Genomic DNA, 72,089 nt, shown 5'->3' with positions numbered 1-72,089 from the left:
AAATATTAAATAAAAATGATAAAAATTTTAAAAAAGAAAATGCCCAGAAATGAGAGATGGAGTGTCCTATTCATGGAAAAACAATATTAGGAGGAAGGAAACTCTGTCTACCCACACAAATCTGCAAGTGTTTTGTAATTTATAGTCTTGGAGAGTCACCTGGGACATGGAAAGGCTAACAATAATAATAATAATAATAATAGCTACAATTTCTATAAGGTTTTCAAAGCACTCTATCTATCATTTGTCTTTCTATCATCTATCTATCTACTATCTCATTTGATTTTCACAGCAATCCTAGGAGATGAGTGCTATTATAGTGTCCCCATTTTACAGATAATTTAACTGAGGCACACAGAGGTTAAATGACTTGCCCAGAGTCACTCAGCTAATAAGCATCTGAAGCAAGACTTGGACCCAGTTCTTCCCAATTTCTAGTTTAGTGCTCCATCCAGGGTACCATATGGCCTTAACAAAAGCACTGTAAGATAGGAAGGGCAAGGCAAGTATTAGTATTTCTATTTAAGAAAGTAAGGCTTAGGGAGATAAAGTGACTTGTACAAAGTCATACACCTCCTAAGTGGTGGAGTCACGATTCAAATCCAAAAGTTCTTATTCCATGTCTCAAGTTTTTTTCCATACTGCCTCCTGGATTTCTTTTCATCCTCAGCCTCAGAACTTTTAAATCAAACTAAAAATATTAACATTTAATGAGGTGACATTGATGAATGAATTTTTCCCGTAAAATCAGTTTTAATAACATAGTGTCAGTTCTAGTAGTGATGAGTTTAAGTGGATGGCCCTTGGCCACACAGCTAATATTAGAGTCAGAGTGTAGGCCCACTGTAATGGTAAGAACGGTGGGATGTTTTTGTAGCCTTCTTTTTTGGAATGCTAAGGCTGTCAAGTGTCTTTAATGAATCTTGCCTTTGTTTGAATAGGGCAGGTAAAGTGGGACTTTTTGCTGTCTTTGTTTTGGAGTGCTTCTCGGCACTAAGGAATCTTTGATTGAATCAGGAATCTTTGATGACCTGCTTACATCAAGGGAAGGCCTAGTTCACGTGGATTTGAGTCTCATGGTTGTGATGCCCTTTGACCCTGAGGAAATCTCTCTCTTTATCTATCTATCTATCTACTCAGAGGTTAGTGTTTTACCTTTGGGGGCACACTCATTGGAAGAGTGTTGGTAATTTGGCCAGACGAGAGTCTGGGTAGCCATTGGAGCTCCCCCCGGCTTTGAAAATCCAGATGTTGGTGCCTCTCTCTCTGGTAACTATGTAATTCCCTGGTCAGACAGCTAGAGGCCTGTCTTTTGATTTCTGTGTGTGTTTGCTCTGTTTATATAATTTCTGCTTGCAATTTCTATTTGTATTCTCTCTGAAGTTCAGGCTTCTGGCTTTTTCCCCTGAACTAAGTGAGTGACATATGTATGTTTAATTAAAGTGCGATTATTAACACCTTAAAGTTACTTTCCTTAGAAAAGCAGATCAAAGAACCTGTTTTAGCAGCTCTTCTGTGTGCTGGTGTTGTTGGTCTTTCACCTCCACAGCAGCTGCTAGTAACATTGTTGTTATGCTCATGTCTACTGATTCCAGGGTCTGCTGCTCTTCCCACAGTACTGTACTGTCTTACAACACTCCTCTTCCCGAGCATTACAAGTACGCCACTCTGAATGTGCGGTCTTCGTGAGTTCCAACCGCATCCCTTGCTACATGACTATGAATCTTCCTCAACCTCGTGGTTGTCGTCTGCCCTCCTAATGTGACTGATTCATAGAATCTTAGTGACTGGTAAAGTGGTCCAGTAATTACAAAGGAAACTTTTTCACATTGTTTATGAACAAAAGCTTAAAAAAAACCCTTCAGCATTATAGGTTCTTATCAAATGATGCTGCTTATGTTTGCTAATCATGCTGTGATTTTATGATTGAATTTTCTCATTTCCGGGGTTAGAATACCCCAGGGAACATATAGGCACACTACTTACTTGGTGGTTTACTGGAACTATGACTAGGAATTTGTATACGCCTGGGGCAAGTACAAGAAACTGCACGGAGAACAAGGATCATAAAGTGTGCTCTCAGTTCAGAAAAGAGGCATAAGAGCTGCTCTGCCACAGTGTTTGTGAGGGAGAAATTTAATCCTAATTACCTTTGATAAATAGGTTGCTAAATTTATCACCCTGGGATAAAGACCCACTGGCCCTGCCCTAGTTCTAACTTCTAGACTCTACACTTTTTGTGCCTACGCTTTTGTTCCCTCTTCCACCACTTCATCGTGCATACAATCTCTAGGTTAACCTTCTAAAGCCCCATTTTGATTATGCCACTTAACTCACAAATCTTCAGTAACTTGTACCAAACTCTCTTCTATAACCATACTTTGTTTCTCTATACCTTTGTTCATGCCTTTCTATCCACCTAAAATATCTGTCCTTTTCCTCCCCAGACAACCAGATCCTATCTGCCTTTCAATGTTCAGCTCAAGAACCTTAAAATCTTTTCTTCTATGAAGTTTTCTAAGGCCAAGTGAACTCATCCTGTAGAACTTATCTGGGTTACCCCTTTATCAACAAATCAGATGTTCTGTTGTAACTCGTAACACCTCTTCCATTATGTTGTTTCACAAAATTTATTATTTTTAATTATCAAGAATGTTTGTTCTCCCTCCTACCCTCTACCCTGACTGGAAAAAAAATAAAATATAAAAAACTGCTGTAACTAATAAATCCATTCAAGCAAAACAAATTACCACATTAGTCATGTCCAAAAATGTGTCTTATTCAGCATATTAGTGCATCACCTTTCTGATATGAGGTGGGTAGCATTCTTTATTAATGGTCCTCTGGACTCAAGGTTGACTGTTGCATTGATCAGAGTTCTTAAATCTTTCAGAATTGTCCATTCTGCACATTTTACTCTACATTAGAACATGCAAGTTCTCCTAAGTTTCTCTGAAACCACTCCCCTCATTATTTTTTTTTTTGCTTTTTTTTGGCAGGGCAACTGGGGTTAAGTGACTTGCTCAAGATCACACAGCTAGTACATGTGTCAAGTGTCTGAGGCCGTTTTTGAACTCAGGTCCTCCTGATTCCAGGGTCGGTGCTGTACTCACTGAGCCACCTAGCTGCCCCACCCCCCATTATTTTTTTACAGCATGTAACAGTATACTATTTCATTCATATATGTTTAGCCATTCCCTAATTGATGGGCACCCCTTTAGTTTCTAATTCTTTGTCACTATAAAAAAGAGCTACTACTAATACTTGTTTACATATGGATCCTTTTCTACTTTTTAAAAATAATTTTGTTTTATACACCTAATTGTAGACACTGGATTAAAAGGTATGCACCTGTAAATGACTTTGAGGGCATAGTTCCAAACTTTTCTGAAGTTGCTGGACAAATTCACAGTTCTACCAATAAGGAATTAGTGTACATGTTTTCCTCTAGCTCCTCCAGCACTTGTTTATTTTCCTTGTTTATCAATTTTGACGCTATGTATGAAATAGAACTTCAGACTTGTTTTAATTTACATTTCTTTGCTTATTAGTGATTTGGAGCACTTTTTTCATACTGTTTGAGATATTTTAGATTTCTTCCCTTGAGAACTGCCTTTTCATATGTTTTGACCATTTATCATTTGGGGAATGTTTTTTTTTTCTTATAAATTTTAATCAATTCCTTGGATGAAAGATCTTCACTGAAGAAACTTGCTATAAAATTTTTTTCTAGTTCACCATTTCCTTTCTAATCTTAGCTTCTTTGGATTTGTTTGTGCAAAAACCTTTACATTTTCTGTAATCATGATTGTTTCATTTTCTGTGATCTTCTCTGTCTTGGGGCATGAACTATTCCCCTAACATAGATCCAAAAGGTAAATTTTTCCTTGTTGCATTATTTTGTAACATAACCTTTTATATCAAGACCAAGTATTTATTTAGAGCTTAGCTTGTTATATCGTATAAGATATTGGTCTAAACTTAAATTCTGCCAGATTGATGTCTATTTTTCCTAGAAGTTTTTGTCAAATAGTGAATCTTTACCCTCGTCCCTGGGTCTTCAGGTTTACCAAATATCAGGCTATTAGGTTTGTTTGCTTTGGCATATTGTACACTTAATCTATTCTACTGACTAACCTCTCTATTTTTAATAGTGCCAAATTATTTTGTTCATTGCTGCTTTGCAGTATGATTTGAGATCTGGTATTACTATTTCTCTTGATTCTCATTTTTTCATTATTTCCCTAAGAATTCTTAACCTTTTGCTCCTTGAGATGAATTTCATAATTTTTTTCTCATTCTATAAACCACTCCTTTGCTAGATTGATTGGTATGGCACTGAACAAGTAGATTTATTTAAGTAGCATTGTTATTTTCATTATGTTGGCCTGGCCCACACATGTGCAATTTGTGTTTCTCCAGTTCTTTCGCTCTGTCTTTATTTGTGTAAAGAGTGTTGTATGTTTGTATTTATGTAGTTCCTATGTATACCTTGTTTGGTAGACTCTCAAGTGTTTCATTCATTCTGTAGTAATTTTAAATGCAATTTCCCTTTTTAACTCTTCCTGATGAGATTTATTCACTATATACAGAAATGATGAGTGATTTAGGTGGATTTATTTTATCACCTTTAACTTTGCTGCAGATTTTGTATCAATTAATTTGGAGTTCTCTAGTATCTCTAAATGCACTATCCTATCATCTGCAAAAATGATAATTTTGTTTCTTTTTTTGCCTCATTTTATTTTTCTTGCCTGATTGCTCTACATAGTATTTCTATCACTATGTCAAATAGAAGTGATGATAATGGACATCATTGCTTTATTCCTGATCTCAATAGAGAGTTCTAGTTTATCCCTATTACACATAATGGACTATATAGATTACAATTTTGTAGATAATAGTGCTAGTCCATTTTATTTTTTATGTATATACCATTTACCATGCTAAAGAAAAGTTCATTTATTATGTTTTCTAGTATTTTTTTTTAAATAAAAATATTGTATTTTGTCAGAAGCCTCTATATTTATATATGTGGTTATTTTTGTTATTAATGTGTTCTGTTAAGTTGAATGTTTTTTGAATAGAAACAACACTGAATTTCTGGTATGAATCCAGTCTGGTCATGCTGAATAATTTTTGCTAGCCTTTTTGCTAGCCTTTTATTTAATATTTTTGTATCAATATTCATCATGGTTGTTAGTCTATAGTTTTCTTTCTTTGTTTTGTTCTTTCTATGTGTTTCTTTTTGTGTTGCTCCCTGCTTTAGGTATCATGACCACGTTTGTATCATAGAAAGAATTTGATAATATTTCTTCTTTTCCTATTTTTGAAAAGAGTATATAATATTGGAATTATCTTTCACACTTTGATAGGCTTCAATTGTGAATCCATATCATTCTAGTTTCATCCTTTCTTTTCAAGTTTTATTATGGATTATTTAATTTCTTTCTCTGAGATCGTATAGTTTAAATTCTCCATTTCTTTTCCTATTAATCAGGGCATTTTACATTTTTGTAAATATTCATACATGTCATTCAAGTTTTTAGTGTCAGAATGTATTGTTGGGCAAAATAATTTCTAGTAATATCTTTTATTTCATTGTTGTGAGTTGTCCATTTTCATTTATGATATTGATAATTGGTTTTTCCCCTTTCTTATTTTTAATAAAAATAGCTGATGGCATTTCTGTTTATTGTTTTTCCCCCAGAGAAAATACTTGCTCCTAGTTCTATTTATTTTTTTTATATTCAGTTTTATTGATTTCTTATTTGATTTTCAAGATTTCCATTTTGATGTTTAATTGGGGATTTTAAATTTGTTTTTGATTTTCTCATTTTTCTTAGTTGAATGTCCAATTTGCTTATATTCTTTCTCTTTTTTAATATTTAAAGTTAAAATTTTGCTCTAAACACAGCTTTGGTTGCATCCTATAATTTTTGAAGTGTTGTTTTATTGTCATTTCCCTTAATAGATCATCTATCATTTCTATGATTTATTCTTTGAAAAGCCAATTCTTTGGGATTAAATTATTGTCTCCATTTAATTTTTAACCTCTTGTCTGAATATATTGAATGTAATTGAATATTGAATATAATTTTTATTGTGTTAAGATCAGTGAGAAGACTTTAATATTACTGAATTTGTTTCTGAAATGTTTAAGCCCAATACATGGTCATATTTTAATAAAGGTACCCTCATAGCTTTTTTCTTTTATTTTTATATTGTTATTTAACTTTTCATGTATCTATTTTTTCCTCAACTATAATGATAGTGTAGGTCTCCATTGCATCAGAGTGACTTGCATACAGGAGATTAAAGTTGATATATTAATATAATTTGATTTAATTTGTGTTAGATTAGTAGCATCATATTCCACTTCCTTGCTGCTATATATATACCCTCTTCTTCCCTGTTCTGTTTCCAAAGGGATTGTCTGAAAGAATCCCATGGAAATATCAGCTCAGGAAACTTTATAACGTGTCTAACTTCATGAGAATTTTCACTGGAAGTTTTAAAACTATACCATTTCTGGTAGTAACAGCATGTTTATATTTTCTGTAGTTTAAATGTCTGTAAGAGATGGTAATAGTCGATTTTGATTTGTTTTTCTTTATCCATTTTCTATTTTCAACATCAATTCAAACAATAACTTGTTTAAATAGATAAAATTGGAGCTATGTTAATTGCACAGTGTATCTTTTTGTCATTACCTTTTCTTCTAATTTCTTGTAAATTTTGATTTTTTTCTACAACAAATTGATAGTATAATTGAGTTTAGATTGTTGATTCAGGAAGTGACTTTCATCTAAATAACCAGTTTTCTCCTATTCTGAACAGAATGCAAAAAAAAAATCTTGATTTAAGAATATTATCGGGGGCAGCTAGGTGGCACAGTGAGTAGAGCACCAGCCCTGGAGTCTGGAGGACCTGAGTTCAAATCTGGCCTCAGACACTTGACACATGTACTAGCTGTGTGACTTTGGACAAGTCACTTAACACCAATTGCCCTGCCAAAAACAAAACAAAATAAAACAAAAAGAATATTATCATTTGATGCCATCTTTTGGGATAGTGTTAGTAAAAGGAAGGTAGATCCTTGAAGACATACTACTGGTTTTGTTCATTTTAATCAGCATTTACTTTGTTCCTGATGCATTTGTTTTATCTGACTCTTTCAAGTCTGTTAAAATTGATTAATTTATTTTGGCCAGTTCAGTGTCCAATAGAAACCCTAATCTCTTCTGATTTGGGGTTATAGGATCTAGTCTGCTTTCCTTTAAGTGATAAAAATGTGAGAATTAATAAACAATATCATTGCTAAAATGTCTTTGTTTAAAAAAGAATTTTGTTATGACCCTTCTTTTGCATATATTGTGCAGCTGGCAAATTCCTCCAACTTGTAAATGTGTGATTCCCTAATCTTAGGAGGCAGGGGGAGATGTTGGAAACCTGATAGAATTTGTAAGGGTCTTGATTTGTCTTAAGCTCTAGAGCAGCTTCATTGCTCCTATGGGGTGGCGGAGGATGTTGAAATGCAAATTTATGAAAGATGTTATGTTTTTCTACCTCACAGTGATGAAAAAGAGGCAGAGAGATTTGAATCCAGATTAAGTCCAAATAAAAGAAAAATCAGGAACTCAAAATTATTTCAACTAATCATATTATAACATTGGAAGAATAGTAAATGTTGAGAACCCACCTTAAGTTTCTTTTTCTTTTTGATTTTTGGGAACTATTCTTCAGCTTCAGCTAGAGTCATTTTGGAAGTTAAAGGAAGAGAACTGACAGTAATTTTCCATCTAAGAACTCATAATACTGAATTGCAGAGACATTACATTCCTTTTTACTATGATACCTGCTCCAGAGTGATGATCTGAACCTAGGAGAAGGGTACATATTTAGGGATGAAGATTTAGAAATACTGAGACCCTTGACTAATAGGTATCTTTGAAGTTATAAAGTTATATATGATTCTCCAGCCCTGATCATAATAAAAAAATTATTCTCTCTTGCTTTTTTTCCTTTAAACTACGTAACAAATTTTAACTCCTCCCCCAACCCTTGTAAAATTATGTCATATCAAAAACTCTCCTCTTTCTTTTTCCTTCCAGAGATAGTTTGTTGTAGTAGAAAGAACTCTAGACTTGTATTCAGATAACTTGGGTTTGAGTTTATTTAAGTCTGTCACCCTGGACAAAGAGCTTAACTTTTGAATCTCAGATATCCATGAAAGAAGATCAGCCTTGAAGTCTGGAAAACCTGGGGTCAGGTCCTACCTCTGACATATACTGTGTCTCAATTGGCAAGTCATTTAACTATACAGTGCCTCCAGGCATCTTTCTTAAAAGAATTGCCAATCTGCTTTGTTGGAAGGTCAGGAATTGCCCACATTCAAGTAACCATAGGTATAGATTTTTGTCGAACACTCTTCTGCCTTCAGCCCCCCAAAACTTGCACTATCTACCTTAATTCAAGAAATATTCAAATTTCTATTATATATTTGGCATGAAAAAGGAAATCCTTTCTTTTTTTATTGTGAGCTTAGCAAATGTTGTCAAATGCAAACATTTCAACATATAAAGAACAAGAAAGGATGATATAAAAATTGTGAACTGATATAGGCTTGTTTTTTAAAAATATAATAAGCTAGTAATTAATATTTTAATAGATCAAAAATTATTGGTTAACAATGTAGAAGCCATTTCCGAATAAACCATGTACAGTCACATGATCAACATATTAGAACAAAAAGTTAAAAATAACACCTAATTTTTAAAAAAGGATAAAAATGAAGAAAAGATTGAATATATTAAAATAAGCTCCAGTCTGTCCTTCTCGAAGGAGCTATTATTGATGCCAACAAAAATGAAATTGATAAAGGAACAGATATTCACAGAGACTCATCATTTCCCATGTAAGTTTAACCTAAGTAAAACAATTATCACAACAAAGAGGCCAAAAGAACCTAGAGAATACCTCAGACAGAAAATAATTGATATCCATACCAATAAGAGAGAAACCTGATAAAGGAGAATGGTAGAATATTAAACATCATTGCCTTCTAAAACTGTTAAAAGTAGTAGAGGAAAAATGAGTTTGTTTAAAACTTGGCATGACACCCAGTTAAGGCAGATCATCCCAAGAATATCTGAAGATAAGAATGAAAGATAATGGATAAAAAAGTAAGAAATATTTGACAACCTTTCCGTCATCTACCCTTCATCGAGGACAATGGAACAACTACTTTTTGACTCTTACTTTCCCATGTCACAAAATGCTGTACAAGGAATTTAAAATATTACTAAAGAAATTGGGGACAGAGCCAAGATAGTGGAGTAGATAAAGCATTCCACTGAGCTCTCCCAACATTCCCCTCCAAACAATTTTAAAACAACACTTTAAATCAAATTTTAGAGTATCAGAGCCAACTAAAGTCACAATGAGGCATTCTTCCATCTCAAGAGAACATAGAAGCTTGGAAAGAGAGATCTGTGTCATGGAGGAGGAGGCTGACCCAGAGCACACATGGATGAAACACTAATGATCAGACTGGGTGACAGAGATAGAAGAAACAATAACTTAAGGAGCTGTCAAGCTAGAGAAGGTAAGGGGACCTGGTAACTGGTCAGAGAGAGATTACAGGCAACTCTGTGCTAGCACTGGACAAAGGACCAGACCCTGTTTGGCAACTTCATTGCCTATGCTCACTTCTGAGTCATATTTCAAGGGCAGGGAGGAACACTTTGTGTCAAAAGGGAGTGGGAGCCCTGAGGAGCAAATATTTGGCAACTCCATTGCCTATACCCATTTCTGTTTCATAGTTCAAAGGTGAAGAGGAGCATTTTTGGTCAAGGAGGAGTGGAAGCCCTGAAGGACAATATCACTTCTAGTATAGGGAATCAGGTATTCTAAGGAGGAGTATTTATTGAAATCTCAAGGGATCAGGAGCCCTTCCTGGGTAAGGACTAGAGTGCAGACCAAGAGAACAGTGACCACAACTCTCTGCAGATTATACCACCTTGGAAATACTGAAAACTTCCAAAGCCCCACAACTAGCTCTGAAAACATAAGTGGGAAAAAGCCTGAAGCCTGAGACAGAACTCTCCCAACCTACCCCCACACTGGGAACAGAGCCTAACAATAACATAAAGTTTAAAATCAAGAAATGACCTGGGAAAAGGAGCAAACAACAACAACAAAAGAACCTGACCATGGAAAGTACTATAGTGACAAAGAAGATCAAGACACAAATTCAGAGGAAGACAATGAAATCAGAACAACCACAAGAAAGCCTCAAAGGAAAAAAAAATAAATTGGACACAAGTCCAACAAGAATTCCTGGAAAACTTTAAAAGTGATTTTGAAAATCAAATAAGAATGGTAGAGGAAAAATTAAGTAATGAAATGAAAGCAAATGAAGAAAATTATGAGAAGAGAATTAACATCTTGGTAAAATAGGCACCAAAAATACTGAAGAAAACCACACTTTAAAAAACAGAATTAGCCAAATTGAAAAAAAGGTATTAAAATTCACTTATGAAAATAACTCTTTAAAAATAATACTAGCATAAATGAAAAAAAGAGGTACAAATGTTAATTGACATAAATAACTACTTAAAATTAGAATTGGGCAACTGGAAGCTGATGATTCTATAAGACTTCAAAAAATAATAAAACAAAATCAAAAGAAGAAAAAATAGAAGAAAATGTGAATCATCTCAATGAAAAACAACTGACCTGGAAAATGGTCAAGGAGAGATAGTTTAAGACTTATTAGACTTCCTGAAAATGATGATTGAAAAAGAACCTAGACATCATATTTCAAGAAATTGTCAAGGAAAACTGCCCCAATATTCTAGAGCCAGAGTGTAAAATAGAATTTGAAAGAATCCACCAATCAACTCTGAAAAGAGATCTCAAAATGAAAACTCCTAGGAATATTATAGCCAAATTCCGGAACTCCAAGATCAAGGAAAAACTACTTCAAGCAGCAAGTAAGAAAACATTCAAATATTGTGGAGCCACAGGCAGTATCACACAGGTTTTAGCTGCTAGAATATCAAAGGAGTGAAGGGTTTGGAATATGATATTCCAGAAGGCAAAAGACCTAGAATTATAACCAAAAATAACCTATCAAGCAAAACTGAACGTAATCCTTCAAGTGAAAAAATGGATAATTAATGTAATAGAGAAACTTCAAGCATTCCTGGTGAAAAGTCCAGAGCTGAATAGAAAATGTGACTTTCAAATACAAGACTCAAGTGAAGCACAAAAAGACAAATATGAAAGCGAAATAGTAAGGGACTCAATAAGGTTAAACTCTTTCTATATGGAAAGATGATACATGTATCTTCTAAGAACTTTATCATTATTAAGGAATTTATGAGGATTCTACATAGAGGATGTGGGAATGAGATAATTATGTTGGGATGATATAAAAAAATTAAAGGATGAGAAAGAGAGAAGGGAGACATAGAATGCATGAAATTATCTCACATAAAGAGGAACAAAAGGAAGCGTTTTTACAGTGGAGGGGAAAATGGTGGGTGGGCAGGCAATGCTTGAACCTCTCACATCTAAATTGGTTCAAAGAGGGAAATAAATACCTGCATATTCAAATGGTAATAGAAATCTATTACATCCAACATCAAAGTAGGAGGGAAAGTGGATAAGAGAAAAGGCAGTGATAAAAGGGAGATCAGATAAAAGAAGCAAACAGACTTAGAAGAGGGACAGGGGAGAGAGAGAGAGAGAGAGAGAGAGAGAGAGAGAGGAGAGAGAGAGGGAGAGAGAGAGAGAGAGAGAGAGAAAGAAGAAGAAGAAGAAGAAGAAGAAGAAGAAGAAGAAGAAGAAGAAGAAGAAGAAGAAGAAGAAGAAGAAGAAAATAGGACAGAAGGGGATGAACTGTTAGTAATCATAACTGTGAATGTGAATGGGACAAATTCACAAATTCACTCACAAAACAGAAGACAGCAGAAAGGATTAGAAAGCAGAGTCCAATGATATGCTGTTCACACAAAACACACTTGAAACTAAGAGACACACTGAGTTAAAATAAGGGACTGCAGCAGAATTTGTTATGCTTCAGCTGAAGTAAAAAAAAAGTTAGGGTATCAATCATGATCTCAGACAAAGCAAAAGTAAAAATAGATCTAATTAAAAGGGAGAAGCAAAGAAATTACATCTTACTAAAAGGAACCATACACAATGAAGTAATATCAATACTAAACATATGTAGCACATGGCATAGCATACAGATTCTTAAAGGAAAATTAAATAAATTACAGGAGGAAATAGACAATATAACTGTACTAGTAGGGAACCTTAACTTTCCCCTCTCAGAGTTAGATACATCTAACCATATAATAAACAAGAAAGAAGTAATGGAAATGGATATAATCTTAGAAAAGTTAGATATAATAAACCTCAGAAGAAACCTGAATTAATAGAAAGGAGTATAACTTTTTTCTCAGTGGTACATGGCCTCTTCACAAAAATTGACTATATATTAGGGTATAAAAACCTCACAAAAGCAGAAATACTAAATGCACCCTGTTCAGACCATACTACAATAAAATTACATTTAGCAAAGGGCCGTGGAATCAAAGATTAAAAGCCAATTGGAAATTAAATTGTCTAGTCCTAAAGAGTGAGTGGGTCAAAAGACAAATCCTAGAAAGAATTAGTAGTTTTATTAAAGAGAAAGACAACAATGAGACAACAATCCAAAATTTGTGGGATATAGCCAAGCAGTACTTGGTGGGAGGGGAATTACACCTATAAATGTGTACATCAATAAACAAGAGGAAGAGGAAATTAATTCATTGGGCATGCAACTAAATTAACAAACTAGAAAAAAGAACAAATTCAATGCCCCCAATTAAACATCAGAATAGAAATCCTGAAAATCAAGGAAAGATTAATAAAATTGAAAGTTCAAAAAATTGAACTAGTAAATTTTGAAGCTGGTTTATGAAAAAACAGATAAACCATTGATTAATTTGATTAAAAAAAATAAGAAGAAACCAAGTTACTAGTATCAAAAATGAAAAGGGTGAATTCACTACCAATGAAGAAGAAATTAACGCAATTATTAGAAGTTATTTTACCCAATCATATGGCACAAAAACTGACCATGTAAATGGAAATGGATGAATATTTCCAAAAATACAAACTTCCCAGATTAACAGAAGAGGATGTAGAATACTTAAATAACCCTATCTTAGAAAAATAATTTGAACAAGCCATCAATGAACTCCCTAAACAACAAACAAACAAACAAATAAATCTATCTCCTGGACCAGCTGGATTCACGAGTGAATTCTACCAAATATTTAAGAAACAATTAACTCCAATATTATGTAAACCATTTGAAAAAAATAGGTAAAGAAGGAGTCCTGTAAAATTTCTTTTGTGACACAAATACAGTTTTAATACACCAGGGACAGTAAAAACAGAGAAAGAAAACTATAGTCCAATTTCCAATATTGATGCAAAAAAAAGTAAATAAAATACTATCAAGGACATTATAGCAACATATCACAAAATCATATACTATGACTATGTGAGATTTATACCAGGAATGCAGGGCTGGTTAAATATTGGGAAAACAATCAGCATGATTGATTATATCAATAACAAAATAAAATCATATGATCATATCAATAGATACAGAAAAAGCCTTTGACAAAACACAATACCCATTCTTATTAAAAACACTAGAAAGCATATGAATCAATGGAGTCTTTCTTAAAATGATAAGTAATATCTATCTAAAATGAAGAACCAACATCTGTAATGAGGATAAACTTAAAGCCTTCCCAGTAAGATCAAGAGTGAAGCAAAAATTATCATCATCACCACTATTATTCAATATTGCACTAGAAATGCTAGCTATAGCAATGAAGACAAGAAATAAAAGGGATAAAAATAGGCAATGATGAAACAAAATTATCACTCTTTGCTGATGATATGATGGTACACTAGACACACACCAACATCTCACTCCATGTACAAAGATAAGGCCAAAATGGGTAAATGATTTGGATAGAAAGGGTGATATCACAGGAAAATTAAGGAAGCATGGAAATATACCTGTCAGATCTATGGATAAGAGAAAAGTTTATGATTAAAAAAAAGGTGATTAGATAATTAGATAATGACAGATAATTTTGATTACAGGAAATTAAAACATTTTTCATGAACAAAACTAATATAACCAAAATTAGAAGGAAAACAGAAAATTGGGGGAGAAATTTACAGCAAGTTTCTCTTATAAAGGCCTTGTTTCTCAAACATATAGGGAACTGAGCCAAATTTATAAAAATAAGAACCAATCCCTAGTTGATAAATAGTTAAAGTATATGAACAAGCAGTTTTCAGAAGAAGAAATTAAAATTATGAATAGTCACATGAAAAAATGCTCTAAATCATTACTGTTTAGAGAAAGACAAATTAAAACAACTCTGAGATACCATCTCATACCTATCAAATTGGATAATTAACAGAAAAAGAAAATGACAAATCCACTGTTGGTAGAGTTGTGTACTGATCCGACCATTCTAGAGAGCACTTTGAAACTATGTCCAAAAAGCTATAAGACTGTGCAAACCCTTGACCCAGCAATAAAAAAGGAAAAGAACATATTGTACAAGGGTATTTATAGTAACTCTTTTTGTGGTGCCAAGAATGGAAATTGAGGGGATGCCCATCACTTGGGAATGGCTGAACAAATTGTGGTATATGATTGTTATGGAATACTATTGTGCTTTAAGAATGATGAATAGGATGGTTTCAGAAAAATCTGTGAACACTTACATGAACTCACGCAGAGTGAAGTGAGCAGAACCAGGTGAACATCGTATGCTTTAGCAGCAACATTGTAAGGATGATCAACTGTGAAGGACTTAGCTACTCCGATCAAAACAGTAATCCAGGACAATTCCAAAGGACCTATGATCAAAAATGCTGTCCACCTCTCAAGAGAGAAGTGATGAACTCTAAGTGAAAATTGAAACATACTTATTTTTACGATCTTTATTTTTACTGTTTTAATTTGTTTGTGTCTCCTTTTGCAAGACGGATAATATGTAAATGTTTTAGCATGACTGATCATGTAAAATTGAAATCAAATTACTTGCCTTCTCAAGGGAGGGGAGGGAGTGGCTAGAGGAAGGGAGAGAATTGGAACTCAAAAAAATTTTAAATGAAAGTTAAATTTTTTATACATTATTGGAAATAGCTAACAAAAATAAAAATAATTTTACAAATAAACTCAGGATTGAAGGTGAAAAAGAGGCATTTGAGGAGCAACCAAAAAAAAAAAAACCCTTTCAATCAGAGATTTATAACTAGAAAAAGAGGTGATTATATTTCAAGGTCAAGGGACAACAGATGTGTAAAGCCTATGTGAAGCCCTGATCTTTGTATTGTGGTAAAAGGCCTTGAAAAAGTCTCTACCATGTTGGGTGTATTCCATGTGTAAGATTTATGGGAAGACTTGGACATGAATCATTCAACATAAGAAAGCGCAGAAGTATTTTAATTTGTATGTTTGGAGGTAATACCTACATTAGAGAAATCACAGATCCATCAGAGTATGAGGTTGTATACCAGGTGCTGGGATGGAAATTTGAAAATGGTGCAGTCAAGGAATTTTCAGTCAAAAAAGAAGAGGAAACTGCATGAATACAAATGATTTTAATACAAATTAGAATATAATCAAATGCCTAGGGGAAGAAAAAATGACATAAAATGTTCAAGGGGGGCTGTTCTGAAGATGAAATGAGATAATTCATGTATGTATAAGGGCCATATGACATAAGATGTTCCCTTAGCTTTATTTCATTTTGCTTGTGCTCTTGGTTGCTTTGTAAAGTTACTTTGTTTTTTTCTAAAGAAAGTTTTATTGGTATATTTGGTTTTTTCATTGCCTAAGTTTCCCTTGTATCCCTCTCTATCTCTTCATACAAAAAGCCATCCTATATAACAATTTTTTTAAGAGATAAGGGAAGATGACCCAAAAAATCAGCAAAACTAATCAATAGTGTGAAAATATCCGCAAAAGAGTAGGAGGAGATATCTTCTTATATATCTTATTTGGGGATATGCCTGTTCATAATTTTGCAACATTTGTTTTGGTTGTTTTGTGGTAGTCTTTCAATTAACATTTTTATAGTCCTTGTAAATATTGTTTTCTTGGTTCTGTTTACCCTGTATCAGTTAGTGTAAGTCTTTGTATGCTTCTTTGAATAATCATATTTGTTATTTCTTATCACACAGTAATATTCCATTACATTCATGTAATACAATTTGTTTAGCCATTCTCCAGTGAATGGATATCTTTTTATCTTCCATTTCTTTTCTATCACAAAACGTGCTGCAAAAGTATTTTAGGTGTGTATGAGAATGGAGGTAGGGATGGGTAAAGTTACTTATTAGCTTATCTTACTAGGGAACTGTTGAAATTAGTCAGAGTAATGTGTTGGATCAGTTATGACTATGGGTCAGTTAACTTATTTTGGTCGTAAATTTATAGACTATTCTGCTAACACACATCAGTTGTGCTGCATGGGAGAAAAATGGGAAATGAACTAGCACCAATCTATCAGCATAGCCAGAAAATCACCTGTAAAATCGTTCTATATTGATAACATGTCAATATCATCATCTCTACATGCAATTATGACTATTTTAGAAAATTTAATGGTTGACATTACATTACAATGTTCTTAATTTAAACCCATGGGAAAATGTATATCCAATTTGCACCTCTCCTTAGTTGTCATTGCTGTTTGGTGGGTAGAGTGGAAATGTCAAGAGTTCTGAGTCACCATTTTGGCTTAGCAATCATCTCAATGAATGAATGAATAAATGAATTGAAAAGCTTTATTAAGTGTTGACTGGTGATGTAAACAGAAAAGAAAGACAGTCCTGCTCTCAAAGAACTCATATTCTAATCAGTAGGGTGGGGCAGGGAGACAACATGTATAGATTTCAACTATGAGTAAGATGGAAAATCCCAGTTGTCTATACAGTATGGTAGCAAAATGGATGATAACCCATCTTTAGTGTCATTTCCATTGATGAAACAATATCCACTGAATCACTTAATGATTCCAAAGGTCATGCTTGATAGCACGTTAAAGGAACATTGGTGAGAAGGACTAAGAACAGAGCAGGCTAGGAAATCCTTATCATTTCTAACCTCTCATTTGTAAAATGTTGTGCAGAGGGAACACGAATGTCAGATACCAAGGTCAGTTAGTCAAATGAAGGTCCAAGCTACACAGAATACAGGAGGACCAGAATGGATTCTGTAGATTTGCCAAGAAGTGAAGGTATACTTTAAAAGCTTCAGCTCTTCAGATCTTTTCTGCTCAAAGGAGATCTCTCATTGAATGCCAGCTGGTAATATGTTTTTACTTTTGTCCTATATTCTTATGGAAAGGAAATTTACTGTATGCCAACTTTTACAGTCAACAACATCACTATTTGAAGGAAATCTATATGCCAAGTTTGGAAATTATATCAGCTACCATTTATACAGACTTTAAAGTTTGCAAAATACTTCACATACATTATCTCTTTTGATCCTCACAACTCTGTGAGATAGGTACCATTATTATCTCCAGTTTACTGATGAGGAAACCAAGGCTAGAAAGATTAAGGGACTTGACCAGGTTTACACGACTAGTAAGTGTTGGGAACAGGATTTCAGCTCAATTGTTCCATACTCCAATTTCACTGTACCACTTTGGAGAAGGTCTCCTGAGTCTCTTAATCTGAGCTGGGAGTCCTCTGCTTTTTCTCGGCCTCTTGAGCCTTAGATCTAAAGAAGCTGAGAATAGTCGAAGAAGGTGAATCTGTTCAGGGAATACAGGTTAAGATTTGAAATATTTACAGAAAAATTCAGGTCAATCCATATGCCAGGTCGACTGACTTATGCTCCACATAGTATAATACATTTTTTATGCTCCCTCCGGTGAATGGTTTTCTCCTAGGAACTGAGTATCAAACATCTACTGCAGTGCTGTTTATGTCCCCAATCAGCAGTTAGTGAATTCTCATTGACTGATTGCTCCCGTATTGAGTCATGAAAATACCGTATGAGGATCAAGATATGAGTTTGCTGCTCCATGGCATGGAAATGTCCTAAGTGGTTACGAATGTAATAGTTTTATGTTTTCTATAGAGAGCCTAGTGCACTCTGGGAACTTAATCATTGTTAAAGAAGAATAGTAATGACAAGGACATGATGTGACATAGCCCAGGCACCTGATGGCTGTACCTTACACTTTACTCCTCATAAAGCTTTAGCACAATCTCATACCACAGCTAACCAGGCCAATTGCATTATCTGTAATCATTAGTTTCTTCCTGATTCACTGCTCATAATTGACACCATTGCATTTAGTTAGATTAAATTTGATAAAAATGGAGTGATTCAAAGTAGCCAGTTAAGTGAACCCATCAAAATGAACAGTGATTAGTAATGTGGGGAGGGGGGAAGATAATGAAATGCATTGTGATAATTATTTGGATGCTTCCCTATCAAATGGCCCTTTTTATTTCTTTTTCCCTCCTTCCATTCCCCATTATTTGCAAGTTGTCTCTTTAAAGGTTTTTAGAGCTTGGTGTTTATTTTATATAAGGGGAGGGATCATATAAGGTCACTACTGGCTTTGAGATATTCAGTTGCATCGATCCAGAAAATGAATGGAGTCAAACTGGATTAATGAATTGTATTCTCCAAAGTGTTTCACCTCACCCCCACCCCCAGCCACAATTCTCTTCCCCCTGTGTTACTGATGGTTGTATCTCAGTGATCATCAAACCTCAGACTTCATCAGGCAGGATGTGGCATTGACCTACAGTGAATTTTTCCATAAGCAATCCTTTGGGGCTTATAATGAGATACTAGTAAAATAGCAGAAAGCATGTTAAATATGTTGTATCCATTCATAAACTAAAACTTCTTTTATTTATTGGTTTTTCAGTGATGTAATTGATGTCACCAGGAAGGGCCCAAGGTTGGGCAGGGAGGGAGCTATACAGCAGAACTATTTGTGATTCCAGAATATAGCATTCTTAGTGATTTGGCTCAACAATCTAGTCATTTAACAACAACAACAAGGCAGTCTTTACTATTCAATTTAATTCACTGTGTACACCCTTGAGTCCCTCTGTCTATTGATCTATTTTATATGATAATATTCAATACTCTTTCTCTCCTTAATTTTATTTCCATCTTTCCATCGCTATATTCCTATTAGTGTATACCACCCATGTGTTCAACATGCCATAGATTAGAGCTGAATCATTCTTGAAAATGCAATTTGAAGACATTTGTTATGCCTGTACTATGCTTTATAGCACCAGCAAAGTGCAAACCTACTTAAATGAGGGCACTTAAAAGCAGAAGTTGTTCACCAAACTAACAAGTAAGCAGACTGTGTTATTCCCTGGAAGTTCTATCCTTATTCTAATTTTACTAACCTCCTCCCCACCCTTGTTGCTTTTTTCTTCTCACTTCTAGACCACTTTCTTTATTCTTTCTTTGACTTTAACAATTGACTAGTGGTCATCCTTTCTACCCTTTAATTTACATTAGCTCCTTGCACAAGACAGCACCTTAAACACCCTGGCCCTATTATTACTTGACCTTTTCAATTCTTCATCTTGTTTCTGCTTCAAAGAACACTGGTTCTAAAATCAGGGGACCTGGGTTCAAATCCCACCTTTGATGCTTACAAATTTGTGTGACCTTGAGCAAATCACTTAACCTTTCTGGGTCTCAGTTTCTTCATGTACAAAATGAAGGGGTTGGAGCAGATTATCTCCAAGGTCTTTTAAGGTTTTAGATCTATGATCCTTGAATTTCACTGTTTCCAAGATCCTGAACTTTTAAATTTAGCTCTGATGGTATCAGAATCTGAGATTCAGAGTCGGAAAGGATCTTGGAGATCACAGAGTTCAAATTAGGGCAGAATCCAGATATCATCTATAGCATCTCCAACCAGTGGACATATAGCCTTCTTGTGAAGACCTCAACTGAGGTAGTAAACAAATAAAGAAATCCCTGGTTGTTTTCCTTTATATTGCTTTCATTATTAGTGATTTGGGACATTCTTTCATATGATTGTCGATAGCTACAATTTTTTAAAAGAATTATCTTCCAGAATGCTTATGTAGAACCTCTATCAAATTATGTGCTGTCTTGAGGTGCAGGGAGGGGAGAGATAGAGAGACAATTTGGAACTCAAAATCTTACGGAAATGAATGTTGAAAACTAAAAATATATAAATTAATTTTAAAAAAAAGAATTGTCTTCTGTGGCCCAGCAGATAGAACACCAGCCCTAGAGTTAGGAAGGCCTGAGTTCAAATTCAGCGTTAGACACTTACTAGCCATGTGATGCTATGTAAGTCATTTAACCCTGATTGCCTCCCAAAAACGTGTTTCATTTCACTTTTGGAAAACTCTAATTGTTAGAAATTTTTTCTTAAATCTGCCTCAGTTCCTCCCCCATATGAAGCCTAAATCCACCTCTAAACACCATTCCTTTCCATCTTGTTACTCCCTGTTTTATACCAAAGCTTCAGACTTAGATAATTTGATTCCCTGTTATTCTTAATCTACCTCCTCCAGGCATCCCTTGCCTTCACAAAAAGTCTTGACACCATAGTCTTTAATGGTTCATTTGGATAGAGTATTGGCCTGAAGTCAGGAAGACTCATCTTCCTGAGTTCAAATCTGGCCTCAGACACTTACTAGCTGCGTCACCATGGGTAAACCACTTAACCCAGTTTGCCTCAGTTTCCTTATCTGTAAGATGATCTGGAGAAGGAAATGACAAACCATTCCAATATTTTTGCCAAGAAAACCCCAAATGGGGTCACAAAGAATTAGAGATAACTGAATTGACTGAAAAGCAATAACAATCACCACATGAGAATCTCTTGCCCTTCAGACTTTCTACTATCCCTGACTTTAATCCTGGATAATTCTCATTATTTTACATTTCCCTGTTTTTTTGGCTGCTGAGAATTGATGGAGAAAGTCACAAAACTGAATGGGTTTTACTATTATAAAGTTATGAGTGTAATATAGTAGATAGGGAACTGAGCCCAGGAAGACCTGTGTTCAAATCCTTTCTCTGACACATGCAGCTTGTATGACACTGAGAAAAATCACTTAACCTTTCAGTAACCCAGAAAACTCTCTAAAATTAGGAGTAGCAGAACTGTTGCTGATCTGCTTCACCAGGACTTATCTATATTAAAGAAACCTTAGGTCAGGTCCAAGAAAAAAATGTAGCTTAAATTCATCTGAGTCCTCACTACTGTTTCTAGACTATTCTTATCACTAGGTTTAGATGAAGCATATTAGTATGGAAAATGCTGTCTTCAAAAATGTATTATTTGTTCTAGGGGATGACTCTTTAGAAGGGGGGTGGATGATGGGAATAACTATGGATTATTTATTATACCATATGATGGTGTAAAAAAGACACCAATAAAATTTATTTAAAAAAAGAAACTGAAAAAATGGAATGGTTTATTGTAGCAATGAGGATGAAGAATTTCTTGCCTGTGTGTCTGCGAGATCTTAATGAGACCACTGTAGTTATGGTCTGAGTATATGACTTCCTGGGGGACAAATAATATATTACTTTCTCCTGCTGGTTGATTAACCTATCATTCTTTAGGCATAAGGAAGGCAGCATGTGAACCATTCTGGGTTGCTTACAACACTTCAGTGATCCAACTGTCACAAAATAATGTAAAGGAAAAACACATTGAAAAATACCAAAAATCTGATCTATGAAGTGACCAATGGTTACTTCAGAAGATCAACTTAAAATGTGCCTTCCTCCTCTTCAAAGACAGATGGTAAGCTCTAAGTGCCCAAAGTTTCTTCTGCATATAGATTTCCTTAGTTCCACCACCTCCAGTTGGAGGTCTTCTCCTCCTCCTTAAATATATCTTCAATAATTTGTCAGCGAGCGTTCTTTGCCTCTCTTCCTTACCTTGTATTGTAATTGATTTTCTCCTCAATAGAACCCAAGGTCCTTGAAGTAAAGAACTCTTTCCTTTTAATTTTTGTATCCCCTGTACCTGAACACTTATTGAACTGAACATTTGTACTTTGCTGATCACACTGTTCCGTCCTACTCTACTTACAATTGATAGTTCTTTCAGTACCCTGAGATGTATTCATCAGGGGTTTGTGGATTGAACTTAACAAGTACAGTTAGGTTCTTGCTAACTATCTTCTCAGTCATAATGGGTTAATAACAATTTAGTTCTATGTTTTCCTGTCCAAAAAATCATCCTCTTTAATGGCACAAACAGAAGCAATTGAGTAATTCTGCCTTCTTTCAATCACTCATTATTGTTATCCCATCCGCCCTCAAGCAGCTGTCCTATCCCTTTGATCTTCTCTTTTCCCCAACAATGCTAAAAAGAATCCCTTTTAATTCTCTGAATTCATTACCAGATTCAGCTTATCCAAAACTTTAGTATCTCTGATACTATTCCTAAAGGACTGTGTTAGTCCTTTTTTATCATTTTTTAAATATTTGCCCTTGCTTCAATCTTCCATTCACATGTTTTAATAAATATAAATTGGATGATAGTTCTAGAAAACAATGTGAAATTGTATGATACAAGTGATTAAATTATTCATGATCTTTGACCCTACACATAGATCAAGAGGGTCAAGAGCAGAAATAATAGTTCTGTATATTTCAAAATTTCCATACAGAGGCAAATTGGATTTCCATTGATTGGGGGATAGCTACATGGATATGGAGGCAGCTATGTGGCATACTACATAAAACACTGAATTTGGAATTAGGAAGACCTGAGATCAAATCTCACCTCAGATATTTGCTAGCTGTGTAACCCTGGACAAGTTACTTAATCTCCCTAATTGTCGGCTTTTTCATCTGTACTCTGAAGATAATGATAACATCTAACTGACAGAGTTGTTATAAGGGTCAATTGAAATAACATGTAGAAAACTCTTTGAAAATCTTAAAATGGTATGAAAAAATTGCCATTGCTGCTCCTGCTTCTGGGCCTATAAGGTAGCATGGGGAGATTATGCAAAATGATTATGTAAAATGATTATGAACTTATGCAAAATGAAGTGGAATTAGAAGAAAGATATACACAGCAATTACGATAATGCAAATGAAAATAGCACTGAAAGGCAGTGGAACTCAGTTTGTCTAATTAGACGATGACCAGTCTTGGTTCTAGGGAATGTATGATGAAATATGCTTCTCATCTCTCAGTAGAAAGAGGGTGGACCATGAGTGAGGAATGCTGCTTACACTGTGAGATATAGTGGACATATTAGTTGGCTTTGCTTATCTGCTTTCTTTATTTCAAGGAAGAGTTCAGTTGAGATGGAGGATGCTTAGAAATAAGTCAAATAAAAAGTATTAGTTAAAAAAACTTGGTTGATTAGACATAAATCTTTTTATACACAGCTTCCCTTTTTCTTCCTCATTGGAGTTGTTTGAATTTGTTTTCAGAATTCCCTTCTTAAAATTTTTTCTATACCTCTTAGTTTGACTTCTTCTGAGAATTTTAGGCCCTTTAATCCTATCCCTTTGAAATATACTATCTTAGGTCTTCCTACCAAAATGGCTAACTGAAAGGGAGTCACACTGCCTAGCTCTCACGTTTTGACTCCATTAAAATCCTAAAGTTCACATTAGACTGAGTAATGATGAAGAAATCCAATGGGAAACCAGAATAAGTGATTTCTTCCAATCCGCAAATCTAAAAGGAGTTAGTCAGACGTCTAAAGCAACAGTGTGGTCCAAGACAGGATTCATGTAGCCTGCAATGCTCTCTGTAGGCATTGTGCTGAGCTTCATGGTGCAGGCCAACATTCAGACATAGGCAACCCAGGCTCTAGGACTCTGGGGTCCCTACCACCCTGTCTTGAAATAATAGAGAAAGTCCTGATGATCTAATTCTCTGAAGTTCATAAATCTAGAAGAACCTACCTCTAGGACGTATAGGTCAGCACAAGGTTCTAGGGGAAACCAAAAGCACCACCTACTTACACAGCATCAGAGTGGGGTGCAGAACCTGGACCTGGCACAAAGTCCTAATTCAGGAACCAAAGCTGGAGAGATGTGCAAATCAAAGAAAAAAACTGATCACCATTTAAAAGTACTGTAAGTCTAAGACTTCCCCCAAAGGAAGGAAAAAATAACTCCATAAAAACTGCAAGCAGAGTCAGAGAAAAAGATTAATTTCCAATAAGGACTACATGAAAACATATAAGAAATGACATAAGAGATGAACAAAACTCTGGAGGAAAAAATTAGAAAGAGAATAAACAGCTTAGAAAAGAAAATGGTAAACACTATCCAAGGAATGGAATCTAAAATCTAAAATAGATCAAGCAGAAATCAATAACTCCATGAGACCCCAATAACTATTAGAACAAATAAAAAGAATGAAAAAATTAAAGAAAATGTCAGATATCTGATATAAAAGACAACTGGCTTGGAAAATAGGTCAAGGACAGATTACTTAAGAGCTGTTGGACTCCAAGAAATCCATGATAAAAAAAGCCTGGCATTGTATTTCAAAAAATTATAAATAAAAACTCACCAGATCTATTAGAACTGGAGGACAAAGTAAAACTAGAAAGAATGCACCAACTACTTCCTAAAAAGAAACTCAAAAGGGTCTCAAGAATGTCATAATCGTAACAGAGCCCCTACATCAAAGAAAAAACTACTGCAAGCATCCAGGAAGAAATAGTTCAAATACTAAGGAGCTATACTCAGGATCACATAAGACTTGTCAGCTTCTACTAAAGACTAGAGAAGATTTTGGAACATGATATTTCAAAAAGTAAATGAAATAGGCTTATAACCAAGACAAATTAACCTCCAAAGTGGAGTGTATTCCTGCAGGGTAAAAATAGACCTTAAATGGGATAGAAAACTTTCAAACATAGCTGATGAAAAGACCAAAGCTTAGTAGGAACTTTGAAATACAAATCTAAGAGTCCAGAAAAAACTAGCAAGGTAAATTTATTTTAGCAATTGTCAAGACCTATATGATAACGTTAACATTCTAATAGAGAGAGAAGAAACAAGTTTCTCTTCAGCACCCTGATGTCATCAAAGGATATGGAGCTGAATAAGAAAAACCTAAGTCATGAGCATGGGGAGTGGGGGTGGTAGATGAGCTTTATTCAGAGGGTTCATATTGGTGAAAGAGAAGAGAAAGTAAAAGGAGGTGTGCATTAGCATAGAACAGAGGAGGAAGAGAGTGGAACTTTCTATTTCTCACAACTGGACTGTGTGAGAAGGGTGTGTAAATATGGAGGAAGGGGGTGAGGGGGAGTGTGCATCAGATGAATGTCACTCTTATCTGAAACAAAGGAGTTAAATACATCTATACCCATGTACACAGAATTTGGTGTAGAAATACATTAAACTCAACAGCTAAATCAGCAGGGATGGGAGAAGGGATTAAGAAGGAGAATAAGACTAGGAAAGGAATATATAGCTATAAGCAAAACAAATTTCCTGATCCTGAGGGGAGCACTAACGGGAGGTAGGAGGGGTGGAAGAAAAGCAAAGAATTAGAACCCAAGAGGGTGCCTTTTGTTGTTTCTTAGACATTTGGGGAATGGCTTACCAAATTGTGGTATATTAGTGCAATGGAATATTATTATTCCCTAGTAATGATGAAAAAGATGATTTCTGAGAATCTGGGTTGCATGAATTGATAGAAAAGTGAACAGAACCAGGAGAACAAGTTATACAGGGACACTAACATTGTACAGGAAAAAAAACAAGTTTTTTGAAAAGAAATTTGATCAACAGATCAACCATATTTCCAGAGGACCTATGAGGAAACACAACTCATTTGCTAACAGAGAGATGATGAACACAAAGCTAAAAATACACATTTTTGGACATGGCCACCACATGAATTTGTTTTGCTAGTGTATACACAGGTTTTTTTTTTCTTTTGTTTTCTCTTGGTTGAGGGAAAAGTAGCAAGTGATTTGTTTTAAAAGGATTATTGTAATTTTTTTTAAAAAATGCATGAAAAAGAACAGATGGAACTTCAGAAGGAAGAGCAAGAAGGAAGTTTTGAAAATAATGTATAGAATTGATTATATATTTTAAAAATAGTAAAGAGTATGAAATAGAAATCCCTGGTTTCATATATTCTTTGCATTTTGCTCTATGTATGGAAATGCTTCCTTTTTAGGGGGGAGGGAAGGTGTTTAAGTTCAGAATAAAACCTTTTCCCCTCCAAAACCTCTATTCACTCTCCCAGAATGTAGGGTGTGTTTCAAATAATGCTTGCTTTTTCTATCATAAATTTTCAGGTGACATAGTTATCTCTAACATTTCCTTAGTTTCTACCTTAGGAATCATTTGTTTATACAGAAAGACTGTTTTCCCTCTTCTGAAGGCATCCTTCTTGAACTACAAGTAGTAAGGGCAGATCCACTAACCATATTCCATTCAACAGGAAGGATTGGATTGTTCCCAAACTTCACATTTACTCTGGTGGATGATAGGGCTCCATTTCACAGAAGTGCTGAGAAAGTACCAAGATATCAATGATTCTCAGAGAGTGGGTGACCTGCTATTCCCTATTTCCTCTTCCTCTTTCTACATATCCACTCTGACTTTCTAAATGGAGATGATATGGCGAGTGTAGATTTACCCAATCAGAATTAGTCCTTGAGACCCATCCTACCAAGAAACTCCTTCTCATTTTCTTTCACTAAACCCCAAGGCCATGACCTTGATACCTTCAGACTATTTCTGGTCCCGGGAAAGTATGACACATCTTCCCTGTCACTTTAAGTCATTGCCAGCATCTCAGGCTTATGCCTGTGTCTTACCACATCCTGGTAAACACTTCTTTTCTCAACTTCCACCAACAGGCAAAGCCTATAAAGTGGGGCTAGGGCCTATACAGTTAGGGAAGATTTATATTTCCATTAGAAGCAGGGTGAAGTAGCAGCAGGAGAATAGCAGTCACTTAATTGCTCTGTGCCTTAGCTTCCTTATCTGTAAAATGAGTGGTTTGACTCAATATTCTCTAAGATGCCTTATCCTATGATCACGGGTTTGGAGGTGGAAGAGACCTCAAAGGTCATTTTTACCAGTCTCCAAAATTTCAAGATGAAGAAACTGATACCTAAGGAAATGAAATGATTTGTTTAAGGTTCTACAAGAAAGTCAGTAGCAGAGCCAGTATTTGAACTCAATTCCTTTGACTCCATGTCTGGTTTTCTTTTCATATACTGCCCATGCTTGAACAGTGATTTAAAAAAAACCCCAACCCAAACCCTAAGTTCCATGTATTTAAATATCTATCAGTACTGTGATTTGTACTGTTGAAAATGGAAAATGTCGAAGTGCTTCAAAGTGTCATTGATTTTCTATGTCCTGTTGATTATCCCAACAGACATATTGTTTTTACCTTTCTTCTATGAGGTCATTATAATCATTCCTTTTGGAACATGAAAACCCCTTTGACCACAGAAATTTTTCCTCAATCTGGGAAACCAATTTCTTGTTTCTAGTCATAGCCTGCCTTTTGTTCTCTGTCCTTGGCCATGAATTATGTCATTTTTTCCTGCTCTAACATTAATAGTCTCATGTTTCCACCTGCTTCCCTGATAAATATACCCACATATCCAAGATACTAAAATTGCTTTTCATTGACTAAATGTGCTCTTCAGAACTGCATGTTATCTGCCCTTGTAGATTTCAACCCATCGATGCCATCCATTCTCAAAAGTTTCATCAAAGATATTGAAAATACCATTTTCTCATATTTTAAGAGAGTTTGCAAGATTTTAATGTCACGGTAATGTAACCTGCTTTTTAGGGGCTACTAATTGAGCTTCCTTTGGTCAAGAGATATTTAGGCATAATATGCTAATGAAGGGCTATTACATTATGTTCAAAACAGAGAAATAGTAATATGCAATTAGCTGTATTGCTCTATTTTTCTGGACTGCAGCTAGATTACCCACATCATTAAGGGGATGCCAAACCTTCTGTCAGTTTTCCAGCTTCTTGTTGAATAAATGATTGACTGAATAATAACATCAAGTATTTCTATAGCTTTTTAAATTTTGCCAAGCATTTTACATACATTAAATCATTTGATACTCACAACAACTCTGTGAGGTAGGTACTACTATTATCCTCGTTTCACAGATGAGGAAACTGAGGCAGTCAGAGGATAAGTGTTTTGCCCAGCGTCACACACCTAGTGAGCATTTGAGGCTGGATTTGCACCCAGGTTTTCCTGACTCAAAATCCAATGCTCTCATCACTTACTTTGTACCAGACGTCACGCTAGTTGGACACTTTGGAAGCTAGAAATTCTTTTAATCTTCTATTTATCTATTTACAAAGTAGAAAACAAGAGTACAGAATAAATTTTGATTCATCTGACCAATATAAATGGAAAAAAGTGCTTTGTAATATTAAACCAGATAAACTAGAGGCAGTGTTGTGTAGTGGATAGCATGCTTACTCTATCTACCAGACCCAGTTGACTGAAGGTGTCAAATTTTTAAAGCATTTGACCTACCCTTTGCCCAAAACAGATGGCTAAAAAACTTTAAATTCAGTCAGCTGGTTGACCAATTTGAGACTTGGGTGAGTCTACATACTTTATGCAAAGGACATTTTATTTAACCTGGTAACTCTAGGGAGGGAAAGAAATCACCTAGACTTATCACAGATACTGTAAATTGTAAAGGAAATGAAACAAACACATTTGTCACCTCTTTTCACACTGACTATAACCAAAGGCACGTGAACAGGTAGAGAAAATGTAGGTGATTTGGGTCTTGTAAAAGATTGCATTTCTCTGTATGAATGGAGCCCTGTAAACATGAATAATTCTGTTCACTGCTGGCAGGATCATTTTCACCTGACTGACCACTGAAAGAAGTAATTGCCTCAGGTAATTATATATACAAGAAAAGCCTTTCAGTTCTTTTCAAACACCACCAATAACATTTCGAAATGATTTAACTATATCTTGTAATTGGTATTTCAAAAAAAAATCTGAATTTTTTTATTGCCACTATGGTAACTCTGCAACATCCAGTCTGCAGGACGTGATTAATGAGTTTTCCTTCTTTTCTTTGTCTAGAAGTAAGAGTTCAAAATTTTAAATGATTAAATGATTTTCTCATGTGGACATGTAGAGTGATTGTTCTATTGTCTGTTCAGTTCAGCAGTGACTTCGTTAAGGGGTGGACAACGAGACCAATTGGGCAAGCTTTAGGGATCAAATATAGATATCCTGTCATGTTCTCATAAAGTCAGTACCATAAATGGGTCAGGCACCACATTAAGCCTGATCATAATGGCAACAATCACATTTTTGTCATACTATCTGAACAGACAATAGAACTATGGACCTCTAAGCCTCTCTTTGTGGAGAGATTTTACTGTAAGGAGTAACCTAGAAACTTAGGAAAAAAACATGGTGAAAAAAATAGTCGACTGAAAGACAAATGTCTTAAGACCATTTGAGCAATGCTGAGTCAGTACAAGTGTAAAAGTGATTGAAATAAGCAGACTGCTTGGAATGAACATATTGCATCCACCTCAAAATATGAATAGCTACAAAAAATTGCATGTCAGGACTGGTCTTTTGTTTAGCACGCAAAGCCTCCTTACGGAAGAGTGAGAAAATATGGGAGGTTAGAAGGGGAATTCATTAAATACTTGTTAAGTATCCATTTCTTGGAAAAAAGGCTCTTTATTTTAAAATAGTTGGGCTGGTTACTATGCTTAGGACTAAACAGATCAAAACTGTGAAAGCATTAAGCTTAATGTATTAATTTGCTCCTGAACTATTAGGTGAGTTTGTTGATATGGAAAAATACAGAGACAATTTGAAATAGGTTCCAAAGGGAACTGGGGAGAGGCAAAGGGACCATATAGGATTAGTCAGAGAAGTGGCAATGCAGTCAACTCTTGATTTGGTTTTTTGGTGATTGAGGAGAGGGGGGTTGAACCTGTAATATTATCAGATTAGGAGACTGCTGATTTGGAAACTTCCTCCATTGACGCAGATCAGCAACTCATCTGTACCTGTCAATTTTCTGTGCTCAATAATAGGGGATAGAGACTGGATTTATGATTTCATTGATATAAGAAATGTCCAAGTGAGTACAGTCTATTTACTAGAGCATGTTGGCATCTTCTTTTAAACTTACAATCTTAGAGAGTTGCTTAGAGCACAGAAGGGTTAAATGGCTAGTCCAGAGTCTTGTGTCAGAAGTAGAGCCTCAATCCATTTCCTCTTCATTCAACTTTGCCTACCCTTGCACTCAGTGGAGGGGGTATTATCCTTTATAACAACAACAGCCACAAGAACAAGAATCCCAAGTTTAATTTTGTGGGTTTGAAGCTGTGGTCTTTGCCTTGGGGACCCAATGAATGTTGGGATATGATGCCTACACTATTTACCTCATAGTATTGTCAATCAGTTTGTCATTAAACATTTATTTAGCATCTACTATATGCCAGGTCCTTAAGTGAAGGGGTACAAAGAAAGGCAAAAGATAGTTCCTGGTCTTAAGGAGCTTATTGTCTAACGGGGGAGACAATAGACAAACTACTATGCACAGATGATATGTGTATATATATATATATATATATATATATATATATATATACATATATATGTATATACAGGATAAACTGGAGATAATAATGAATAGAGAGAAGGCACTGAAGAAGATGTTGTCATTAGGAAAATCCCTTTTTCAAACGGTCAGGTGCTATACAAATGAGAGCTGTCATCTCCTAGATTATAAAACCCAAAGTTGGAGGGGACCTTAGAGGCAATCTGGTTCAGTAGTGTTACATTTGAAGAAACCTAGTCACTGAGAAATTGTTACTTTCCTAAATCACACAGGTAATGGAGATCCTCAAATCCACATTCACTGACTCCAGAGTATTTGTTCACTACACAATTTCATCTTGGCCATATGGAGGAAAGGAGGGAAGGAAGGAAACGAGCTTTTATTAATCACCTGCCATACTCCAGGCACTGTGCTAAATGCTTTATTTCATTTGAACCTCACAATAAACCCTGGAAGGTAATTGTTATTATTATTTCCACTTTACAGTTGAGGAAATTGAGACAGGATTAAATGACGTGGCCAAGATCACACAGATAGTGTCTGAAGCTGGATTTGAACTCTGGTCTTCTTAAATCCAGGTTTGGTACTCTATCCACTGAGGCACCTAGCTGCCTCAAAAGAGGAAAAGTCTGGGAAACACACTATGGATTCCCTTTCAGGGAGAGCACTGCCTTCTCTGGTGGGATGATAAAAGAACTTCATTCAAGTAATCCCATGTCCTTCACTTTACCAGCTATTGCTCCATCCAGATGAGTTAGGGCTATAGTCATATGCCAGTGAGTGAACTCATACTCTTCCTCATGTAGGTGCATAGTCGACCATTTTTACGATAATTGACTATAATTCTCATCAGTGATTCAGACAAAGGAATGGAGTCATGCTCAGTAAATCAAATTCTTCTAGTGTATAAACTTCTCTCTCAGAGTTCTCTGCTCTAGAATAAACTCAATTATTTCTTGATGTAAGAATGGTCCAGGATAAATGTAAATTATGACTTCCATGTTTAACATATCCAACTAGTTGCCAATTCTTGACATGTCTGTCTCAGTTTTTTCATATCTTTACTTGTACAACTCCTGCTCGGCAATTAACATAGGAACCTAGGTTGCTGAACTCATCTCTCTTAGATTATTGCACTTGCCTCTTTATTGATTTCTCTGCCCCAAGTTTCTACATACTTCTTTTTTTGCCTTTTATTTCCTTTCTCTTCTTTTTTTTTGAATTCCATACTTTATTATTTAATATTTTCTTAGTTTTCAGCATTGATTTCCACAAGATTTTGAGGTACAAATTTTCTTCCCATTTCTACCTCCCCCCCACTCCAAGATGGCATATATTGTGATTGCCCCATTCCCCAGTCAGCCCTCCCTTCTGTCATTCCCCCTCCCCATCCCCCCATCCCTTTCCCCCTTAATTTATTGTAGGGCAAGATAGATTTCTATGCCCCAATTTCCTGTATATCTTATTTCCCAGTTGCATGCAAAACCAACTTTCTCTTTTGAGCATCTGCTTTTAAAACTTTGAGTTCCAAATTCTCTCCCCTCTCCCCCACCCCACCCTCCCAAAGAAGGCAAACAATTCAACATAGGCCATACATGTATCATTATGCAAAACACTCCCATAAATAGTTATGTTGTGAAAGACTAACTATATTTCCCTCCATCCTATCCTGTCCCCCTTTATTCAATTTATTCCCTTGGCCGTGTTCCTTTTCAAAAGTTTTTGCTTTTCATTACTTGTTCCCCAATCTGCCCTCCTTTCTATCATCCCCCCTTTCTTATCCCCTTCCCCCTGCTTTCATGTGGGGTAAGATACCTAATTGAGTGTGTATGTTATTCCATCCTCAAATCAAATCTGATGAGAGAAAGATTCATTCATTCCCCCTCACCTGCCCCCTCTTCCCTTCCAACGAAGTGCTTTTTCTTGCCACTTTTATGCAAGATAATTTACCCCATTCTATCTCTCTCCTTCTCCCTCTCTCAATATATTCCTTTCTCGTCCCTTCATTTTATTTTATTGTTTTAGATATCATCCCTTCATATTCAACTCACCCTGTGCCCTCTGTCTATATATATATGTATATTCCCTTCAACTCTCCTAATACTGACAAAGGTCTCATGAATTACACACATCATCTTTCCATGTAGGAATGTAAGCAAAACGGTTCCACTTTAGTAAGTCCCTTATGAATTCTCTTTCTTGTTTGCCTTTTCATGCCTCTCTTGATTCTTGTGTTTGAAAGTCAAATTTTCTATTCAGCTCTGGTCTTTTCATTGAGAAAGCTTGAAAGGCCTCTATTTTATTGAAAATCCATATTTTGCCTTGGAACATTATACTCAGTTTTGCTGAATAGGTGATTCTTGGTTTTAATCCTAGCTCCATTGACCTCTGGAATATCATATTCCCAGCCCTTCAATCCCTTAATGTAGAAGCTGCTAGATATTGTGCTATCCTAATTGTGTTTCCACAATGCTCAAATTGTTTCTTTCTGGCTGCTTACAGTATTTTCTCCTTGACCTGGGAATTTTTCTTTTCGGGATCTTTTTCAAGAGGTGATCAGTGGATTCTTTCAATTTCTATTTTACCCTCTGACTCTAGAATATCAGGGCAATTTTCCTTGAAAATTTCTTGAAAGATGATGTATAGGCTCTTTTATTGATCATGGCTTTCAGGTAGTCCAATAATTTTTAAATTATCTCTCCTGGATCTATTTTCTAGGTCAGTGGTTTTTCCAATGAGATATTTCACATTGTCTTCCATTTTTTCATTCTTTTGGTTCTGTTTTATAATATCTTGATTTCTTATAAAGTTACTAGCTTCCACTTGCTCCAATCTAATTTTGAAGGTAGTATTTTCTTCAGTGGTCTTTTGGACCTCCATCTCCATTTGGCTAATTCTGCCTTTCAAGGCACTCTTCTCTTCATTGGCTTTTTGGAGCTCTTTTGCCATTTGAGTTAGTCTATTTTTAAGGTGTTATTTTCTTCAGTATTTTTTTGGGTCTCCTTTAGGAAGTCATTGAGTTGTTTTTCATGATTTTCTTGCATCACTCTCATTTCTCTTTCCAATTTTTCCTCTACTTCTTTTACTTGCTTTTCCAAATCCTTTCTGAGTTCTTCCATGGCTTGAGACCAATTCATATTTTTTCTTGGAGGCTTTTGATGTGTGCTCTTTGACTTTGTTGACTTCTAATGGCTGTATCTTCTTTGTCACCAAAGAAAGATTCCAAAGTCTGAGTCTGAATCTGAGTCCGTTCTCACTGTCTGTTTGTGTTCCCATCCAACTACTTGACCCTTCAGCTTTTTGTAAAGGTATTACTGCTTATAGAGTAGAGAGTACTTTGTCCCAAGCTTTATGGGCTGCGTTGCTGTTTTCAGAGCTATTTCTACACAGCAAAATCTGCCACAGACAGTCCTCCTCCTCCCCCAAGAATCACCAACCAGGGCTAGGACCTGATGAAAGCAGGCTCTGCACTCCTGCTCTGATCCGCCAATTCCTCCCACAGGATGGGCCTGGGGGCGGAAGCAGCCCCAGAGCTGGACTTCCACACCCCAGGGCTAGGGGCCCCCCTTCCCCCCCCACTCTTTTCACCCCGTTCCACCAATTTTCCCACTAACCTTCTCTGTTGTTTTTGATCTTTGTGGGTTGAGAAGTCTGGTAACTGCCACAGCTCAATGATTCAGGGCCCTACCACCCTGTTCTGCCCGGCTACCTGGTGTGGCCCATGCTGGGCTGTGCTCTGCTCCACTCTCAGCTCCATGTGATAGACCTTTCCCAGTGACCATCCAGGCTTTCCTGGATTGGGGCCCTGCTTCCCTCTGTTATTTCTTGGGTTCTGCAGCTCTAGAATTTGTTCAGAACCATTTTTTACAGGTGTTTAGAGGGGCCTGCAGAGAGCTTAAGTAAGTCCCTGCTTTCCAACCACCATCTTCTCTCTACATACTTCTAATAAACCTTCACAGTATTACTAACATGCTTTTCCTTAGGCAAAGATGTGACCACATGACTCCCCTATTCAGTCAACTTCAGTGCCTTTCTATTGCCTCTAAAATAAAATATGAACTCCTCTGATCACTATTTAAAACCTTCACAACCTTTCCTCAACCTACCTTTCCATCCTTGTTGGACATGACTCCAACCTCCCACACAACACTCATTTTCTATCTCTGTACCTTTTCATTTTCTGTCCCCCATCTTCCTCTTCATGTCCACCCCATAGAAACTTGCTCTTACTTCAGACATCTATCATATACTACAAGTGGTAGGATTCAGCCAGTTCACACTGGTTCAGCAGAACTGGTACCTAATTTTAGATTGAGTTTGGCTAACCGCTTGTTAGCCAAGGCAGGGCGTGCACCCACCATTTCAGCAGCAATGGTGGTGCCTCAGCTTGGTTCAGTGGAGAACTAGTTGTTACTTTATTTCAGTCCCACCACTGTTTACCACCTTCTCAGGTGAAGGCTTTCCTTATCCTCCCAAGAGCTAATCCCCTTCCTTTCAAATTACCTTGTACTTACTCTGCATTTACTTGGATTCATTCTCTTAATATTTAGTCCTTATTTGCTTGTATGTTTTTGCTCTCTCTCCTATTAGAGTGTTAGCCTGTGTGTCAGGTTAGTTTCATTCTTTACATCTTCATCTTCATTACCCTGCACAATGGCTAGAACATAGTAGGTGCTCAATAAATACTTTTTGATTGATTGGCTGATTAGTTACTCTAAAAACTGGAGAAACTAAGAAAGCTTTGTGAAAGTTCAAGTTCATCCTTAAAAATAGTAGTTGATTTCTGGTTTAATGATTTTTATTGAATGCAATATGCAGAAAATTAAGAAAAGCGTGTTTTTGAATGTGTATGAATCTACAAAAAAATGTCGATATCTAAATTATATAAAAATATCTGGTCATTTTAACAAGTTATTTAGCATTGTGTAGATTTTTAAAAGCTCATTGAATAATTTGACTTTAAAGTGTTCAATTTCTTGTTCTGGTGACATGTAGGCGTGGCTGATGCTGAAAATCTGATCACTCCAGTGAAAATTGCCTCTCATTTTCTAAAACCCAATTGGTCAATGTTCTAGCTGAGTGCTTTCCCAGGTAACATATACCTTAGGAAAAGTACGTATGAGAACACAATATTTTGTGACTTTCTTAGAGCTTAATGTCAATTTTTTCCTATAAATTAGAAAATTTGTTTTAAAACATAAGCATAATGGATTTTTATTCTGTTTTTGTTTATTTGGGGCAATCTTCTAAGTCACAATTGCATAAAGCACTCCAAAAACTATAGTAAAATAATGGTATTGGACTTGAAGCTAAGTATTGAAAATAGAAAACCCATCTGCTAATTTAGCAGGAAAAAAACAAGGTTTTTATAATAGTAGCTGATGTTCAGTTTCATATTGTTTTCTTATATTCATCCAGTGCAATATGTTCTTATTCTCAAATCTGTATTTCCCTTGGAAGTGTTAATTGTGGAAATGGGAAATGGGAAATGGGAAAACGAAATCTTTCCAGTAGTGATGAGGGAATTAGTTTTGTAATCTGCATAGGAATAGGATGTTTTAGATCTGTTTTTCCTGTCACTTTTCTAAAACTTTTGACAATGACCAGTGAATGGAGGGCAAATCATGGAAATGAGAAAGCAAGGAATTAATTTCTGTCCTTGACACATACTAGGTCTGTTAACATCTAAGTGTTCTAGGTGATTCTCTAACTAAAAGTTATGGAAATGTTGCAGATCTGTATTAGTAAAGGGACTTTTTATCCTGGGTGTTCTTTCTTCTGATAAAATCAGTAATAGAAACCAACCCCCAAAGAAACAAAAAAAAACCCTTCAAGGCTTTCACATGTTTTATTAATGTCTTCTGTGATTTTACATCACTCTCACTTCTTAATACCACATCCCTACCTCCCTAGAATCCTTCCTTGAAGCAAAGAAAAACAGGCAAAACAAACCAACACATCAACCATGTCTGTGTAGTGTTCTTGGCACAAGAAGTATGTTTCATTAAAAGCCTTGTAGGATCAATACTCCTCACTAGATTACAGAATTTAATGAATTATTGGTGGAGCTGTGAATCAGTACAATTGTTTTTAGAAAGTAATTTGGAATTTTACTAATAAAGTGACTTACCTGTCTATATCTTTTGACCCAGAGATTCTACTATTAGATTTATGCCCCAAGGAGGTCATTGATAAGAGTTTCCTTATACACCAAAATATAGCTTTTTTGTGATGTCAAAGAATTGGAAGCAAAGTAAATGTCCATTGATTTGGGAATCGCTATGTTGAATACGGAGAAGTGTGGAAAGATCTACATGAAGTGATATTCCTGCATCCAAATCTGGCCTCAGACACTTAGTAGTTGTGTGACCTGAGCAAGTCACTTAACCCTGTTTGCCTCAGTTTCCTCATCTGTAAAGTGAATTTGAGAAGAAAATGACAAATCACCTCAGTATCTTTGTCAAGAAAACTCCAAAAGGGGTCATGAAGAGTCAGGCATGATTGAAAAATGACTGAAAAACAACAAAGTTCTATAAAATAGTTTTTTGATTGTTTGGCATGATACTGAATAAATTAATTTAGGTAGAATTGTCATCTTATTATATTGGCTTAGCCTACCTATGAGCAATTAATATGCCTTTTTTGATTGTTTGGCATGATACTGAATAAATTAATTTAGGTAGAATTGTCATCTTATTATATTGGCTTAGCCTACCTATGAGCAATTAATATGCCTTACCAGGTAGACTCCCAAGTATTTATACTGTATGTAGCTATTTAAATGGAATTTTCTTTCTATCACTTCCTGTTGGGAATGTTGATATAGCAATACTGATGACTTATGTGGTTTATTTTATATTCTTCACCTTTGGTAAAGTTGTTAATTGCTTCACTGAGTTTTTTTAGTTGATTCTCTAGGGTTCTCTAAGTATACCATCATGTCATCTGCAAAGGGAGATAATTTTATTTCCTCATTGCCTGCTCTTATTTCTTCAATTTCTTTTTCTTGTCATTGCTATTGCTAGCATGTCCAGTACAATATTAAATGATAATGGTGATATTGGACATACTTGCTTTAGCCTGATCTTATTGGGAAGGCTTCAAGCTTATTCCCATTATCAATATGCTTTCTCTTGGTTTTAGATAGATATTAATTATCATTTTAAGAAAAGTTCTATTTATTCCTGTGCTTTCTTGTATTTTTTTAATAAAAATGTGCATTGTATTTTGTCAGAAAATTTTCCCCATCTATTGACATAATCATAAGATTTTTGTTTTTTGCTACTGACATGGTCAATTATGTTTATAGTTTTCATCATACTGAACCAGCCCTGCATTCCTAGTATAAATTATACCTGTTCAAGAATGATTTTTGCAATATATTGCAATAGTTGCCTTGCTAGTGTTTTATTTAATATTTTTGTGTCATGTTCATTAGAGAAAGTGGTCTACAATTTTTTTCTGTTTTTGCTGTCTTTGCTTTAGGTTTCAAAACTATATTTGTGTCATAGGAGAAATTTGCTAAGACTCCTTCCTTACTTTGTTTTCAAATAGTTTATATAGCATGAATATTTTCTTTAGATATTTGCTAGAATTTGCTCATAAATCTATATAGCACTAGAGATTTAGTTATTTTAAATGGAATTTTTCTTTCTATTTCTTGCTGCTGGGCTTTGTTCTCAGTATATAGAAATGCTGATGATTCATGTGTGTTTATTTTATATCCTGCAACTTTGTTAATGGTTTCAAGTAGCTTTTTACTTGATTCTCTAGGATTCTCTAAGTATACCACCATATTATCTGCCAAATGTGATAGTTTTTTTTCCTCATTGCCTATTATAACTCCTTCAGGTTCTTTTCCTTCTATTATTGCTAAAACTAACAGTTCTAATAAAATATTGAGTAACAGTATTGATAATGTCTTCTAGAAATTTCTTATTGGTCTTGTACCAATCTGCATTTTTCTTTGAGGCTTTGCTTGTAGATGATTTCATGTCATTGTCTTCTTCTGATTTTGTGTCTTGGACATCCATGTCATTATAGTAGTTTTTTAAAGTCAGATTCTTATTTGTCATTGTTTGCTCATTTTTCCAGCCTATTTCTTGACTTTGAGTTTTATGTTAGAGTTGGGCTCTGCTCACTTAAAGAGATGTGGTCACTTTCCTGAGTTTTAGGCCTTTTCCCCTTGCTGTTTTCATAGCTAGTTCTAGAGATATGAAAGTTTTTGTGGTTTTCAAGGTGGTGTGATCTGGAGAGAGCTGTTGTCACTGCTATCCTGGTCTGTGCTCTGGGCCTTATTCATTTAGGGACCCAGTTCCCTTGCAACTACCAGCGTTAGAGCTCTTTTCTGCACAAAAACTCTTACCTACAACTACAGCCTCTGTTTTCTCTCTGCCCTGGAGCTCCAACTAGGGTTCCTGCTCCCTTGAAACTGTAAGTGCTCTTCTCCACCCTGAAACTATGATCCAGAACTGAGTAATAGGCAATGTACTTGTCAAACAGTGCTGAGTCCTGCACCAATGTCAGCACAGGGGTCCCTTCTAACCTTTTTTGACCAGTTGTCTAGAGACCCCTTTTATTCTCTGGGCAGCAAAAGCCCTCACAACTGCTGCTAATGTTTGGTCCTTTCTCTAAGGTCTGCAGCTGATATCACAACCACTGCCCTTTTGGCCAGCTCCCAACCCTAGCATCAGAGACCTCTCCTTCTGATTTGCTGAATTGTCTTGGGATGGAAAAATGGCTCATCTCAACTTTTTGTTGGCTACGCCATTCCAGATCTGATTTCACACATTATTTTGTTTGGAGGGGAATGCTGGGAAAGTTTGGCTTGAGTGTTCTCTGTATTCCACCATCTTGACTCTGCCTCTTCATAGCAATGATCTTTTACCATTTTTATGAGGATCAAACAAAATGTTATATGCAAAGAACATTACAAAGTTTAAAACCTATATAAATGAAACATTGTTTCATTGAGTTCTGTTTTGATTTTTTGAGGATAGCTAAAATACATGATCATTTTTGCTGCTTTTATTGAAAAACACAAATAAGACATCAACAAAAAACACATTTTCTTTGTCAAAAACTAGTAAAATCATTTTTAAAAAATCATGCCATCTACGAGACACAACTACCTATAAATTCTCAAGAGACCCTATTTCCTTATAAGAGACTCTGAGCACATCTTGCTTCTAGCCACCAAATGTAAGCTGCCTTCATTTGAGCTCTTTATGAACTATCTCCACAAGTGAGGGCAATGGGAAAGAGTAAAGAGTGTAAACCTGGGGCTTACATAGGTTAATAGTCTACAACCAGCTGTCCTTCTCTCTTCCTCTCAGTCAAAAGCTTTTCCCTAAAGATTTATATCTTTTCCTTTAGAGTGATCAGAGCCAGTCTGGGAGTGGCATAGTCATAAAAAATAAAAAAAGGATTTTGAAATGCATTCAAAATGGGTACATTGAAGCATCTACTGTGTTTATCAGTGATATTAATTAGGTACTACTGACAGTCCCCCACTTCAAGGGAATTTAAGATCTAGGACAGCCTAGGAAATTTTATGAATTTTTAAAAGGAATTTTTCTGCAATTAGAAAATAATGAGCATTTTTTTGAGTAGCTTTTTTTTTTTCATTCTGTAGGGACACTCCCCATATAAAAGAATATCAGATTCCATTGTACCTTTGTAGAAACTGACCATGTGATAGGACATTTAGAAATCATAAGCAAATGTTAAAAGGCTGAAATAACAAATGAATAATTTGCATATCATAACTTAATAAAAATAGTAACAAATAAAGGAATTTTGAGCAAAAGATATAGACCTAAATGGAGACTTAGAAATGACATCCTGAATTATGCATAAGCCAAAGAACAAAGTCAGCTAGTAAGCCAGTCAGTCAACTTTTGTCTTGCCCCTGGACTTCGATGACTCTGGAAGAAAGTGAAGTTGACAGCTCTGTGTAATTCTACCTCACTTAAATTCAATTCACAAAGGAGTCAAAACACTACCTCATTATGTCATTGGTCCTCTTCAAAACTGAAGGACAAACAACAACAGTACCAACTATGTGCAGAATCTATGCTAAGCACTGTTCTAATCATAGAAAAAAATAAGTAATAATGTTAAAGATAATAATAATGAGACAACTTACCAAAATTCTTGGGATAAATTTCAATTAGGAGGCACTGGATTTTTTAAAATAAATCTATGAAAACCAGTAATCGATCAACAAGCATTTGTAATTCACCTGCTATGTTCCAGTCCCTGTGCTGGGGATACAAAAAAAATGCAATAATACCAACTCTCATATAGCTTAATAACATAGAACAAAAGATGATCAATGAAATGAATTTGCAATTAAAAGGAGTAGAAAATAAACAAATTAGCAGGCCTACAAGTACAAAAAATTCTGGAAATTAGAGAAACTTAAAATGAAAAGACTTATAGAATGGATCAACAAAACTTTGGAAAGAGTGATAGAATTGGGAAATCATTAGCAAATCTGATCAAGAAAAAGAGAAGAAAAGTATATTACCAAAATAAAAAATGAACAGGACAAATTAAGAACAAAGAACAAGGAAACAAAGAGAATTATCAAGAATTTCTATACATAGTTATAAACCAAACAAACAAAAATGAGAGAGACATAGACAGAGACAGAGAGAAAGAGAGAGAGAGGAGAAAGAATTCAAAGGAAGCTGATGAGTATCTACAAAAATATGAAATATCTAAACTAACAGGGTAATAATTAGAGATCTTAAACAATCTAATCTTAGAAAAAGAAATTGAGCCATAAACTATAGGAGGCCATAAATGAACGACTAAACAGCAAAAGCCTTGGGCCACAGAGGCTCTACAAGTGAATTCTATGAAACATTCAAAGAACAATTAATACCTGTGCAACAAAATTATTCTCAAAAATAGTGTTAGAAGACACTATCAAATTCCTTATATGAGACAAATTTCTCCTTACTAGCAAAGCTGGGGAGAAACAAAGCAGAGAAAGGGAACAATAGACCAATCTCACTAATGAATATTGATGAAAGAACTAAATAAAACCCTAGCAAGGAATCTATACTGATACATACAGAATATATTTCACTATGGCCAAGATGCAAGGGATGCAATGTTGTTACAATGTTAGGGACATTGTTATGAGACAATATATGTTAGGGACAATATTAGGGACAATGTTAGGGACAATATAATAAAATAAGCAAGAAGAGTAACAAAAGTTTCATGGTTATTTTCTTAGATACAAAAAAAAGCCTTTGACAAAATACTCCATTCATTTATTTAAAAACTCTAAAAAGATCAGAAGCATAAATAAGCCCTTTCAAAAGCATATATTCAAAACAAAGAGAGCATTGTTCATAATGGAGCAGCTTGTCTACAAATGGTTAAAGTGAGGATGCCCTTAATCCTAGCTATTGGCGGGGTTCTAGCAATGCTAGCTATAATAATAGTAAGACTAGTTGATAAAATTAAAAATATACATATTGGTAAAAATAAAGGGGGGGGCAAAGTTATCTTTATTTGTAGAAGACATGATGGTATACTTAGAAAACCTCAGAGAGCCAGAGAAAAAAACAAATTCAAGTGCTTTATAATCTTAGTATAGTAAAGTAGCAGGATATAAAAGAAATCTACAAAAATCATGAATAATTCCCTTCAATACTAACAAAAACAAGGGAGAAATGAAAAGAACAATTTAATTCAAAATTACTGCAAAAACCATAAGATATCTGATAATTAACCATAATGAGATACAAGCAAGATGTATATAAATACAACCCCAAAATTGCTCCTTATAGAAATAAAAACAAATAGAGAGAAATTCAATGCTCATATTAGGTCCCTGCCAAGAGTATAAAATCATAATTATTACTTAAATTAATTTACAGATTTAGTGTTATATATCATCAGCTTCAGAGACCTAAAAACAGCAAAGTTCATTTGAAGGTGTAAAAGGTCTAGTATCTCAAGAGAAATAATAAAGAAAGGAATTATTGAAGGGGGCATAGAAATACTAGGCCTTAAGCTATATATTAAAGAAGTTTTCATAAAAACTATCTGCTATTGATTTAAAAAAAAACAGTAAAGACCAGTGTTCCTTAAAGAAGTAAAGAATAATTTAAATTGCTGGAGGAATATTCAGTGCTCATGGCTGGGCTGTGTCACACAATAAAAATGATAATACTTCCACAGTTAATTTACAGTTTTAATGCTATGTCCATTAAGCTCTCAAAAAGATTCTTTTACCAGAGTTAATTGAATAATAATAATAAAGTTCGTTTGGAGAAACAAAATATCTAGAATATCTAGGGGGAAAAATAGTTAAGGATTAAGGGAAAATAGTACTTACAGACCTCAAACTCTAATATAAAGTAGTATTCATCAAAATCACTGGATACAAGTTAAAAATATAGATGTAGAACAATGGAACAGGCTAGACAATGGAGAATGAAAAACAATGATTATTCAACAACTCAGTGTTGGATGAACTGCAAATCATAAATTAAGAACTCTGTTTGAAAAAAATACCTGCTTGGAAAACTGAAGAAGTCTGGTATAAATTAGACTTAGAGATATCCATGTCGGCGTTTTTGTGTTTACACAAGTAAGCTTCATAGGTGATAAACAAGTAGGGAACATTACACTAATGTTTGTGGCCTATTACAGGGGCCCTTCTATTAGAGCCTATATGATTTATACAAAATATCGATTAGTACGTTGTTTATTCTTATACCTATTATTAGATGACTGACTAAATATGTATTACCAGGTGAGTATAGTAAAGTAATTGCTAACTCCTTATAGAATCATAATGAAATGACATAAAGATTAGAGTCTGAGTAAGGGTCTGTACTGAATTATCTCTTATGTTGGATAAACAAATTGTGGTACATGAATTTAATATTACCGTGCAGTAAAAAAAATTGATGAATGTGATCGATATAGAGATGTATGGAAAGATCTCCATGAATTGATACAGAGTGAACTAAGCAGAGCCATGAAAGCATTATATACAAAGACTTCAACAATGTAAACAGAAAAGGTCACCATAAAATCATCAAAAGTGAATGTTATAGAATTACAAAAAAATGAACTTGGCTGCAGTGAAGAAATATGAGAAAAAACTTTCACCAGTTTCTTTGCAGAGATGAGAGATCCATGGCTGTGGTACATTGCTAATATTTTAAGACTTTTTTTGATATATTGAGCAGTTATGCTCAATTTTTTTCTTTTTAAAATATTATTTACTATATGGGATGGTTCTCTGGAAGAAGAAAGGGAATGATACTATGAGACGTTTTAGTGAAACAAAAAAGATATCAATAAAAATTATAATAATTTTTTAAAAAGATTTTACAGGACTGATAATGAAACAAACCTTTTTCAAAGCAAAGAGGAAAGAATTACTAGAACAAAATTTATGTGTATGTATGTGTGTGTATGTATAGTCAGATGTAGTCCCTATGCTACACAATACCAGATGGTTTCCCCCCCACACTTTTTTTCTTTATTACAGGGAAGATTTGATTGGAGAAGCAGGAGGTCCGAAATTGACTGTGATATAGACAAAAGAAAGCAGTAAAACATACTTAAAAAAATAAAGCAACGTTCCACCTAGAAGGGATCTTAAAGAAAGATCATCTGGTCCAAACCCCTCATTTTACCCATGAGTAAAGTGAGATTTAGCGGTAACTTGCCCAAAGTCTCACAGCTCATCAGTAAGCAAGTCAAAGCCAGGCCTTCTGACAAGCCATCCATATATGAATACATGTAACAGTAGACTTTTGGGTTTTTTTTAAACAATTGTCGATAAGCAAGGAATCTTCACAACTTTCCTTAATAACATGCTTTAGGGTCTACTATTATATCTAACCTAAATCCCTCTTGTTCTAATTTATGCCTATTTCCCATTGATCTTTTTTTTCCCCTTTCCCAGAGAAGGTGAAACATATTCTGACAGAAGTGTAAAGGAAATTGTTCTTTGGGATTCGATGACACTCAACCTCAATTATAACATATCTAGGTCCTCATACTTATCACTGCCAGGCACAGTCGTTTACTCCCTGGAAGCTTTAGTGAATTCCTATTTCATCTAGGATAAAATACAAACTCTTCTGTTGGCATCTAAAACCCTTTAAAATGTTGTTCCATCTATCTTTCCAGGCTTATTTTACATTACTTCTCCTTACCCACTCAACACTCTAGCCATACAGGCTTACTTGTTCTTTCCTGTATATGGCATTTCATCTCCTACCTTCTTACCTTTAAATGGACTATAGTCCATACCTGCAATATACTTCTCTCCTCATTTGGGCCTCAAATGCTCTACTTGTCATCAAGATTAAATTCAAGTGCCTCTCCCCATATGAAGCCTTAACTAATTTACCTAATTGTTATTTTCTGTACAGTCTCTGCAGAAAACACTTCATGTTTACTTTCTTACTATTTTGAATTGTTTTGTAGGTATATATGTTGTTCTCCATTCCCCCCAAAGAAGGTAGGTTTCTCAGTGGTCTTTTCATTGTCTTTAATTCCAGTACCTACCAAAATGTTCACCTTACAGTAAACACCTAGTAAGTGCATATTATATTAAAGTGAAATGAATTTTCCTTTTATAGGATAATATACATCTATATATACATACGCATATATACATATATACACACACATATACATACATACATGCAAATATATACATATACGTATTTCTATGTATATATGGCAAATTTCCTCTCAGGGTGGTTTGCCTCCAACACCAATGCACATCCATGTATGTGTGCTCACACTCAGTAATGCTTCATAAATGAGGTCAGCCAAATTGAATTGAATTATAGGTTCTCTTTACTACCAATTGTTGGTTTATATTTAATTAAAAATTAATTCTCATACAAGCAGAAGTGGTACATAAGTAATAAGAAAATAGTGCAGTAGCAACAGTTCTGGATTTGTAATGAGATTTGGATTTGAATATTTGTTGTATGTGACTTCAGTCATGTCACTTAACTTCCCCAGGCCTCAGTTTCATCTTCTGTAAAATGATGAGGTTAGATTACATGAAGATTTAAGATAGTTTCCAGCTCTAAATTATACAATGTTACAAAAGAATGCATAAGATATATATTCTGACACCAAACTGGTATTTGTATTGGTTGCATCAACTGGGAATGTTTAGCCTTAAGAAAGCTGGTTAGGTGAAAGAGAAGTGTCATAGCTCTTCTAGTATTTGAAGGGTTGATATGTGGAGAAGGGGGCACCTGGGTGGCACAGTGGATAGAATGCTGTGCCTGGTTTCAGAAAGATTCATCTTCATGAATTCAAATCAGACACTTCCTATGTAAGTCACTTAACCCTGTTTGCCTCAGTTTCCTCATCTGTAAAATGAGCTGGAGAAGGAAATGACAAACCACTCTAGCATCTTTACCAAGAAAATCCCAAATCAGGTCATGAAGAGTATGTCATGACTGAAAATGACTAGATAACAACAACCAAAAAAACATGTGGGGAAGGGATTGTTCTGTTTGGTCCCACGAAGCAGAACCAGGAACTATCAGTGGAAATTTCAAAGAGACAAACTGGGGCTATGGATGAAAACAACAACTCCTTCCTACTAATTAGAGCTGTTCAGAAGTGGAAGGGGCTTCTTGGAGAGGCAACGGGTCCCAAATCCTTGGAAATTTTCATGTAAAGACTGGATCTTGTTGGTATGTGATAATGGGGACTCTTCACATACCTTTTGGACTAGATAGTCACTGATTCTGATTCTAATTGTGAAATTCTGTGATTCAGTGAGACACAAATGATTCTTGCAATATGTGCTGGTTTTGGTGATCTATGGAATGGTTTCCCCTCCATTAGAATGGATTAATGAATGTTGACTGTGCGATAATAGCTATGCAGTTATGCAGATAGCCTTGAAGCTGAGCACATTTCCCCTCTCATTACTGGACATTTTTTTCAGCATCTGAAGTTTCTCCATACCTGTTCATTGGTGTGGGGACACACTAAATTAGATCAGCATATTTCAGTCTTCAGCTTATTCCAGTGGAGTTCTGCTCCCACGAAAATGAGCCCACAAATAGCTTTACAAATCAGTTGTGCTTATTGAAAATTTGACTTTGATAAAACAGGGCTGAATAATAAAGTTCATATTCCTTAGAAAGGAAAAGGCAAAAGTTTAATATAATTAGTTATAGAGCTTTGTAGTTTTACTATTTGGAAAGCTAGCAGATTCTATGCCAATAAGTCAAACCAAAAGAGGAAGAGAAGACAGAGGGTGGAAAATGATGATATGGTAGTCATGTTTTTTAATCATAGATTTAGAGCTAAAGGACCTTAGAGGCCATTTAAACCAACCCTCATTATATATTTCTGAGAAAACTGGGGTCTAGGTATTTAAGTGTCTCACCTAAGGTTACATAGCTAGGAAGCAACTGGGAGGATTTGAACCCAGACCTTTTGATTCTAATTCGAGTGCTTTTCCAATGTACCTCATTGATGTCTTCAAAAAACATTCAAGTTGTATTATATCATCTAGCTCTCTGGTCAGCAAACTACAACCTGAAGGCCAGGTCTGACCCACAGTCTGTGACCTAGGAGTGGTTTTTACCTTTCAAAAGACATTAAATACATACAAATGTAAAAAAAACATTCTTAGCTCTCAACTGTACAAAACAGACCAGCCTGGGCTGAATGTGATCCTTAGGCCACAGTTTGCTAACCCTTCTATCTGCTAAAACCCTCCCATTTTGTAGATAAGCAAACTGAGGCCCACAGAGGTTAAGTGACTTGAGCAAGATCACACAGATTGAAAGCAGCAGGACTAGGATTTGAACACTGGTCTTCTGTCTTTAGTTCCAGATTTCACCGCACTGCAAAAGGGTAATTGAAAAATGGAGAAGAGGAGAATGAGGAGAGGTGAAAGATGAAGATAAGAGAAAGAAAAGAGAAAAGGAAAATGGGGAGGAGGAAAAGAAGGATGAAATAAAAGGGTAAAGAAGAGCAGAATAATACAAGCTGACTAAAATTCTACTTAGTTAAGTGATATGTTTATACTTTGTGACAATTGGTTTCTATATAGTCGAATTTTGGGGTTAGTTAGAGGAAGTTTAATGATTAAATGCTCTAACCCGTCATAAGATTTAGAACAAGCCACCTTATAGTTCATAGGATCCTAGACCCAGAGAGGGAAGAGACCTCAAAGACAAGAGCCTCTTCCTTTGTGGATTTTGGAGATGCTTCCATTGCCTTCCACTTTGCAGATGAGGAAATTCAGACCCATAAAAGTTAAATGGCGTGTTTCAGATCACATAGGTAGCAAGTGTCAGAGGTGAGTGTAATGGGACCTTTTGCTGTTTTTTATTTTGAAGTGCTTCTTAGCACTAAGGCAATCAGGTGCCTTTGATTGAGTCTTTGACTGAATCAAGAGTCTTTGATGACCTGCTTGAGTCACAAGAAAGCCTAAGTCACATGAGTTTGTGTCACATGGTTGTGATACCCTCTGTGGCATCTGACCCTCAATAAGTGTATATATATTCTGAGGTTAGCATTTTGCTTTGGGGGCTCACTCATTGGAAGAGTGTTCATGTGATTTGGCCACACGAGACTCTGGGTATCCATTAAGGAGCCCCCCAGTTTTGAAAACCCAGACGTTCGTGCTTCTCTCTCTGGTAACTATGTATGTATTGCTATGGACAGACAGAAACCCCATCTGCTGATTTGTGTTATTTGCTCTGTTTATATAATTTCTGCTTGTAATTTCTGTTTGTGCTTTCTCTGAAGTTCAGGGTGCTGACTTTTCCCCCTGAACTAAGTGAATGATATATGTATGTTTAATTAAAGTGAGATTGTAAACCCCTTAAAGTTGCTTTCCTTAGAAAGGCAGATCAAAAAACTTATGCTAGCAGCCCTCCCGTGTGCTAGTGTTATTGGTCTTATACCTCCACAGTAGCTGCAAGTAACATTGTTGTTACAGTGAGATTTGAGTACAGCCTTCCTGACCACAGAACCACTGTTTTTTTTTGACTGTTTCATACTTACTCCCATTACATCTCTTTCTGCAGAGATAGGAGATGGTGTAGCAGCAAGCACCCTAGTATACCCAGGATGGCCTGCTGGCACAGGTTCTTTAATCTGCTTTTAAAGGAAAGCAACTTTAAAGGGGTCAACAATCTTCTTTAATCACATTCACTAGTTCAGGGAAAAAGTCAGCCCCCTGAATGTTAGAGAAAATATAAGCAGAGAAAATACAAGCAGAAGTTTATAGAAGTTCATAAAGACCTTGACTTCCTGAACCAATGCAATATTGCTATACATTTTACACAGTCCACTGGATTGAGAGAGCCTTTGCATCTGAGTAGTCAGGGGGTTCTGAACATACAACTATTCAGAGTCTTGACCAGGGAATCAAAAGATCATTCTTATAAGTAAACTCCCAACACAAAGACCAACTCAGAGTATATATACACTTCTCAGAGCCAGAGGCATCACAACGCTAGTGACTCAATGCCTAATCAACTTAGTACCCAAAGATGTGAAAGCCTTCCTACAAGCAAGCCTCCCCTAAGTAAGCTTCCCTTAATGGGCTCCACATGAGGCCTATTAATGGGCAGGGAAGATCTTATTATCTCACTCACATTACAGATGCGTCCCTAGACTTTGAGCCAAAGTTCAAACCCTTTTGGGCAACTTTTTGCTGCATCCAGAGGGTAGGTATCACAGTTCATCCACAGCACTGGCACCATGAATTGTTCAGCAGGAAAGAATGTGAAAGAAAAAACAAAACCAGCCAGAAAGAGATTGACTATCTCAGTTCGGATTGTTTTATTTTATCTATCTATCTATCTATCTATCTATCTATCTATCTATCTATCTATCTATCTATCTAAGGGAATCAGGGTTAAGTGATTTGCCCAAGGTCACACAGCTAGTAAGTGTGTCAAGTGTCTGAGGCTGGATTTGAACTCAGGTCCTCCTGACGCCAGGGCTACTGCTCTATCTACCACACCACCTAGGTGCCCTAGTTTAGATGATTTTTAACAAAGAAAGCTGTGTTTTTTATGTAGCCAAATAAAGGAGGTTATCTTTATCTATGTGGAAGGGAATGCCTTCATGTTAAGAAATCTAGGCAAGCCCCTATTACATTAATAATGGTAGCACACATGATGCAATATATGAGAAGTGCTTTGCAACCTTTTTTTAATGGACTCTATAATTTCATCAATACAAGGAATTCCCATCATTACACTTTTTAAGAGTTGTCTAGACAATGAAAAGTTAAATGATTTGCTCAGGGTCACTCAGTCAATATCCTTCAGAGATGGAACCCAGTTCATTCCTTCCTGACTCCAAGGTCAGCTCTATTTCTACTCTGCCATGATGCCTCTCTTTCAGACCTTTAAGGATTCTATTAATGTTGGCTCTGATTCTAGCTCTTTATGGGTTCGTCTTTCAGAGTCCTAGGCAAGACTCCAAGACCAAATGTTGTGGAATGCTTCAGGAAACACTGGTGGGAGGAGTTTTCTCACTGAGAGTTCCCTAAAATAATAAAATTATAGTTCTCAACATATCCTACCACTCCCCACAACCCTCGCCTTCAAAACTGTTTTTATGAAGTGCTTTTTATCACTATAGCTTTGTGATATTGTTACCACAAATATTATTTCCTCTTTGCCAATAGGTAAACTGAGGTTCAGAGACATGAAATGATTTACTCAAGGTAAAATGTCATGGAAGAGATTCGAAACCAAGTTTTCCAATTCAAATTTTGACTAATACAAAAAGGTAATAACAAATAGAAACAAAGTGTTACCTAAGGAAGTATTATCTAAGGAAGAGCATACTTTTGGCTCAAGAGGTACGGAAGGTAGCTCAAGGAAGGCTTTGTGGAAGAGGTGGCATTTGATCTGGCCCTTGAAAGATGAATGAGAATTTGACAGGTCAAATTGAGGAAATAAGGATGTGTCAGACAGGGAACAGTTTAAGTTAAGGCTCAGAGATTGAAAAGCATCAGGAATATCTTAAGAGTAGCAAATAGACCAATTTGGTTGGAACATAGACCACATGAAGACAAATAGTGGGAGATAGGATTGCAAAGATAGCTGTCAAATCTTGGAGGGCCTTGAATGTCTAGCACAGGCATTTGGACTTTATTTGGCAGTTAATGGGGAGTCATGGAGGGGTCTTGAGCAAGATGATGGCATGATCATAATTACATTTTAGGCATATGCAGTGTTGATAAAACTTCACAAGTGCTTCCTTCCTTCCTTCCTTCCTTCCTTCCTTCCTTCCTTCTTTCCTTTTTTCCTTCCTTCCTTATCTTCTTGCCTTGAGATTTTTCCCACTTTTATCCATCCTCCCCTCAGCTGGTAAGGTGATTTTTTTTTCTAAAGCAGAAATCTAAACTAGCCTACTTACTGGACACTATAGAAAGAATTATAGCTGGTGCCCATTGAGTTATCACCTTGTACAATTTGCTAAGACTGTTTTTCTCCCTGATAATTTATACTCTTGCCAGAAGAGAGACTGAGAGCAAATATTTTTATTTAAAAAGCAAATGTGGTACAATCTCCCTCCTCATCCTTCTCCTCCTCCTCCTCCTTCTTCTCCTCCTTCTCTTTCTCTCCCTTTCTCTTCCTCCTTCTTGTCCTCCTCTCTATCATTGGGCCAACCAGAGTGCCAGCTTTTCATATTTCCATTTTTTCATGTTAATTGTCTTGAACCTGATTTTTTGAACAAGAGCAATTGTTCCTTTGAAATAAATGCTGTAGGGGCATGTTGTCACAAAGCCAAGTATGGAACAGATTGGGACTCTGGGCCTTAGTAACTCTTACTGAAGGAGACTATCTTCAAAGATTTAGAACTTGGCTGCAGAATTGTTCTTTGAGTTGTAACATGACATGTGAGACTTTAATCTCAGGGTAAATATTTAAAAATTTAGTTTCAAAATAATTTGTTTGACTTCTATTAAACTCAAGGAAAAAATGTGTCAAGATATGTCATAGTTTTATAATTCTATTGCAATCTTGGCAGATATTAAAGAATAGCCAATTGACAGACCAATCATTTTAATTTTGACTGGCCAGTCTATAGTTTAGTGTAAATGAGATGGGCCTCACAATAAAGCAAATTATGCAGAGCATTATGGGTCCACTGCTTGGGTAGTGACAGGCAGAAGAATTGGGGATATTGCAAAATTGACCTTAAGTTTGTCCTGGTGCTGCTGCTCCTTGATATCCACGTATCCCAGGAAACTTGAGAGCCATTCTACTCTAAGCAGTTAGATGCAGGAAATGGATATATTCTAAGCAATTTGGGGAATTCAGATTAAAATGTTATATTTAAATTTTGTCCCAGAACTGAGAAAACTCTCACTGGGGCAGATCCAGTATCCTCTTCTATCCCAGTATATTTCAGTTTTCTCAATGTGGGAAATTTTAGAGCACCAGAACATAAGGTTTCAATCCTTTTCAATTCAACAAATATTTCTGAAGCACCTCCCATGTGCAAAGCACTGTGTTAGGCCCTGAGAGAAAAACAGAAAAGCCAACAACTCTGTCTTGAAGAACCCTATAGTCTAGTAGCATAGTTAAGTCTTGCATACACATCAATGAATGAATGAATGAAAAGCTGGTAAGAGTTTATTATGTGGTGGGGCCTTGAAAGATGGATAAGATTTCATTACACATATAGAAGAGACATTACATTTTAGGTATAGAAGGGGCAGCTAGGTGATGCAGTGAGTAGAGCACCGGCCCTGGAGTCAGGAGGACCTGAGTTCAAATCCAGCCTCAGACACTTGACACACTTACTAGCTGTGTGACCTTGGGCAAGTCACTTAACCCCAATTGCCCTGCCAAAAAACGAGCAATCACTTTAGGTATAGAAAATAACCTGAGAAAAAACACCAAGATGAAAAGTATAGGATATATTTAACTGGAACAAAGAAAAATAATCATAATTTTTGTTGTTGTTTTTGTTGAGTCATATCCTACTCTTCATGACCCCATTTGGGGTTTTCTTGGCAAAGATACTGGAGTGGTTTTCCACTTCCTTCTCCATATTATTTTACAGATGAGGAACTGAGGCTAACACAGTTAAGTGACTTGCCCAGGGTCACACAGCTAGTAAGTGTCTGAGGCTGGTTTTGAATTCAGGTCTTCTTGGTTCCAAGCCCAGTGCTCTGTCCACTGCCTAAATAATCATAACAGAAACAGAAAATTCCTGAATAATAAAAATGCCTCACTCTTTGTAGATTGGCACTGTTTATGCAACTTAAGTTAATATAGAGAAGCCCAGAACATGTAGTGGTTAAGCAAGTTGCTCAGGCTGCATAAGTAGTATGCATCAGAAGCAGGATTTGAATCTAGGTTTTCCTGGCTTTCTAGCCAATATTGTACAGTATATCTCAGCTATTAGTAATACTACTACTCCCTAACATGTATAGATTACTTTAAGGTTTGTGAAGTACTTTAATTATGCAATCTCATTTGAATATATGAATGGGAATAGTAGAATAGTATCATGTATTACAACAAAAGTCAGTTTGGGCAATGTTGTGGGGGGGTCTTGAGTGCCAGACTAAGAAATTTAGACTAGTTTTAGAAGGCAATAGAGGAATCCATGGAGACTTTTGAGCAGAGGAGTGATGTGGTTGAGCCATGAGCTCTTAAGTTTTGTTCTGTATCCTGAATTCTTCACTTCTCTATCATGAGGTGAGTAGCAAGTTTCATCCTTTTTCCTCTGAAATTATGGTTTGTCATTACACTAATTAGAGTTCCTAAGTGTTTCAAAGTTGTTTGTCTATATAATACTGTTGTCATTGATTAAATTTTTCTCCAGGTTCTGTTTGCTTCAATCTGCATCAGTTCATACAAATCTTCCCAGGTGTCTCTGACAGTAACCCTTCATAATTTCTTGTTGTTGTTGAGTTCAATCGTGTCTGACACTTTGTGACCCCTAAGAGGATAAAAATCAATCCTGTATTATTTCTTATTGATCCTATTTACAAGTAATTGATTTTGCCATGTTACCGCTTTTGTCCTTTAACTGCTTAAGTCGTGGTTCTTTGTCTCTGAACTTAGTTCAGAGTTCAGCTGGCCTGTAATGGGTTAAGTTTTAAAATCCAGCTCTCCTGCTCAAGGAAATTTGCTAACCTTGGGGAATATATGAGAAAGCAAGGGAGTTTGGGCCTGAAATTTTTATACCACCAAGCTATCTTTCAAGAATGTCCAGTTTGCTATCCAAAAGTCTGGGATGCTGTCTTGCACCTGGACTCAAACAAAGAATACTGCTTAGTTTCATGTGAAAAGAAAAGGGGTTGTTGCTAGTTCCCATTACCAAATTCCAACCAATCATGCTGTTCCCTACAATCATGTTGCTCTTAATCCCATGTTGGAATCTACCCTGTTCTGTTCTTTGTTTTGTACCCCAAAAAACCTATGTAAGGGGAGCTGTCCTTTTGCTCAGCATCTTTAGCATGAATGGAAGAAGTTCATCCATTTATTGACAGGTAGCTTGCCGCTGCTAATAAATGTTATCTTGGTAGGAGATATGCCTCAGTTTACCATTTTGTTAAAATTTAAATCGTAAAACTCCATTTGGGGTTTTCTTGGCAAAAATACTAGCATGGTTTGCCGTTTCTTTCTCCAGCTCATTTTACATATGAGGAAACTGAGACAAACAAGATTAAGTGACTTGCCCAGGGTCATCTAGTTAGTAAGTGTCTGAGGTCAGATCTGAACTCATGCCTTCCTTATTCCAGGCCTGGTGCTCCATCCACTGTGTCACCTAGATGCTATTTTTATAGCACAGTAGTATTACATAATATTTATATACCATAACTTCTTTAGCCATTCCACAGTTAATGGGTACCCACTCAGGTTTTATTTCTTTGTTAACACAAAAAAAGTTCCCGCTATGAATATTTTTGAGGATACTTGGAGTTTGTTTCACTCAGGATTAATTCCTTCCCTCCTTAATATACCCTCCCTCTTATTCTTTCATTTTCTCCCTTTCTCTTCCTATTTCTCTAATGAGTGAGATGTATTTTTGTACTCAATTATTTGTGTATTCTCCCTCCTTTAACTAGTTCATATGAGAGTGAGGTTCAAGTGTCAGCCACTCCCTACCACCCCCATTCCTCCCTTCTTCTTTGTAGGGACTATTACTGGTGTACATCTATTATGTGAAATAATTTTCCCTTTGCCTTCCTTTCCTTTTCCCTGTCAGTGTATGACTCTTCCCCTCCTTTAATTTAATATCAAGACATGGAAAAATCTTTCCAAGGCTCTCTCTTTAATTAGACTCCCTCTGTAACCCCTAATAATAATAGGGTTGAGAAGGGACGCATGTATCATCTTCTTATATTAGAAGCAGTATATCCTTGTTTAGTCCCTTATGATTATTCACTCATATTTACCTTTTTATGTTTCTCTTGATTCCTGTGTTTGTACTTCAAAGTTTCTATGCATCTCTGGTATTTTCTTTTTTTTCTCTTTCTGTTTCTTTATTCAAAATTTTTAGTTTTCAACATTGACTTCCACAATATTTTGAGTTACAATTTTTCTCCCCATTTTTACCCTCCCCCCTCCCCAAGATGGCAAATATTCTGATTGCCCTTTTCCTCAGTCTGCTTTCCCTTCTATCACCCCACTCCCCCCCTTACCTCCTTTCCCCTTACTTTCTTGTACAGCAAGATAGATTTCTATACCCCATTGCTTGTATTTCTTATTTCCCAGTTGCATGTAAAAAAACAACTTTTTTGAGCATTTGTTTTTAGAACTTTGAGTTCCAAATTCTCTCCCCTCTTCCCTTACCACCCACCCTCCCTAAGAAGGCAAGCAATTCAACATAGGCCACACATATATCATTATGCAAAACACTTCCATAACAGTCATGTTGTGAAAGACTAACTATATTTCCCTCCATCCTATCCTGTCCCTCTTTATTAAATTTTATCCACTCTTCCCTGGCCCTTTTCAAAAGTGTTTGCTTTTGATTACCTCCTTCCCCATCCATGTCCTCCCTTCTACCATCCCCTCTCTCTCATCCCCTTCCCCCTCTACTATCCTGTAGGGTAAGATACCCAGCTGAGTGTGTATGTTATTCCCTCCTTAAGTCAACTCTGATGAGAGCAAGATTCATTCATTTCCTTTCACCTGCCCCCTCTTCCCTTCCAATAGAACTGCTTTTTTCTTGCCACTTTTATGTGAGATAATTTACCCCATTCTATCTCTCCCTTTCTCCTTCTCCCAATATATTTCTCTCTCACCCCTTAATTATATCTATTTATTTATTTTTAGATATCCCTTCATACACCCTGTGCCCTTTGTCTCTCTCTCTCTCTCTCTCTCTCTCTCTCTCTCTCTCTCTCTCTCTCTATATATATATATATATATATATATATATATATATATTCCCTTCGACTACCCTTATACTTAGAAAGGTTTTACAAATTACAAATATCATCTTTCCATGTACAAATGTAACCAAAACAGTTCAACTTTAGGAAGTCCTTTATGATTTCTCTTTCTTGTTTACCTTTTCATGCTTCTCTTGATTCTTGTGTTTGAAAGTCAAATTTTCTATTCAGCTCTGGTCTTTTCTTTTTCAAGAATGCTTGGAAGTCCTCTATTTTATTGAAAATCTATATTTTGTCCTGGAGTGTTATACTCATTTTTGCTGGGTAGGTGATTCTTGGTTTTAATCCTAGCTCCTTTGACCTCCAGAATATCATATTCCCAGCCCTTTGATCCCTGCTGCTAGATCTTGTGTTATCCTGATTGTGTTTCCACAATATTCAAATTGTTTCTTTCTGGCTGCTTGCAATATTTTCTCCTTGACCTGGGAACTCTGGAATTTGGCTATAATATTCCTAAGAGTTTTCTTCTTGGGATCTTTTTCAAGATAGGTGGATTCTTTCAATTTCTATTTTACCCTCTGGTTCTAGAATATCAGGGCAATTTTCCTTGATAATTTCTTGAAAGATGATGTCTAGGCTCTTTTTTTATCATGGCTTTCAGGTAGTCTAATAATTTTTAAGTTATCTCTCCTGGATCTATTTTCCAGGTCAGTGGTTCCTCCAATGAGATATTTCACACTGTCTTCCATTTTTTTTTCATTCCTTTGGTTCAGTTTTATATCTTGATTTCTCATGAAGTCACTAGCTTCCACTTGCTCCAATCTAATTTTTAAGGTAGTATTTTCTTCAATGGGCTTTTGGACCCCCTTTTCTATTTGGGTAATTCTGCCTTTCAAGGTATTCTTCTCCTCATTGGCTTTTTGGAGCTCTTTTGCCATTTGTGTTACTCTATTTTTAAGGTGTTATTTTCTTCAGTATTTTTTGGGTCTCCTTTAGCAAGCCATTGACTTCTTTTTCATGATTTTCTTGTATCACTCTCATTTCTCTTCCCAATTTTTCTTTACTTTTCTTACTTGCCTTTCCAAATCTTTTTTGAGTTCTTCCATGGCCTGAGACCAATTCATATTTTTCTTGGAGGCTTTTGATGTGGGCTCTTTGACTTTGTTGACTTCTTCTGGTTGTACATTTTGATCGTCTTTGTCACCAAAAAAAGATTCAATAGTCTGAGTCTTTTGCTGCCTCGCCATGTTCCCAGCCAACTACTTGACCCTTGAGTTTTTTGTCGGGGATGACTGGCTTCAGAATGGTGAGGGCTTTGTCCCAACCTTTGGGACATTGTGCTGCTGTTTTCAGAGCTACTTCTACACAGCAAGCTCTGCCACACCAGCGCTCCTCCTCCTCGCAGGATTGTGACCCAGATCCAAGCAGGGCAAAACAAGAAATCCCTGCCTCTGTGCCAGCAAAGTGCTCCCTGCACTCCCACTCTGATACCCCACTTAATTCCTCCCACCAGGCCTGGGGCCAGAAGCAATCTGAGCTGAAGCTCTGGAAGCAGCTGTAGGAGCTTCCTACTTCTGCAGCTGCAGCACTGCACCACCTCCACTGCCCCCAGGGCTGGGGCCAACTGTGCACTTCTCTCCCCCGATCCAGAAGTTTTCCCACTGGCCTGATAAGTTGTCTTTGGCGTTTGTGGTTTAAGAAGTCTGGTAACTGCTACAGCTCAGTCATTCAGGGCCCTATGGCTTGCTCCACCCAGTCTCCTCAGCATCTGGTTGGTCCTAGCATGGCCCATGCTGGGCTGAGCTCCGCTCCCAGCCTGGTGCAATAAACCCTTCCCAGCAACCATCTAGGCTGTCTTGGGCTGGAGACCTGCTTTCCTCTGTTATTTTGTGGGTTTTGTAGCTCTAGAATTTGTTCAGAGCCATTTTTTACAGGTGTTTGGAGGGATTTGGGGGAGAGCCTAAGCAACTCCCTGCTTTCCTGCTGCCATCTTGGCTCTGCCCCCCATCTCTGGTATTTTCATTAGGAATGCTTGGAGGTCTTCTATTTCATGAAGGATCCTTTCCCTTCCTCTTCCCTCCCACCCCCCCCCCCCATAAATTCTGCTTGCTGGATATGTTACTCTTTGTTGCACCTTTTTATCATTTGCTTCCTGGAATATTGTATTACAAGTTCTCTGTTCCTTTGCAATTATGGCTCCTTGGCACTTGAATTCTTTCTTTTTGATTACTTGCAGTATTTTTCCTTTTGTCCCAAAGCTCTGAACTTTGGCTGTAATGTTTTTTAGAGTTTTCATTTGGGGTTTCAGGAGGTGACTGTTATATTCTTTCTATTTTCACTTTACTATCTGATTCTAAGGGATCTGGGCAGTGTTATTTCATGATTTCTTGAAATATGATATCTAGGCACTTTTTTATCTTAGCTTTTAAGTAGTCTTTTGGTTCGTTAAGTGACTTGTCCAAGATCGTACAGCTAGTGTTAGGCTAAATTTGAACTCAAGTCCTCTTGACTCCAGGGTTGGTTCTCTATATACTGTACCACTTGCTGCCCTGATCTATTGGTTCTTAAATTAGCTCTCCTCAATCTGTTTTCAAGGTCAATTGCTTTTCCCATGAGAAAATTTACACTTTCTTCAATTTTTCAGATTTTTTTACTTTGTTTTAATATTTTTTGTTGTCTTACAAAATCATTGGCTTCTGTTTGGTCTTTCTATTTTCTCCATTCTAATTTTTATGGAGTTTGTTTTGGGGGCAAGATTTTGCACCTCAAATGCAAGAATATTAATTCCCTTCCCAATTCTTTCTTCCACAACTCTCATTTATTTTCTATTTTTCCCTTTGGTACTCTCATTTCATTTATAAACACATTTTAAAACTCTTACTTTATTTCTTCCAGGAATTTCAGTCAATTTTTTTTGCCTAAGTTGTTCCTTTAAGGTTTTGTTTATAGATATTTTGGACTCTTTTTCTTTTTATGGATTTATGTCTTGAGCTTTTCTATCACTATACTAACTTTTATGCTTGGATTAACTCTTTGTTTGCTCATTCTTCCAGCCTGCTTGCTGCCTTTGGACTTTATGTTAGGGTTGGAATCTGTGTTATTTCAGAAGGGAAAGTCTCAGCTGGTCATGCTGTTAATTTCTCTGGATATTGAATAGTGTCTTATTCTCTGATTTCAGAGACAGATCAGGCTAGGGATCTAAAAGCTTTCAGACCTCCCAAAGTGGTCTGGTCCAAGGGAAAGTCTGATTTCTGCCCTGAGCTCCACAAGTTCCTGAGAAGTTGTTCCTGGATTTAGATCTGAGAAACATGTCTGTGGACTTGCCCCATTTAGAGTTTCAGTAGACTACTACTGGACTCAGCCAACTGCAAAGCTCTACTGGTTCAGAGTGACAGAAATATGGGCTTCCCTTTAGTCAGATATCCCTGCTCCATTTATTCCTTTGTAGCCTTTATGCTGGGCTGGGAAAAAGAGCTAAGCCTCCACTGAAGGATGATGGGAGGCAGAAACTTGACTGACTTGACAGGAGGAAGCCGAGGAATTTTGGATGTTCATATGAGGAGTGAGATTAGGGGAGGCTCAGGGAACTATTGCACATCAACACCAGCAGCCGTACAATGGCAAGTGAAGGGATCTGCTACCATGAACTGAATAAAATCATGAACATTTGGAGTCTTATTTAACTCAATAAAATACTTAAGTAATTATCTGCCTGAGCAGAATGTCAGACCATTATCACCACTAGGACCTGGTGACTTGATCATCATTCTACCGTTTCTCTTTACTGTTGAGACCTGGTGAATTTATCCCTTTCCAATTCCTCCTCCTCCCTGTTTAATTAGTATCTGAGTAACTGTTACTGATTACCTTTAGGAGTTTCCCACTCACTTTAAATCTTGTTAATTTATTATTAACAATAATTTATTACTATCTTGTTAAATTATTATTATAAAGTTATTAATTTTATAATAGGTTTTTATCTCTAAAGAAAGATAAGATTTTCATTTCATTCTGCATGTTTGTTATAAACAAATGGACATCTAATTATTGCTTTTTGACATGTTTTGATATGCTGTCTCATTATTGTCATTCTCTTTAATGAAACTATTGATTTTATTTTTATGATTTGCCTTTATTCCACTCATTATTTAAGATTGGATTGGTTAACCATTTTAGAGAAGAATCTGGAATTAAACCTGAAGAGTTATTAAACTGCTTATACCCTTTGACTCTGCAGTACCGCTACTAGGGCAGTGAACCAATATGATTAGGGAAAAAGGAAAAGAACCCACATGTTCTAAGGTATTTATAGCAGATCTTTGTGGTGGCAAAGAACTAGAAATTGTGGGGGATGCCTGTCAATTAGGGAATGACTGAATAATATGTCATATATGATTATGATGGAATACTATAAAAATAATGAGATCTATGATCTTAGAAAAAATATGGATAGACTTGCATGAAATACTGAAGAGTGAAATGAGGAGAACCAAGAGAATGTTGTATAAGGTAACAACAATGTTGTGGTGAGAATAACTTCGAGTAACTAAGTAATTTTGACATATGAAGGAAGATGATATTTGCATCCAGAGAAAGACCTGATCAATGTATGTAAAAATAGCTATTTTCACTTTTTTTCTGTGTTTTGTTTTTTTGTGGCTTTTCCTTTTGTTCTGTTTCTTCTTTCACAACATGACTGATACGGAAATATGTTTATGTGATTGCACATGTATAACCCATATCAAATTGCTTGCTATCTTGAGGAGGGAGGATGAGAAGAAGGGAGGGAGAAAAAATGTGACATTCAAAACCTTATAAAAAATGAATATTGAAAACTATCCTTACATGTAATTGGAAACAATAAAATGCTATTTACCAAGAAAAAAATCTCTCTGAGCTTATTTTGCTTATGATTAATCCCTTCCTTCTTATTCCCCCCTCCCTCTTCCCTCCCATTATCCTGTTAATTTGAATTTATTTCTACACTAAACTTTTTGTGTGTGCTTTCTCCCAGTTCAGATCAGACTGATGTTTGAGTGATGTCCTATTTCCCTACCCTTTAATTTATATAGATTTTGATTTGTGCATGCCGTTTATATGAGATAAAATGATCCCTATTTTCCTCCCCCTTTCTTCTCTGGGTATCCCTTTCCCCTACCCTTTCTTTCTTCTTTTTTGATTACTTTTTTGTGTTTCTTTTAACTCCTTAATTTGTATTTCAAAATTTCTCCTCAGCTCTGTTCTGTTCATCAGATATGTTTGGAATTTTTATATTTCATCAAAGTCTATTTTTCCTATGTAGGATTATGCTCGGTTTCACAGGGTAAGTTTTTTCTTGGTTGTAAGCCTGTAACTTTTGACTTTTGGAACAAAGTATTAATCTATTTCTACTCTTAAATGGTGGCAACTGCTAAATATTGATTGATTCTGATTGTGGTTCCTCAGTACTTAAATTCTTGGTTTCTGGGTCCTTAAAGCATTTTTTCTTTGACCTGGAATCTTCAGATTTAGTCTATTAGGTTTTTGGAAATTTTCCTTTGGAAGTTTATTTCAGGAAGTAATCAGCAAATTCTTTTTATTTTAACTTTTCCCTCTGATTCAAATAAATCTGGGTTGTTTTATTTCATGATTTCTTGAGCTATGCTATTCAGGCTTCTTTTTTGGTCATGGCTTTCAGATAGTTTAATGATTCTTAAATTATCTCTCCATGATCTGTTTTCCAAATCAATTACTTTTGATCTGATACCTTAAGAAACAGCTTTTTCTATTTTTCAACCTTTTGATCTTGTTTTAATATTTTTTTTGCTATCTCATGCAGTCATTGAGTCTGTTTGATTCATTCTAATTTTCAAGGAGTCTATTATTTGGATAAGATTTTCCCCCCTTGTACTAAGCTGTTAATTCTCCTTACAAGTAAATTCTAGCTATCAGTTTCTCCCTCTAGCACTCTTAATTAATTAGCAAGATCTTTTAGTTCTCACTTAATTTTTTTCTAGGAATTACAATTTACACTGTAATTTTCTTAGAGGTTTTCTTGGAGTTGTTTTTGAGTTGTTTTCTTCTTTTGGGTTTGAGTCTTCAGTATCCTTTGGAAACATAATCACTCTTTATCTTTTTTTTTTTTTTAATGCAATTTATTTATTTAACATATTTGGTTTTCAGCATTGATTTTCACAACAGTTTGAATTACAAATTTTCTCCCCATTTCTGCCCTCCCCCCCCCACTCCAAGATGGCATATATTCTGGTTGCCCTGTTCCCCAGTCAGCCCTCCCCTCTATCACCCCCCTCCCCTCTCATCCCCTTTTCCCTTCCTTTCTTGTAGGGCAAGATAAATTTCTACGCCCCATTGCCTGTGTATCTTATTTTTTAGTTGCATACAAAAAGTTTTTTGTTTTTGAACATCTGATTTTAAAACTTTGAGTTCCAAATTCCCTTCCCTCTTCCCTTCCCACCCACCCTCCCTAAGAAGTTGAGCAATTCAACCTAGGCCACACATGTATTATTATGTATAACCCTTCCACAATATTCATGTTGTGAAAGGCTAACTACATTTTGCTCCTTCCCAACCCATCCCGCTTTATTGAATTTTCTTCCTTGACCCTGTCCCCTTTCCAAAGTGTTTGTTTTGATTACCTCCACCCCCATCTGCCCTCCACTCCATCATCCCCCTGCCTTTTATTTTTTTTTTTTATCTTCCTCCCTCTTCTTTCCTGTGGGGTAAGATACCCAACTGAGTATGTATGGTATTCCCCCTCAGGCCAAATCTGATGAGAGCAAGGTTCACTCATTCCCCCCTCACCTGCCCACTCCCCTCCTCTCCTAGAACTGCTTCCTCTTGCCACCTTTATGGGAGATAATCCACCCCATTCTATCTCTCCCTATCTCCCTCTCTCAGTAAGTTACTCTCTCATCCCTTAATTTCATTTTATTTCTTTTAGCTATCTTCCCTTCATCCTCAACTCACCCTGTGTCTGCTCTCTTTCTTTTACATATATATATATATATACACATACATACACATAAATACATATACACATAGATACATGCATACATACACATTCACTTATATATATACATAAACATATATATGCATATATATATATGCATATTCCCTTCAACTACCCTAATACTGAGGTCTCATGAATCATACTCATCATCTTTCCATGTAGGAATGTAAACAAAACAGTTCAACTTTAGTAAGTCCCTTGCAATTTCCGTTTCTTGATTACCTTTTCATGCTTCTCTTGATTCTTGTGTTTGAAAGTCAAATTTTCTATTCAGTTCTGGTCTTTTCACTGAGAAAGCTTGAAAGTCCTCCATTTTATTGAAGGTCCATATTTTGCCTTGGAACATGATACTCAGTTTTGCTGGGTAGGTGATTCTAGGTTTTAATCCTAGCTCCATTGACCTCCGGAATATCGCATTCCACGCCCTTCGATCTCTTAATGTAGAAGCTGCCAGGTCTTGGGTTATTCTGATTGGGTTTCCACAATATTCAAATTGTTTCTTTCTGGCTGCTTGCAGTATTTTCTCCTTGATCTGGGAGCTCTGGAATTTGGCAACAATATTCCTAGGAGATTTCTTTTTGGGATCTATTTGAGGAGGCGATCGATGGATTCTTTCAATTTCTATTTTGCCCTGTGGCTCTAGAATATCAGGGCAGTTCTCCTTGATAATTTCCTGAAAGATGGTATCTAGGCTCTTTTTTTGATCATGGCTTTCAGGTAGTCCAATAATTTTTAAATTATCTCTCCTGGATCTATTTTCCAGGTCAGTGGTTTTTCCAAGGAGATATTTCATATTGTCTTCCATTTTTTCATTCCTCTGGTTCTGTTTTATAATATCCTGATTTCTCATAAAGTCACTAGCTTCCACGTGCTCCAATCTAATTTTTAAAGTAGTATTTTCTTCAGTGGTCTTTTGGACCTCCTTTTCCATTTGGCTAATTCTGCCTTTCAAGGAATTCTTCTCCTCATTGGCTTTTTGGAGCTCTTTTGCCATTTGAGTTAGTCTATTTTTTAAGGTGTTGTTTTCTTCAGTGTATTTTTCAGTATTTTTTTGGGTCTCCTTTAGCAAGTCATTGACTTGTTTTTCATGGTTTTCTCGCATCCTTCTTATTTCTCTTCCCAATTTTTCCTCTACTTCTCTAACTTGCTTTTCCAAATCCTTTTTGAGTTCTTCTATGGTCTGGGGCCAGTTCATGTTTTTCTTGGAGGCTTTGGTTGTAGGCTCTATGACTTTGCTGTCTTCTTTAGGCTGTATGTTTTGGTCTTCTTTGTCACCAAAGAAAGAATCCAAAGTCTGAGACTGAATCTGGGCGCGTTTTCGCGTCCTGGCCATATTCCCAACCAACTAACTTGACCCTTGAGCTTTTCAGTGGGGTATGACTGCTTGTAGATTACAGAGTTCTATGTTCTACGTTTGAGGGGGAGGTGCCAGCTCTGTCAGAGCCGCACTCCTCCTTCCCCAAGGACCCCCAGTCCAGACTGGGCTCAGATCTTCGGCAGGCTGTGCACCCCTGCTGTGATCCGCCACTTAATTCCCCCCACCAGGTGGGCCTGGAGCCGGAAGTAACAACAGCTGTAGCTGCCCCACCTCCGCTGCCCCCGGGGCTGGAAGCCGAACCGTGAACTCCTTCCACTCCCGCAGCTTTTCCCACTAACCTTCTCCGCAGTCTTTGGTGTTTGTGGGTCGAGGGGTCTGGTAACTGCTCACGTATTCAGGGCGCTAGGGCCCCCTCCGCCCGGCTTCCGGTCTGGATCGTCCACGCCGCTCAGGCTGGGCTCTGCTCCACTCCGTTCCCAGCTCCCAGCTCCCAGCTCCGTGTGGAATAGAGCTCACCCAGAGACCATCCGGGCTGTCCTGGGCTGGAGCCCTGCTTCCCTCTGCTGTTCTGTGGGTTCTGCCGTTCTAGAATTGGTTCAGAGCCATTTTTATAGGTTTTTGGAGGGACTCGGGTACGGAGCTCACTCTAGTCCGTGCTTACCAGCCGCCATCTTGGCTCCGCCCCCCAATCACTCTTTATCTTGAGAGTCTTTTTAAAAAAACACATTCTTCCAATCTTATTTGCTGAAGCATATTAGCAAATTTTTAACAACTGGCTTTCTGAAGAAAACAAACACATATTCATGATACACTTTATGTGTAATCTGCATTATTAACATTTTATCCATCACTTTTTAAAGTCTAGACAATCAAAACAATAAATCAAGCCCTGATTTGTAGTGTTTGCTGATTTCCAAGGCATAAATACTCACTTAGAAAATTTAACAATTGGCTCTTTTGATCTGGTTCTAGCTGGCTCCAGCATATTCCTGATTATGTCTCAGAGTAAAACTTTTCATTAGGGTCAGGAGCTACAAACTTCTGGAGGAATTATTATGACTTCATATACTTTTGGTATGTGTTATCTGTGATCTTGCTGCTATATTTCCAGGGTACTGAGTCCTGAGTTCCTCAAGACTCAAAGGGGCAGCTTTGGCAAGGGAGCTGAAAGCTTTCAGTATAACCTGCCCCTGGTGGAGTTCCAATGAACACTTGCTGAACCTAGAATTTATGTAGATGAGCTAAAAGGCTCAGCTTTGTTATTGTTGTTTGTCCTTCATTCTCATGAGGGCTATGTCTTGACTTGCACATGAATTGGATTTAAGTGAAGCAGAGTTGCACAAAATCTATCAGCCTCATTCTCTCCTTAAGAGTCATCAGGAAGTCCATGGGCAAGACAAAAGTCAAGACTAGGGCTGATGTTCCAGTGGATGCAGTGGGCTAAAGGTCTTTCCCAGGTATCCATTTGTCTGAGGCCATGCCCATTCAATGACTAAGGGCTAGGGAAGAATTGAGATGAAAGATGGCCCAGTTTAGGGCAGCTAGGTGGTGTAGTGACTAGAGCACTGGCCCTGGAGTCAGGAGGACCTGAGTTCAAATCCGGCCTCGGACACTTGACACACTTACTTGCTGTGTGACCTTGGGCAAGTCACTTAACCCCGATTGCTCTACCTTCTCCCTCAAAAACCACCACCACCAACAACAAAAAGATGGCCCAATTTACCATCACAAAGATTAGGAGCGACTGTTATGCTAGCCTACCTCTACTGTGAGACTAGGACTTGAATCAATGATCCCGCTCTAGGTTTTGCATAATATCACTGCAGACCTACCCCTGTTGTAAGACTGGGGTCCAAGGGATCTCAAACAACTATACTGTCCTCTTACCCTGGTAACTTACTTGAAATTGTAGGCTGAGTTTGTGATCTTGAGGTGTAAAAATGACCCGTGGTTGGTGTTTCCTTAGCTTTCCTATTCACTACTTTGTCTAGCACTCTTCTTAAATCTTTAAAGTACAGTTATGAGGGGAGTTGGGCCTTGCTGATTCTTCCTCCTCTGACATTTTTTCCTGGTCTCCTTAGGCCCACTGTCATGCTAGAGAGAAATCTGGTTTTTTTTTTCTTCCAGCAATGTATGACATTTCTGAGCTTCTTTTCATATGATGATAGCCAATTGTATGAATCTTTGTTTCAAGAAGTATGTAGATGACTTTTTTTAAGTTTCAGTAACATTTACAATCTAAAACCCTTAAACCATTTAGTTAATAGGAGAAAAAACTACAACTAACTTACAAATCGGCTGAAGTTTAATTCTGATCAAATCATGCAACTGGACTACGAGTTTTAGGTCCAAGTGGCCTTTTAATAAATCAGTAGTTGAATTATCAGCTTGAAAAAGATTTAAAGCTTTTATATCTAATGTTAAATTTATAATAAGTTTTTTAATGTTTTAAAAACTGCTTAGAAAGAGTTCTTTTTATTAGTTACATTTATAAATATGTTAGGTTTGATTATCTAGAACGCTTCTCAAGTCTTCATTATTGGATTTTAACTTATATTGTTAAGTCTTCCTCTAAATCGCAACCTTTAATTATCACAGGTACATTGATTTTTCCAGGCCTTCAGCTACAACTGACCTTTCCATTTAAAAGAGAAATTTCTTTACCTTCCAAGCAGAAGGTGGTATAGAGCATATTACATAACAGGGAAACATTTATTCAGTTCTAAGGGGTCCCAGTTTAAATACACAAGAAAACAATCCTACAGAAAGTTTTAAGGCAATTCTACCATGAATTCACCACTAGTAGGTTCATGTGGTATTTGAAGACCTTGAATAAGTAATATTGGAAGCCAAGTGGGAAGGGAATGAAGAGAGCCAAAAATCTGACTGGCATTTTGATATTAAATTAAAATTCCCATTGTGTTTGAATATTCTTTTTAATTAGTAATAGGACCAACAGTAATCATCACTACTATACAGCCAAAGCAAAGTAGTAGAATGAGCAATATAATCTGTTGAATTGGGCAGAATATCTCTTTATTTTTTCTTTTCTTTTTTAAAAAATTCATTTATTTTTAGCTTTCAACATGCACTTCCATAAGATTTTGAGTTTTAAATTTTCTCCCCTTCCCTTTGCTCCCCCCTCCCAAAGATAGCATGCAATCTGATACAGGCTCTATGTATACATTCATATCAAATATATTTTCACATTAGTTGAATTTTAAAGAAGAAGTAGAACCAATGGGAGGAACCATGAGAAAGAAGAAACAAAACAAAAAAAAGAGAGATTTCAGTCTGCATTCAGATTCTATAGTTATTTCTCTGGATGTGGATAGCATTTTCTATTGTGAATCTTTTGGAGTTGTCTTAGTTCCTTGCATTGCTGAGAAGAACTAAGTCAATCATAGTTGATCATCACACAATGTTGCTATTACTGTGTACAATGTTCTCCTGGTTGTGCTCACTTCGTTCAGCATCAATTCATATAAGTCTTTTCAGGTTTTCTGAAGTCCACCTGCTCATTGTTTCTTATAGCACAATAGTATTCCATTACATTCATAAACAACAACTTGTTTAGCCATTCTCCAATTGAGGGGCATCCCCTCAACTTCCAATTTTGCTAAATTTGTTTATTATTTCATGTAGTTTTTTACTTGATTCTCTAGGATACCATCATGACATCAGCAAAGAGTGATAGCTTTTTTCTTGTTTGCCTATTCTAATTCCTTCAATCTCTTTTTCTTTTCTTATTGCTAAAACTAACATTTCTAGTAAAATATTGAATAACAGTGGTGATAATGGACATTGTTTCACTCCCCAATCTTAGTGGAAATGCTTACAGGGCAGGCTATTTAAATGATCTTTGTTGTTGTTGAGTTGTTACAGTCATGTATGACTCTTCATGACCTCATTTGGGTTTTTCTGGGCAATGATACTAGAATGGTTTGCCATTTCCTTCTCCAGCTCATCTTATAGATAAAGAAACTGAGACAAACAAGGTTAAGTGATTAGCCATGAGTCTCAAGAGAAGCATGAAAAGGTAAACAAGAAAGAGAATTCATAAGGGATTCAAAAAGATTAAACTGTTTTTATTCCTACATGGAAAGATGATATTTGTAACTCATGAGACCTTTCTCAGTATTAGGGTAGTTAGAGGGAATACATACATACATACACACATATACACACACATACATATATACATATATGTGTATGAATACACACATACATATACGTGAATACACATACATGCATACATACATCCACATATATTAGACAAAGGGCACAGGTTGAGTTGAATATGAATGGATGATATCTAAAAAATAAAATTAAAGGGTGAGAGAAGAATGTACTGGGAGAAGGAAAAAGGGAGAAGTAGAATGGGGTAAATTATCTCGCATAAAAAAGGCAAGAAAAACTTTCACAATGGAGGGCAAGAGAGGAGAGGTGAGAAGGAATGAGTGAACCTTACTCTCATTGGATTTGGCTTTGGAGGGATTTGGAGGGAATTTGGAGGGAATAACATACACACTTAATTGGATATGAAAATCTGTCTTACCCTACAGGAAAGTAGCGGGATGAAAGAGAGGAGGACAAATGGGAGGAGGGGGTCACCAGAAGCAAACACTTTTGAGGAGGGACAGAGTCAAAGGAGAGAATAGAATAACTGGGGGGCAAGATAGGATGGAATCAAATATAGTTAGCCTTTCACAACATTGTTATGGAATTGTTTTGCATGACTACACATGTATAACCTCTATCAAATTGTTTGCCTTCTCAATTAGGGTGGGTAGGGAGGGAGGAAGGGAGAGAATGTGCAATTCAAGGTTTTAAAAACGAATGATTTTACATGCAACTGGGAAATAAGATATACAGGCAATAGGGTACAGAAATCTCTCTTGCCCTACAGGAAAATAGAAAGGAAGGTGATAAGAGAAGGGGGATTGTGATATAAGGGAGGGCAGATTGGGGGAAAGGGTAATCGGAATGAATGCCATCTTGGGGTAGAGGAAGGGGAGAGATGGGGAGAAAATTTGGAACTCAAAATCTTGTGGAAGTGAATGTTGAAAACCCAAAATAAATCAATTAATAATTTAAAAATACAATACCGAAAATGTTTAAGTGGAACAATCTACAAAATGTATCTGAAAAATTAATGCACTGTTTTCTTTGGGAAAGATTTTTTAAAATTACTATTTATTTATTCTTAATGTTTAATAACATTTTTTGAGTTCTGAATTCTCTCCTTGCCTCCTCATCACCTCTCTACCCATAGAAGAAGCAAGAAATGTGATAGTAATTACATATGTGAAACGACACAAAACGTATTTCCATATTAGCCATATTGCAAATAAAGCAAGAAATAAAAGGGAAAAATATCGATTTAATTTTAGTTTTTGACATTCACTTTTATAAGATTTTTATAAAATTTTCCCTCTCCCTGCCTTCCCCCCTCCCCAAGATGGCATGCAATCTGATATGGGCTATAAATGTATAATTTATATTAGACATATTTTCACATTAGTCATGTTATGAAAGAAGAATCAGAACAAAAGGGAAAAACCACGAGAAAGCAAAAACAAATTTACAAAAGAGAAAATGGTATGTTTCAATCTGCATCCAGACTCCATAGTTCTTTTCCTGGATATGAATAGCATTTTTCATCATGAGTATTTTGGAATTGTCTTAGATCATTGCATTGCTGAGAAGAGCTAAGTCTATCAAAGTTGGTCATCACACAATGTTGCTGTTACTATGCACAATGTTCTCCTGGTTCTGCTCACTTCACTCAGCATCAGCTCATATAGGTCTTTCCAGGTTTGGAGTAACTTTTCTAGGAGGTCAAACTAAATTAATTCAGATTCTTTATTTGGAAATGGATGGCTAAAAATGTCCTAAAGATTTTGGCTCCATGGTCTTTGGTACAAATGAGTGAGTTTAGGAATAAGGGCCCTGTGCTTATAGATGTTTTACCTTGAGATATTCCCACACCAGTAAAAATCACAGGTCTATTTCATATCCCTATCCCAAATCCTATCAATAAGCACAACTCCTTCTGGCCAGTAGAGCATAGAAAAAAGGGTCAGTGAAAGGAGGTATAAGAGGCAACTTTCTATTGTTACGTGGGTTGAAACTTCTCCACTACTGGCTTGACCCTTGAAAAGGAACAGCACTTTTTAATAACAGTCAAATCTTGCATAGAATTAATAAGGTGCAGTTTTGCCACCAATATTCAGTAAGAACTGAGGAATAGTAAATGTGATTCTAGCCAGATGGAGGGAATATGCAGATAGGACTTCTCTTCTTCCTTTAGGTTAGCGAGAGCCAGTATCTTCCATTTTTCTCTGGCTCACTACTCAAGATTGTACTATTCTCTATTTGGTTTTCTGTTTTTTTCTAGGAGACAATGACAGCCTAGACAAATCTCTTCCATTTTCTATTTTCTCTTTCTGGCACCCTTCCTTTTCGTGGGCAAAGAAGATATGAAAAGGAAATCTTTGCCTTTGCTCCGTAACTTACTGCCAGACTCCATGAAGACAAGATGTCCTTCCCTTCTTTCCTCTTCCCCTCTTCTCCTCTCTTTCTATCCTTCCACCCTGCTTGACTCTTAGCTGTTAGGCCTCATTTCAAGTGAGACAACCCAGTATGGTTTTATGCTCATATTGATGAGTCATCTGATCATCATAAGAGCATAAATGCTTGTTCATTTGTATCTTTAGAGTTATTGTTAAAAATTAATCTATATAAATCATTTTTGAGGGAGGCAGAGTATGTGGGTTTAAATTTCACCTCTGCTACTTACTACCTGTGTGACCTCTTTGGGACTCAGTTTCCTCCTAGGCAAAATTAAGGTATTTGACTATATGCCCTCTAAGGTAGCTTTCTGTTCCAAATATATTATCTTATGTTTGTCTTATTGAGCAAAATTTAGCTAGCCCAATGCTTATGGGACAATTGTTAAAAGTTCTTAAAAGCTGTTAGCTAGAAAAGGGAGTCCTTTGAGACCCCAAACCCCTTACTAGAACAGTGTTTAGAGAAGATGGCTGAGAATACTAGAATACTGTCCACAAGGGACATGTTTTATGCAGACATCCTGTTAGTCTTGGAAAAATAACAACCATGACCTTCCTATATACCTGGTGTTCATATTTTTATATTTTTGATGCAGTAACCCACCTTTGAAAACCAATTTTTATCTAAGAGCAAGAGAAAAGCACATTTAATGAGCAAATCTCTCTCTGTCTCTCTCTCTCTCTTTCTCTCTTTCTCTCTCTCTCTCTCTCTTCCTCTCCCTCTCCCTCTCCCTCTCCCTCCCTCCCTCTGTGTGTGTGTGTTTGTGCGTATACACGCTTACTATTGCATATACTTTCAAGTTGACTTTACAGCTTAAGTGAAACCTTGTGCTAATTTTCTTATTGATGATAAACCTCTGCCTATTCCAAAACTCAGAGTGGATTAGCATAATCAAATACATTTAAGAAAGTTTCAGTCTAATGGGAAATTTCATGGCTATGTTTTTAGAACCCCCCAAAAGTCAGGCCCAGAACAGACTAATGAAATCACCATAGCATGAGTGTGCCTGTCATCATTAAGCCAGCTAAATAACAACATCCATGCTGTAATGTATTCACTTTATGCAAATGTAGCCATAAAGAGCAAAATGTTACAGTACTGCAAAAATCATGTTTTTCATG

This window comes from Trichosurus vulpecula, chromosome 5 (genome assembly GCF_011100635.1).
Source record: "Trichosurus vulpecula isolate mTriVul1 chromosome 5, mTriVul1.pri, whole genome shotgun sequence".
NCBI classification, from domain to species: domain Eukaryota; kingdom Metazoa; phylum Chordata; class Mammalia; order Diprotodontia; family Phalangeridae; genus Trichosurus; species Trichosurus vulpecula.
The sequence above is the reverse complement of the archived record's forward strand: the minus strand, read 5'-3'. Positions refer to the sequence as shown.